The 71483-nt window shown below is 41.7% G+C and overlaps 2 protein-coding genes and 6 non-coding genes across 11 annotated transcripts; 5 read left to right on the top strand and 3 right to left on the bottom strand.

Moving 5' to 3' along the window:
- Window positions 1-21946: 21946 nt before the first annotated feature.
- On the bottom strand, window positions 21947-22038 carry TRNAY-GUA. The gene is given in 2 exon segments: window positions 21947-21982; window positions 22002-22038. It is a non-coding gene; the product is annotated as a tRNA-Tyr (tRNA).
- A 5745-nt stretch (window positions 22039-27783) lies between these two features.
- Window positions 27784-27865, bottom strand: TRNAL-AAG. Its single transcript has one exon. It is a non-coding gene; the product is annotated as a tRNA-Leu (tRNA).
- A 5373-nt stretch (window positions 27866-33238) lies between these two features.
- Window positions 33239-33320, bottom strand: TRNAL-UAG. Its single transcript has one exon. It is a non-coding gene; the product is annotated as a tRNA-Leu (tRNA).
- A 9514-nt stretch (window positions 33321-42834) lies between these two features.
- TRNAT-UGU lies at window positions 42835-42907 on the top strand. Its single transcript has one exon. It is a non-coding gene; the product is annotated as a tRNA-Thr (tRNA).
- A 1215-nt stretch (window positions 42908-44122) lies between these two features.
- Window positions 44123-44213, top strand: TRNAY-GUA. The gene is given in 2 exon segments: window positions 44123-44159; window positions 44178-44213. It is a non-coding gene; the product is annotated as a tRNA-Tyr (tRNA).
- A 1139-nt stretch (window positions 44214-45352) lies between these two features.
- On the top strand, window positions 45353-45424 carry TRNAP-UGG. The gene has a single exon. It is a non-coding gene; the product is annotated as a tRNA-Pro (tRNA).
- Window positions 45425-45588: 164 nt separating this feature from the next.
- On the top strand, window positions 45589-64433 carry LOC111161119 (ribonuclease A family member 4). 4 transcript variants are annotated; one of them, XM_022524641.1, is made up of 2 exons: window positions 45589-45936; window positions 63182-64433. In XM_022524641.1, exon 2 carries the CDS (start codon window positions 63198-63200, stop codon window positions 63639-63641), a length of 444 nt encoding a protein of 147 aa, XP_022380349.1. In that variant the 5' UTR covers window positions 45589-45936; window positions 63182-63197; the 3' UTR covers window positions 63642-64433. The 4 variants fall into 4 exon arrangements, with proteins under 4 accessions (XP_022380349.1, XP_022380322.1, XP_022380340.1 ...); XM_022524614.1 differs by having other exon boundaries at window positions 45589-46009; XM_022524632.1 differs by lacking the exon at window positions 45589-45936 and adding an exon at window positions 52294-52429.
- On the top strand, window positions 52354-58422 carry LOC111161137 (angiogenin). The gene is made up of 2 exons (XM_022524654.1): window positions 52354-52448; window positions 57924-58422. Exon 2 carries the CDS (start codon window positions 57942-57944, stop codon window positions 58377-58379), a length of 438 nt encoding a protein of 145 aa, XP_022380362.1. The 5' UTR covers window positions 52354-52448; window positions 57924-57941; the 3' UTR covers window positions 58380-58422.
- Window positions 64434-71483: the final 7050 nt, after the last annotated feature.

Genomic DNA, 71483 nt, shown 5'->3' with positions numbered 1-71483 from the left:
TGTGCACTGGTTACACTGTGACTCATTGTATTATTCTATTTTTAGTATGTTTGAAATATTTTATAATAAAAAAGCCTCAGAAATATGACAATCAAGTCTCTATTTCAAGAAAATTCTAAGTTTTTAGAAATTAGGTAAGTACTAGTGAATGTCAGAAATACTTTCCTAAACATAGCAATTCTAATTCCACAGAATTTGCCAACTAACCATTGGGGAATGTCAAATATCATGTGAGTTACTCAGAGACAGAAAATGTAGAACTATAAAAAACTACCAACTCCAAGAGGAGTTCAACTCTCTCCTCTCTTAGCAACACCCTGTTTTCTAATCCAAAAGTAAAGGAGGCAATATAAAAACCCACACATACACACAGAATCATAGTTCAGAATGGGAACATTGGATTAAAATAATACACTGAGCACAGAAATCTATCTTTTTTGCTATGACAAATTTCTTAAAAGGAAATAAATATTATATTTTCTCTTCCTCCTTTTATTGCTTTTTCATTTTTTTAAAAGAGTAACTGCATGACAACACAGAAAAACAAGACAGAGTGCCATCACCAAATCTTTATATAAAAAGAACTTCCAGGAGGGAAAAAAAAAGTTGGATAATTGAATTTAAAAGAACAGAGAAATACAATGGAAATTTAAACTACAAACAGGAGATATCTATCCCATAATTCTTAACTGATACATTTTAACTGATACCCAAATATCACCTGGCTTTGAATAATAGTCACAGTGGAAAAAAGAAGGATAAAGCAGGACAAGTGAACTTAGAGGAAACAAGTACTTAAAGTAGAAAAGAAAAAATCTTGAATTTTTCAAATTTGTATTAATAATACAATTTAAATTTTCATAAATCAAGAACAAGTTGTTATAGAAAATAGATTCTAAGAAGCAGAGTTCTTTAATTAATAATGAAATTATCAAAATTCACATAATATAAACATATATCAATTATAAAAGGGATTTGGCTGAAGACAATTTTCCAGAACATAGAACTAAGATGAGGGAAACGTTAAGTGACATAAAGGTAGACAAATATCTATGAAACAGAGTAGAAGGTGCAGGGGCACCTGTTTGGCTCAGTCAGTTAAGGATCTGACTCTTGATCTTGGCTCAGGTCATGATCTCTGGGTTTCGAAATCCACCCCAGGTGTCTGGGTCCGTGGTCAGTGCTCGGCGAGGAGTCTGCTTGAGATTCTCTCCCTCTCCTTCTGTCTCTCCCCACACTTGTGTGTCCTCACTCTTGTGCACTCTTTCTCTTTAAAGTAAATAAATAAATCTTAAAAAAGAATAGGGGGGTGCAGAAGTAGACCCACATATACATAGCCACTTGATTTTCAATAAGAAAAAAAGATTCAGTGCAAAAAGTATAGTCTTCTCAACAATTGTGACAGAAATATTTGGATATCCATATACATAAAATGGACTTTGGTCTACACCTTAGACCATATACAAAAGTTAAGCCAAAATGGATCATAGACTTAAAAGTAAAACTGAAAAATTTTAAACTTCTAAAAATACAGAGTAGAACAGAATCTCTGTGACTTTGATTTAGTCAGATTTCTTAGAAACTAAATCAATGCTCAGCCCATAAAAGAAAAAATGATAAACTGAACTTCCTCAAAATTAGAAGTTTTCTTTCTCAAAAAAAGCTGCTGAGACAATGACTAAACAAGCCACAGGCTGAGGAAAATACATTGAAATCATATATTTAATAAAGGTCTTGTATTTAGACTACATTTAAGAGCTCTTAAAACTCACTAATAGAACCAACAATGAATTTTTTAAATGGAAAAAATATTTGAGCCATTGTACAATAATAGTTGGGGAGACTTCAACACCCCACTCTCAAAATGGGTAGAATAACCAGTCAAGATAAACAAGGAAATAGATGTCAGCACTGTAAACCAACTGGGCTTAACAGACATATAGAACACTCCAAACAACAACAAGTTCACATGGAACATCCCGGGAATAGACCATATGTTAGTCTACAAAACTAGTCACCGTAAATTAAAATCTTGAAATCATATAAAGTACCTTTTGTTGATCACAAAGGAATGAAATTACAAATCAATAACAGAAGGAAATACAGGGGCACCTGGGTGGCTCAGTGGGTTAAAGCCTCTGCCTTCTGCTCAGGTCATGATCCCAGCATCATCGGGCTCTCTGCTCAGCAGGGAGCCTGCTTCCCCCTCTCTCTCTGCCTGCCTGTCCACTTGTGATCTCTCTCTCTCTCTCTCAAATAAAAAAACAAAATATTTTTTAAAAAAAAGAAGGAAATACAAGAAATTCACAAATGTGTGGAAATTAAACAACACACTCTTAAGTACCACTTGGGAAATTAGCTACCACAAGGGTAATTAGAAAACTGCCATTCCCCTGCTTGTGCTCTCTTGCTCTCCCCTCCCCCTGTCAAATAAAAAAAATCTCAAAATAATCTACAGATTCAATGCAATCCTTATCAAATCTCAGCTGCATTTTTTTTCAGAAATGGACAAGTTGGTTTTAAAATACTTAGGAGGTTGCCAAAGACCTTAATAATCCAAACTAGTATTGAAAAATAAAAATAAAGTTGGAGGATTCACACTTCCTGATTTTAAAATTGTCTACAAACTATAGTACTCAAAACAGTGTGATACTGGCATAAGCATAGATATATAGGTCAATGAAATAGAATTAAGAGTTTCAAAATGAATCCATACATCTATAGTCAAGAGTGCCAAGATCACTTAATGAGGAAAGAAAAATCCAACAAACGGTGCTGGAACAGATGCCCAATTGTTGCAAAAGAATGAAGAATGCGGGGTGCCTGGGTGGCTCAGTTGGTTAAGTGTCTGCCTTCAGCTTCAGTCATGATCTCAGGGTCCTGGGATGGAGCCCTGCATCAGGCCCTCTGCTCAGCAGGGAGTCTGTTCTCCCTTTCCCTCTGCCTCTCCTCTACTTATGTTCTCTCTCTTGCTCCCCAAATAAATGAATAAAATCATTTTTTTTAAAAAGGATGCAGAATGAAGTTGGACCTTTAGCTCACACCTTATACAAAAATGAACTCGAAATGGATCAAAGACTCAAATGTAAGAGATAAAACTATAAAACTGTTAAAAGAATCCATAAGGGTAAATCTTCATGACCTTGATTTGACAATAGATTCTTAGACAAACAAAAAGGACCAGTATCAAAAATTTTAAAAAATAGATCTATTGTACTTCATCAAATATAAGGACTTTTTAAAAAAGATTTTATTTTTAACTAATCTGTACACAACATGGGGCTTGAATTCACAACGCTGAGATTATAAGACCAAGAGTCACACACTCTACCAACTGATCCAGCCAGATGCCCCCAAAATAAGGAGTTTTGAGTATCAAACAACACCATCAAGAAACTAATGCCCTTAAAATATGGTAAATTTTCATAGGTTATTTTGGTAATTTCTATGCCTCCACTTTTTCTCTCTCCCTTTTGTTGACTGGAAATACATCTTCCCTTACTGATCCTCAAATGTTCTTATTTTTTCTATCCTATTTTCTATTAGTAATCATTTGCTTTACTTGCCCTTACATTACAGTACATATTAAAAATCAATCATATTTTTTAATTCATAAGAGCTCTTTTTTGTTCTGAGTGGATTTGTTTGGTTTTGCAATACCCCTTTTTGTCTTATGATTGCAACATAATATCATTGAGAATATTAATGACATTTTTTAAAAAATGAAATTATCAGGGTGCCTGGCTCGCTTAGTTGGTAGAACATGGTAGACTTTTGGTCTTGGGGTTGTAAGTTTGAGCCCCATGTTGGGTGTAGAGATTACTTAAAAATAAAAACTTAAGGGGTGCCTGGGTGGCTCAGTCACTGGGCGTTTGCCTTCAGCTTAGGTCATGATACCGGGATCCTAGCTCTGCATTAGTCTACCTGCTCAGCAGGAAGCCTGCTTCTCCCTCTCCCACTCCCCCTGCTTGTGTTCTCTCTCTTGCTGTGTCTCTCTCTGTCAAATAGCTAAAATCTTTAAAAAATTAGAAACTTAAAAAAATTTTTTAAGTAAAATTATCTTCTCCAAATAATGGTCACTGTTTCCTCCAAGTTACTTCCTCCTGCTTACTTGTTTCAGACAAATAAAATCATATTAGATGATTTTTTTCCAGTAATTGGCTGATCCTTAGTTAAATGTTTATATTTAAGAAAGGGAAACTAAGTAGCTGTTTGGAACCTCTGAGTGCATGTGATGTGGGGAACAAAGGCAAAAGAAAAAAATTAAATTTCCTTACCGCCTACAGCCCATTGACAAGTCCTTAAAACAGGTGGAGTGACCTTCTTCTGGGACCTCAGTTGCCTTAATGTTGACACTTTGCTAAGGCAAAAGGCAATCCTAGCCTGGACCTCCAGGATCTTGCACATCTTCTTTAAGTTATAAAAATTCCTTTGGAAACTTTTATTTCTACCCCCCAAGATACATGTTGGCAATCATCCTCCTAGCATATGGCCCACTGATAGACATCTGAAGGGTCTTGTGAGTGAGGGATAACTAGAGAGTAATAAATGACCTTTTCCTAACAATAGTAGTCTCAGGATACTGGAAACTTATTTCCAAAATACCTGGGGGGCTTATGCTGTATGTAACCCCTTCCCAACTTGATAATATGTAATCAGTCACCTCTCAAAACCCCAGGGCAGCTCTTGTTGCCCACAGGTCCTGTCCCCATGCTTTACTAAAACCACCTTTGGGGATGCCTGGGTGGCTCAGTCTACTTTCAGCTCAGGTCATGATCTCAGGGTCCTGGGATCCAGCCCCACATTGAGCCCCACATCAAGCCCCACATCGAGCCCCACATTGAGCCCCACATTGGGCTCCCTGCTCCACGGGAAGCCTGTTTCTCCCTTTCCCACTCCCCCTGCTTGTGTTCCCTCTCTCGCTGTGTCTCTCTCTGTCAAATAAATAAAATAAAAATCTTAAAAAAAAAAAAAAACACACACCTTTTTGTGCTGAAGACAAGAAAATTCTTTCTTGGCGATCAGCTCTGAACTGCAACCTTCAAGCATCATATGGATGCTACTTGATGATTCTGGGCCTCACTCTACAGTGATATGGCTGGCTTGTATTTTAAGAAACACCAATGCTAGTATCTTCATATCTTTCCTGTTGTACTTGTCAGATACTGCAAAGAAAATTCTTCAGTTTCCTGTCTAGCTGCCAAATATGTGGCATCAAAGTAGGCATCACAGTAACTAGTATGCATAATTTATTTAATCCCCTAGTGTCAAAGGTAAAAGACCCTATGCTTTACCTGTTCAGAGACAAATCAACCGGACTCTTGCTGAGAGTGGGAGAGGGACAACAATCAGCCTGGGTAATAAAGAAGGTGTGGAGAATCAAATTGCTTCTTAAACATCTTTCAACCAATGCTTAATTTAGCCTTCCATTCTCTCTACTTCCAAAAATGTAGAGGGACTCTGGAACAAATTGAACTGATTCTTGTTTTTTCTCACTGCTTGACTAGAATTCATCTTCTTCAGCCAATTTTTCCATGTCACTTATTGCTAAATTATCTGCTTTTCATCTTCTGAAATTTGGTTGCTATTGTTTCCTTTTCATGCTATAGTTTTAGTGGGGTCTTCAGGAGGGAGTGAATATACATGTATGTATTCAATCTACCAGATTTATGCCCATTACATTTTTTTAAACAATTTCTTTGTTGACCTTTCCTTTTTGTATCTCAGTCTCACTTTCCAGGCTTATTTTCACTTTTAAGGTAAATTTTTTGGCTGTTCCTTTAATAAAGTTCTGTTGATCACTAACGTTTTTAGTTTTTATTTGTCAGAAAATGTCTATCTTATCCTTGTTCTTGATAGTTTTTCTGCATGTGTGATTTTATGTGGCTGTACCAGATCCTCTTCTCAGATTCTCTCCTCTTCCTCCCACTTCCCAGGTAGTGGCATGCATATTAATTTTGCTATACTGATCTAGTCCTTCCTCTCCATCTCCCTCATCAGTTCTCACCTGGCTTATAGTTGACTGTGCTTCCAGCCAGACCCCCAAACCCACTCTTTCATGCTGCTGAGAACTAGCAAAAATTTGCCAATAGGCTGATTGGATCAGGTCAGGTTCCAGTTCTTTTTTGTGTGTGTGTGAATTTTTTTATTTTTATTTTTAAATTTAAACTCAATTCATTAATATACAGTGTATTATTAGTTTCAGAGGTGGAGTTCAGTGATTCATCAGTCTTATACAATACCCAGTGCTCATTACATCATGTGCTCACCTTAGTGTCCATCATCCTCAGGTTCCAGTTCTAATTTAAAGGCCCAACTGTAGTGCTCGCTTTGGCAGCACATATACAAAATGGGAATGATACAGAGAAGATTAGCATGGCCCCTGTGCAAGGATGACACGTAAATTTGTGAAGCATTCCGTATTTTTATATACAATGGAGTATTTTGCCTCCATCAGAAAGGATGAATACCCAACTTTTTTATCAACATGGATGGGACTGGAGGAGATTATGCTGAGTGAAATAAGTCAGAGAGAGTCAATTATCATATGGTTTCACTTACTTGTGGAGCATAAGGAATAACACAGAGGACATTGGGAGAAGGAGAGGAGAAGTGAGTTGGGAGAAATTGGAGGGGGAGATGAACCATGAGAGACTATGGACTCTCAGAAACAAACTGAGGGTTTTGGAGGGGAGGGGGGTGGGGGGTTGGGTGAGCCTGGTGGTGGGTGTTGTGGAGGGCATTTATTGCATGGAGTACTGGGTGTGGTGCCTAAAAAATGAATCTTGGAACACTGAAATAAATAAATAAATAAATAAATAAATAAATAAAAAATAAATAAAGAAAGCAAGCCCAACTGTAGGGTAGCTCCATTTGCAAAGGACAAGATTGTAGAAATTTCTTCCAGTGGGAATCAAACCAATTACCTAAGGATTCCTACAGAGATCCACCTATAGTCCTCCACTCTACCCGCAAAGGCACATGCTGAGAGTGTTTGGAAAATTCTTTGTTCACCACAGGCAAGAACCTTGTTTGGAAAGGCTGCCTGGAAAGATCGACACACACCTTCTAGACTCTATGCTACAGTCATCGGTGCCCTTTCGGTCCCACCAGGCCACCTCTCTCAGTCCCTGGCTTAATGTTATGACCATCAGGTACCCAGAGAGGTGAGGAATGACTCTCTTAGAACAACTCTGGATTTGAAGAGTAAAAGTGGTGAAAAAGGTTTAGGGAGGCCAAAGTCTGTAAGCTCAAGGCTAAAGTCACCTTAGCCTAAGATAGTGGCCCCTGGAAGAGTGTTTAATTGCAGTCACCCCTTCTCAATAGTCCCCACCAAGTGCTGCTTCCTTTCTTTCCAGCTAATTGCTCTGACTTGGTGAAAATGACCAAGCAAAGAAGGCCAGGCCCTTGTCAGAGCCCCACTGCAGTCCTGCCCCTCCCCTGCAGGCTCCTCAGTCACTCAGTTTCCTCCTGGAGGTGTCTGCTTCTTGCAGCAGGTCGAGGTTTAATAGTATGTTTGAGACAGCAATTTGGACTTCTAAAGGGAGATGATAATGGCAGGATTTTTTATTTGGTCCAGAAGACTTTTTGCAAAATGTCCTGCAGTTTAGCCCTGGATCTTAAAACATTCCAAGCAAGAAACAAACACAGATCAGTGACCACCTGACAGAACTGCTGCATTATTTTTAAGAGCTTCTACTGACCCTGCCAGTCATGTCAGGAACCCATGGACCTAGGGAAACAGAATTTTCCCTAGGACCTCCAGGCCTGCCTTCTCCTGGAGGACAATTGTGGGTTCTCTTAGTCCCTCCAAACCTACAAGTCAAAGTCCTCCTAGCTCTGAGGTTCCCTATAAGGGTGTTTCTCCAGTGTTGCCTTCTCTTTCTGTTTTCTTTCAGTCTTAAAACTATGCTGACCCAGGATTTGATTTGGGCCCTTTCATATCCAATGCCAGAATTACTAACCATACATAAACCCACAAGAACAGAAATAGGCCAACTCCTCCTGGGCATCAGATCATCTGCCTATGGGCTCTGTACCTCACCCACCCTTTCTTCCACTTTTTGGTATTGCTCTCCCTTTCACTATTATTTATACTTGAATCCACTTTGCTGGTCATTGAGGCCTCAGCTCCTTCTGAAGACCATATCGGACCTGTGTTCTCCACCAATCACACCTAACAGGAGCAAGAGTCCCCCATCTCTTACCAAAGCCTTCACGTCTAGAAGCAATGATGTTTGTGAATATTCCATTGAGAGAGAGTCATCTCTTTCATGAATGTGTGGACTCTCTCTTTGATCCCCAGAGTCCGACATGGTCTCCGTAGTCAAGGTTCAGCCTCCCTGGTTTCCCTCATAGGAACTTCAATAGAAAAGTGAAGACTCTTCTGTATATTCCTCAAGCCAGTACGCAGGAATCCAGGTGAGTGTACCCAGCAGGGATTCTAGGAGAAGGTTTGGTTGGATCAAGGCAGTCTACCTCAACAAGACCTACAAGGCTGCCACCTTATAGGTCTTGCATTACCAGGGGAAAGAGTAATCCCTGTGGCCTGCTGATTCCCAGTGTCATGTGGGGAGTCTTGCCTGTCAGGTCAGGGTTCCTTTCAGACCTATTTGTCTCTCTGTGCTCTAAATCTGGAGTTGCAATTGCTTGCACATGTTGGGCAAGTATTCAAGTTGGGCTTACTCTATCCTAATTTGTTCTGAAGCTCAATTTAGAATCTATCTCAAATGGTGCTTGTAAAAGGGTGTATACTCAGAAGTTAGTGAGGGCACTGTAAATCAGGGCTCACAAGTTCAAATCTCAAGAGGCTTTGGGGGCTGAATTGTGCATTAACTGCCACATTGTTTCAGCTTCTTAACTCTCTCCTGCTGTATTTGACAGAAAGGAGTAAGCTCCTTCCTTACTGAAAAAGATTTTGCACTTCAGGATTTTGGCTAGAAAAAAATCATTTTGGTGCTCTCTCCTTGCTGTACTGATGTAAGTTGATTTGGGTGGACCACATTCTGGGCCACAAAACATATGTTAACAATTTTAAGAGAATAGAAACTATATAATTCTTTCAGGTCACAATGGAATTAAACCAGAAATTAGTAACAGAAAGAAAGTTGGAAAATACCAAAATATTTGGAGGTTAAACAACTACTAAGTAACTCATGGGTCAAGAAAGAAACATAAAATGGTATTTTTAAATATTTTGAACTAAAAATGAAAACACAGCTTATCAAAAGGTGTTGGATGCACAAAAGCAGGCACTAGGGGAAAATTTATTACATTGAATACATATATTAGGATAAAAGAAAGATCTAAAATCAATAATCTAGCCTTTTACCTTAGGAAACTAGAAAAATAAGAGACAATTAGGTCCAAATAAGCAAAAGAAAAGAAATAATAATAGAGCAAATAACAGTGAAACTGGAAACAGGAAAGTAGTAGAGAAAATCAGTGAAAACAAAGGATGGTTCTTTGAAAAGATTAGTAACATTTATAAATCTCTAAATAGACTAACCAAGAAAAAATAGAAAAGACACAAATTACTAATACCAGAAATGAAATAGAGGTATCATTACTGTTTTCATGGACATTAAAAGGATAATATAAACAACTTTATGCCTATAAGTTTGATAACTTAGGTGAAATGGGACAAATCCTTGAAAGACACGTTTTACCAAAACTCACACCAGGAAAAGTAGGTCATGTAAATATGCCTTTATATATTAAAAAAATTGAATCATGAATTAATAAACTTCCAAAAAACATCACTGTGGCTTCTACTGAGCAGAGAACCCGATGCAGGGCTTGCTCCCAGGACCCTGGGATTAAGACCTGAGCAGAAGGCAGAGGCTTTAACCCACTGAGCCACCCAGGTGCCCCTCTACCAGACTTTTAAGAAAGAAATATCAGGGACGCCTGGGTGGCTCAGTGGGTTAAAGCCTCTGCCTTTGGATCAGGTCATGATCTCAGGGTCCTGGGATTGAGCCAGTCCAGCATCTGGCTCTCTGCTCAGCAGGGAGTCTGCTTCCCTTCCTCTCTCTCTGCCTGCCTCTCTGCCTACTTGTGATCTCTGTCTGTCAAATAAATAAATAAAATCTTAAAAAAAAAAAAAAGAAATATCAGTTCTCTACCAAAAATAGAAGCAGAAGGAATACTTCCTATCTCATTCCAGGAGGCCAGAATTACTCTAGTATGAAAACCAGACAAAAACATTACAAGAAAGGAAAATTACAGACTAATATCTTTCATGAGCCAGATACAAAAATCTTCAATACATATTAGCAAATCAAATCCAACAATGTATTATATACATCATGACCAAGTAGGATTCATTGTGAATATGAAGTCTCAGCATTCAAAAACTAATTAATGTAATCCATTGTATCAGCAGGCTGAAGAGGAAAAGTCATATAATCATATCAACTGATACAGAAAAAGCATCCGACATATCCAATATTCATTCATGATAAAAACTCTCAGTAAACTACGAATAGAGGGGAACATTTTTTTTAATATTTTATTTATTTATTTGAGAGAGAGACAGTGAGAGAGAGAATGATAGAGGAGAAGGTCATAGGGAGAAGCAGACTCCCCATGGAGTTGTGAACCAGATGCAGGACTCGATCCCAGGACTCCGGGATCAATACCTGAGCTGAAGGCAGTTGCTTAACCAACAGAGCAACCCAAGTGCCCCGAGAAGAACATTCTTAATTTGATAAAGAATATCTACAAAACCTACAGCTAACATTATACTTAATTGTGAGGAACTAAATGCTTTTTTCCCTAACATTAGGAGCAAAGACCAGTGATAACCTCTTTCATCACTCCTCTTCAGCATCATACTGGAAGTCCTAACTAATGCAATCAGACAAGAAAAAAAGGTATACAGATAGAGGAGGAAGAAATAAAGCTATCTTTGTTCACAGATGGTATGACTGTTTATATAAAAACTCCCAAATGGACAAAAAAATAAAAAATAAAAAAATTTTTTCCTGTAACTAATAAGCAATTATAGCAAGGTTACAGGACACAGATTTAATATCTAAAAAGTCAATTGCTTTCCTATATGCCAACTTGTATACAGGAACAGGTGGAATTTGAAATTTAAAATACAGTATCATTTATACTAGCACAACAAAAAAGAGAAATCTTTAGGTACAATTCTAATAAAGTATGTATTAGATCTATATGAGGAAAACTACAAAATGCTGATGGAAGAAATCAAAGAAGAATCAAATAGATTGAGAGATATTCTGTGTACCTGGGTAGGAAGACTCAATATTGTTAAGATGTCAGTTCTTCCTAACTTGAGCTATAGATTCAACACAATCCCAATAAAAATCCTAGCAAATTTTGAGATATCAACAAACTGAAATGTTTGTATGGAAAGGTGGCAGAGCCACAAGTTGGAAGACCGACACTATCCAATTTCAAGACTTACTATACAGCTACAGTGATCAACACACTAATGGTAATGACAAAAGAATAGACAAACAGATCAATGGAAGAAAAACCAGATCAATGGAATAGACTAGAAAACTCAAAAATATACCTACATAAATATAGTGGACTTTGAAAAAGTGGCAAGGACAATTCAATGGAAAAACAGGATAGTCTTTTCAACAAATGGCACTGAAGTAAGTAGACACCCACATGCCAAAGGGGGGAAAAAAAGAATCTAGACACAGACCTTACACTTTCACAAAAATTAACTAAAAATAGATCATAAATCTAAATATAAAACACAAATAAATTTTCTAGAAGATAACATAGAAGAAAATCTAAATTACCTTGCATTTGGCACTGACTCTTGATAGAACACTGAAAGCAAAATCCATGGAAAAAATATTGCCACATTGGACTTCACTAAAATTGAAAGTTTCAGCTCTGTGAAATACACTGTTAAAAGGATGAAAACACAAGACACAGACTGGGAGAAAATATTTGCAAAACATGTATGTGGTAAATAACTTGTATTCAAAGTAAAGAACTTGTATCCAAAATATAAAATGAGTTCTTAAAACTCAACAATAAAATAACAAGCAGCCTAGTTTAAAAAATGGGTAAAAGATCTGAAGAAACATCTCACCAAAGAAGATGCACAGATGGCAAATAAGCATATAAAAAAGCATCACATATCATTAGGAATTGCAAATCAAAACAATGAGATACCACTACATACTTGTTAGAATGGCTAAAATCCAAAACACTGACAACACCAAATGTTGACCATAATGTACAGTAACAGGAACTCTCATTCATTGCTGGTAGGAATGAAAAAAGGTACAGCCACTTTGGAAGACAGCTTGTCAGTTTCTTACAAAGCCCAACATAAGACTTACCATATGATCCAGCAATCAGGCTCCTATGTATTTAACCAAATGAGTTGAAAATCATGACTACACAAAAATCTGCAAATGAATATTTATAAAAGCTTTATTTATAACTGCCAAAACTTAGAATCAACCAAGACATCTTTCATCTCAGTAGGTGTAGGGATAAATAAACTGGTACTTCCAGACAATGAAATACTATTCAGAGCTAAAAAGAAATGAGCTAGAGTGCCTGACTGGCTCAGTTGGTAGACTGTGCAACTCTTGATCTTGGAATTGTGAGTTCAAGCCCCACCTTGGGTGTAGAGATTAAAAATAAAATCTTGAAAAAAAAAATAAAAGGAAATGAACTATCAAGCCATGAAAAGACATGGAGGGAAAGTTACATGCCTATTGCTAAGTAAAGGAAGCTAGCCTGAAAAGGATACTGTGTGATTCCAACTAGTCTGAAAAGGACATTGTTGTGATTCCACTATATGGGAAAAGGCAAAACTATTGGGAAAATTAAAAGATCACTGGTTGGGTGCCTGGCTGGCTCAGCCAGTGGAACATGCAACTCTTGATCTCAGGGTTGTGAGTTTGAGCCCCATGGTGTGTGTAGAGATGACTTACAAATAAAATCTTAAAAAACAAAAAGATCGGAGGTTTGGGAGGAAAGAATGAATAGTAGAGCACAGGGCATTTGGGGGCAGTAAAACTATTCTATATGTTACTATAGCAAAAGATACATGAGATAATGCATTTCTCAAATCTATAAAACTATACCACATGATGAGTAAACTCTAAACCATAGACTATGTATTAATGTAGCAACATTGGTTCATTAATTATAACAAATGTATTACATGAATGCAACATTTCAATAATAAGGGAAACTGGGGAGTAGGTGACTCCTTGTAATTTCTATGCAATTTTTTTGTAAACCTGAAACTTCACTTTAAAAAAAAGTAAAGTCTATTGAATTTTTAAGAGGTTCTTAAAGCTCTAATATCTAACAATGTAAATTAAAGGTGGAGACAAAACTAAGTTTCCAGACTTTATTATTATGGTTAGATTTTAAAAATGATACTTTTTAATTGCCTATCTTTACAATATCATACTTGAATTACATATGAGAGATCAATGACTTCACATAACTTAAAATACTCTGCAACCATGCAATTCTTTCTGACTTTTGACTATCTAGAAACAGTAGCAGTTATGTGTTATTGGCTGTTTGAGCTATCAAAAGTTATAAAGTAGTTCTTTAATATGTGAAATCAGAACACCTTTGGCCCCGTGAGATTTGAAAAATGTGATTCATCTGATTTCAAGTTTTTAAACAGAAGTAGTTTGAGAGTTTATTAAAGATAGTGAAATAGTTTGTGTTTCTCTTAGGTAGAAGATGATAAAGAAAAGCCTTTTTGTATGAATTTTTAATCTATCTTTAAAAGTGATTAATTTTAATATCCTTTGCTTTAGATATTAAAAGTTATTTTCCTGAAGAAGCTAAATATTTCACATAAAAACTCAAAGAAAAATTTTAAGGTTTTAAAAATGTTTTATTTAAACCTTTGGTACATATAAACATTATTTGCTAAGTTTTAGGAGAACCAATTTTTTTCTAGATGAAATAAAAGCTCATAAAAAATCATTTTAGAAATGACAATGCTTTAAAAACTGATGAAAGAAGAAGCACTTAGGATAGTTATCATTTTTTTATACATTTTTAGGCGTTCTTCATATATTTGGGATGTAAATCCTTTGTTGGATATGCAAATATATTCTCTGTGGCAGGACTTTCACTCAATGGAAATTTTTATTTAATTTTTTCAATGAAATTTTTTAAAAGAGAAGATCTTAACTTTTAATGTAGTACAATTTATCAGTTTTATCTCTTTATATTTGTTTTCATATAACTTGTTTAAGAAATATTTGCCTCTCTATGGGGCGCCTGGGCGGCTCAGTGGGTTAAAGCCTCTGCCTTCGGCTCAGGTCATGATCCCAGGGTCCTGGGATCGAGCCCCACGTCGGGCTCTCTGCTCGCAGGGAGCCTGCTTCCTCCTCTCTCTCTGCCTGCCTCTCTGTCTACTTGTGATCTCTGTCAAATAAATAAAATCTTAAAAAAAAAAAAAAAAAAAAAAAAAGAAATATTTGCCTCTCTCATTGTCATCAAGAAATTCTCTTACATTTTTAAAAATACCTTTACTGTCTTACATTTCACAGGTAGGTTTATCATTGATCATTTTACATGTGATATGTGCCTTGAATCAAGATTTATTTCCCCCGTTGTGTTAGGTGAATGATCCATCACCATTTATTAAAGACAGTTCACTCCCTTACCGCACTACAGTGTAAGATTTGTCATAAATCAGTAGCCAACCATTCATCTATTTTTTAAAAAATTTTAGAGAGAATGAGGCAAGTGGGGGAGCAGCACGGGGAGAGGGAGAAAGAGAATCTCAAGCAGGCTCCCTGCTCAGTGCAGAGCCCGACATGGGGCTTTGCATGACCTGAGTAGAAATCAAGAGTTGGACACTTAACTGACTGAGCCATGCAGGTGCCCCAACTATTCATCTTTTTTTTCTTTTTATTTATTTATTTTTATTTATTTGACACAGAGAGAGAGAGATCACAAGCAGGCAGAGAGAAAGGGGAGGAAGCAGTCTCCCCGCTGAGCAGAGAGCCCGACGTGGGGCTCAATCCCACGACTCTGGGATCATGACCTGAGCCGAAGGCAGAGGCTTAACCCACTGAGCCACCCAGGTGCCCCTATTCAACTATTTCTAAACTGTACTGTTCCATTGGTATCTTTTCCTATCCTTTATCACTACCACTCTGACTAAATTGTGTCTTCAAAGTAATACTGATCATTACCCGATACAGCAAGGCTTCTCTGTTTGTTCTTCTCCAAGAGTCTATTAACCAGTTTTGACCTGAGCATGCCCATATATACTTTAGAATTGTCAAGTTGCACTGCCCAATTGTGGATTTTTATTGGATTTTAAGATCATAGATTACTTAGAGAAATTTGGCACTTTTATAATATTGAGTTTTCCATTTATGTAGCTTTTCTTTTATTCTCCAGTAATATTTTGCATTTCGTACCTGGATATTTTTTGCACATTTAAAAAAATGTGTTTCTACGTATTTCATTGTTTGATGCTATTATATCCATTGCACCACTGGCCCTGTGCTAGCTCAGCCCTGTTTGATGCTATTATAAAGGTATGCTTTTTAAATTGTAACATTCTAACCAGTTGATGATGGTATAGAAGAATGTAAGTAATCTTCGAATATTGACTTTTAATATTGCTAAGTTTATTAAAATTGCTTATTATTTCTAGTAATAAACCTATAGGTTTCTTTTTTTCTCTTTTGCCTTTATGCAATGAAGATTTATTTTTTACTCATATCACAGTCTTGTGGGCTGCAGCAGAAGCTTGGAGATCCAGGCTCCTCAATGTGAAGTCTGCACAGTCTCCAAGGATGAAAGAAGAGCACAGGATTGGCACAGCGGACACTTACATCACTTGTGCTCACACATCTCTGGCCAGGACTGCTCACCTGATCAGCTTAACTGCAAGGTGGGGGTGGGAGGAAGATGTATGTGAGCCCTCACACCTCACAACCTCACCAGAGAGACTACCAGGAAGAGAGGGGAGAAGAGAAGGTGCTTGAGACTAATTATTGTCATTAAAAGCCATCCCACCCACAAGAGGGAGAAACACCTAGGAGGGAGTTCATTCATCAGTCCATGCATCTTAAATCCCACAACTGGTGTCAACAGTATTGTTACTTTGTAGATTTCTTTAAATTCTCTTTTTACACAATCATTTCTTCATTTTCATTTCTTCTAATGAAAACTTTCAGTATAATGTTGAATAGGAGATTAGTGAACATCCTAATCTTGTTTCAGTCTCAGAAATTTAACGCAATTTCACCATTAATTATGTTGTTAGATACAAGATACAACGAGACTTTTTTTTGTAGGTACACTTCATCAAACTAAGTAAGTGTGTGTTCTATTCCTAGTTTACTTATCATTTTTATCATGACACATATTGACTGTTATTAAATGAATTTTCTGCATCTATGAAAATAGTCATTATTTTTCTCCTTTGGTCTTTTAATGTAGTGAAGTACATTGATTTTTCTGCTGTTAAATCAGTCTTACTTTTATCTAGTAGCTCCAATTTTGTCAGATACAATTTTTATATATAGCTCTGTTTAGTTTGCTAATTTTTTGTTTAGAATTTTATATCCATGTTTATGAATGAAATTGGCTCTTATGTCTTGTCTGCTTTGGATATATAATTCACACTGGCTTCATAATATGAGCTATTTCCTTAAATGTGGGGATTTTCTAGTTATTTTCACTCTGGATTTTTACCTCTCTCATGTTTTGGCTGAGTAATGCTGCTCATCTTTGTTATTTCTCCAGAGTCATCGAGCAGATGTTTTCATTTATTTTTTCAACTTTCAGATTTCCTCAGCAGTAGGGTTAATTTGAATATCTTACTGTGTAATTCTCAGACATTTCCTCACTTGGTTTTCATCACAGAGAACCCTGGGCTCTTTACATGGGATATGTGTCATCTCTGGTAGTTACCTTAGAAGAAACTGTGAGCTTTTTTTGTCTTTCAAGAAAGCAGATCTCTAGTTATTACTCTAAGATGTAATAATTCGCTCAGAACCCTAGTCTTTCTTGAGCTGATGTTAAAATGCTTTAGGCCAGTTAATAATTTCACATTCACTGGTGTCTGTCCTGTGCAAGGCACTGTGCAAGGTGCTGATGATACCAGAAAGAATTAATTGCCCCAGATTTCAAGGAGCTTGCTCCTAAAGAGGACGTGAAAGTATACTATCAGTATAGTATGATAAGTGGAAAGGCAAAAGTAATCTAGGAGTACCAAAGAGGCAAAGAGGAGGAGAACCAAACTGACACTTGGGGAGCTAGGAAAAGATTCTGGTAAAAGATTCTGAACTGAGTAAGAGAATAGGAAGGAATTTTTTTTTCTTTTCAGCGTAACAGTATTCATTGTTTCTGCACCACACCCAGTGCTCCATGCAATCCGTGCCCTCTCTAATACCCACCACCTGGTTCCCCCAACCTCCCAACCCCTGCCCCTTCAAAACCCTCAGATTGTTTTTCAGAGTCCATAGTCTCTCATGGTTCACCTCCCCTTCCAATTTCCCTCAACTCCCTTCTCTCCATCTCCTCTTGTCCTCCATGCTATTTGTTATGCTCCAGAAATAAGTGAAACCATATAATAATTGACTCTCTCTGCTTGACTTATTTCACTCAGTATGATCTCTTCCAGTCCTGTCCATGTTGCTACAAAAGTTGGGTATTCAATTAGGAAGGAATTTGATAAAAGACAGACAGAAGGATGAAATCAGAGTGAGAACCTTATCATCACCTGGTGTTTATTTTTTTTAAGATTTTATTTATTTATTTGAGAGAGAGAGCACACGTGGGGAGAGAGGAAGAAGGACAAGCAGACACCCCACTGAGCAAGGAGCCCAACTCAGGGCTTGACCCCACGACCCTTAGATCATGATTAGAGCAGAAAGCAGATGCTTAACTAACTGAGCCACCTAGGTGTCCCTACCTCATGTTTATAAGCCAGGAAACATGGCATATTTTGACTGAGTCACAGAGTTTGGGTACAGGTGGGAATGGGGAGAATTGAATTGACCAAGTTAGTTACTTCAGGGGCACCTGGGTGGCTCAGGCAGTTAAGCGTCTGCCCTCGGCTGAGGTCATGATCCCAGGGTCCTAGAATGGAGCCCTGAATCAGGCCCCTCACTCAGGGGGATGCCTGCTTCTCCCTCTCCCTCTACTCCTCTCCTCAGCTTCTTCACTCTATTTCTCTCTCTCTCTCAAGTAAATAAAATCTTTAAAAATAAAGTTAGTTACTTCAGATGTGGCCCTTTTGGGGCCTCCAATATTTTCAGTAAAATATTAAGATGAGGGGAAGAAACACCCACCTGTAAGGTGTCGGCCCATCTTCTGAGGCAATGTCCGCCTGCCCCTCATGCTGCAGGACAGAGGGGCAGGAACTCAGTCCCCCTGACTCAGATTCTTGCCCTATTATCTGACATACTGAGGGAAACCTCAGTATGAAGCTGCAGGGAAGGGAAAAGCACTGGGAAACCAAGCCCTGCTTAGGAAGAAAGAGCTTGTTTTTTAGGCTTTCATCTCAGGTGTGACTTCTCAGAGACTGTTCTTCTGCCTGGTCAAAAAAGAGAGGGGAAGGTGCCTTCTGATCCTGAGTCACCATAATATCTTTCATGACCACCACCCTCCAGGACCTCACTGCTCCCTATTTTAGAAAGTTTTGTTTATTGGAAAGTGCTCAGTGATTTTAGGTGGCGTAGGCTCTGATTTTATCTGATATCTAACTTTTTTTTTTTTTTTTTAAAGTAGGCTCCTCGCCAAAGCTGGGGCTTGAACTCACAACCATGAGATCAAGTCTGACACTCTAGGACATTCTACCAACTGAGCCACTCAGGCACCCATCTGATATCTGATACTTAAGTAAGAGAACTGTGCCACTAAGTGCCCCAAGATATTTCAGTCTGTGTACAATATGGAACTTAGCAGGCCAATTGTACCTGAGAGGAAGATATCCCTCATCCTCCATCATGAACAGATGCTGACATTTTCCCACTCTCCCTTTAACCATTACTAATTGAAAATATATCCCACTCAAGGCTGGGTCTTATGTTTCCTCATTTATGGATTTTACATGCCAATAGCCGCTCTTACCAGTCTTGGACTACAGCCTTTTTTAAAAAAAATTATTTTTTTATGTATTTATTTTTTTTATTTGACAGAGAGATCACAAGTAGGCAGAGAGGCAGGCAGAGAGAGAGAGGGAAGCAGGCTCCCCTCGCTGAGCAGAGAGCCCGATGCGGGGCTCTATTCCAGGACCCTGAGGTCACGACCTGAGCCGAAGGCAGAGGCTTTAACCCACTGAGCCACCCAGGGCCCCCCCCCCAAATTTATTTTAATGTGGGCTTCATGCCCAATGTGGGGCTTGAATTCATGACCCCAAGCTCAAGGGTCACCCACGCTATTAGCTGAGCCAGCCAGGCACCCTAGGCCACGTAGTTCTTGATTGCTGGTTAGCATAACTGCAGAGATGAAGCAGAGTAACAAAAGCTTTGGTTTCTAATTAATTCCTTTATTGAAAGGTAAACAGTTTTATTTATAACCTGTTTAGAGCCATTTAGCTGCCACCGGGGAGTGTCTGCATTAGAGGATTATATTGATCCATGCATCCGGAACCAGTTAGAGACAGTACTTGCTGAGAAAGGCTCCCCAGGGGGTAAAGAGATGGTGAGGTCTGAGGAGAGAAATAGTTTCAAGAGATCTGTGTGGCTTAGTCAGTTAAGCATCCAACTCTTGATCTGTGGGTCCTAAGTTCAAGCCCTGTGTCCAACTTACCAAAAGATATTATTTTTAAGCAATGTCTACATCCAAACCAACGGAGGCTTGAATTCCCAACCCAGAGATCAAGAGCTAGGATCCCCTCTAGGGATCTTGAGTGGAAATTTCCCTGTTCCCTACTCTTGTCAAATCTAAACAGAAGCAAAGCCTTCATTTGACATAAGATTTTTCTCTCTTGGCATCTGCAATATTTCTGCCTTTATCCGTCAGCTGACTCAAGCCAGGCAGCGACAAAAAAAGCATGTGCAGAGAAAATGATAATGAGTGGAGGTGAATACTGAAGTGCATGGACATTATCCATTTTTCTGCTGGCTATTCTGGTAGAATAATATACAGATCAAGTGATAAAACCATGGTACCTTCTTTATGAAGATTCAAAAGAGATGTTAAGAAATCTTCCCCCTTGCTTCTGAGGTGAGCAGCAATTAGAACCTTAGGGATATGATGAGAGTGGATAAAATTTCAGGCATAATTATTGATATTTTCATTTCTTGCTAGTCCTGGGGTTATACGTATGCTCTAGTGATATCATACATGGTAACACACAAAATCAACACCCTTCAAGTTTCTGTTTATTTTTCCTAAAACTGTTCTGCATCCACTGAACTCACTTGATCACAGATCTACTCTCCTCTTCTAAAACTCAACCGAGTCCAGTGCACTGGCGCTACCAAGAGACCTCCCATATTTTCTACCCTGACCTCTACCTCAGCCTGAAAGATTGCATGGAATGTTCTATCTACTTCTATTGCAGTTTTCAAGATATTATATTGTAATTATCTGCTCCATCTATCTGATCCCTACACACACTAAACTGTTTTAGAGCAATACCTTTATTTTAATCTCTATTTCCCTGGCACAGTTGCAGTACCTGAGCAGATTAGGAGGTTATAAAAAAAAACCTGTGAATAAAACATATCTGAACACCAGTCCTAAGGAGTGACAGCTCTTTTGAATCAAATGACATGGATTCTTGAGCTAAGAGAATGCAGGACTTACTATTCCCTTATTGATGAATACCTGTCTCAGTTCGTAATTCTCAGAGTACATTTCTCAGCAGACAAGAAAAGAATTCTACCTCTTCATAAACTGAGCTAATGCTAATGCTCCCACCATTACATCTAAATGTAATGGTGGAAGCATTGGCTCAGTTTATGAAGAGGTAGAATTCTAGAATGTCAAAGAGAGGCCAAAGATTCCATCCTTCATTGCATGACTCTAATTTTTGCATATGGTGATATTCAAACCTCAGATCTCTTTGTGGAGAAAGAGCTATAAAATCCTCATGTAGATCATGTGTGTGCCAAATGGTGTGAACAGAGGAGGACCATTGCTCTTACAACAAGAGTCACAAACCTCCAAGAGGCAAAAAATGCAGTACAAATAAAACCTGTACAAATAAACAAAACCTGTACAAATAAAACCCAGAAGCAACAGTTGAGACATGAGACCAGCCACCTAAATAGTCCATGGACAGTTATAATCAGCCCTCTGAAACTGCTTCGACAAAACTGCATTTGCATCCTACAAATGTCAGCTAAAGTGAAGTAGAGAATTGGCAATTACTTGAAAGTTCTCCAATGGCAATTCTGTACAAATACTACACTAAGCAGGAAAATGAGCAGTTTCTGTCTCTCTAGGTCAAAGTATGTACACAGCATCAGAGTCAGGAAACAAAAACACACAGAGACAGAAGGAAGAGAACAGAGTACCACTGGAGGACAGATACAGAGTGAAAGAGTAAAGTCTTCCAAAAGGATGCCATAGTTGAGAGTGACCCCTACTGTGGCCTATATGTTTGTGTGCCTCCAGGGCTTGCCCTGGGCAGCACCTGTTTGGCCACCTCTTTGGCAGGGATCCGTCCATTTGGGCAAATTGGTGTTAATGGCAGAACACAGGGCACAAGTGGTGGGGGCATAAAACTGTAAAGTGCAGAGGATGGTGAGGGAAGTGGGTGGTCAGGGCTGCTTCATAGAGCCTGAGCAAGGTGGACTGTTTTGAGCTGCAGGGCACGGGTCTGGTGACTGCAGAGAGACGGTGCAGGTGTGTTCCCTGGGGGTTGCACACACTAGCTGTAGGAGTTCCTCCCGGAAAGTGTTTTCCTGGCTTCAGCCTGTGTTGCTCGGCCTCTGGCACTAGCGGGTGGAGACCTTCATGAGGACCGGCAAAAGCATCAGGCACCTCCTTCGAGCCGGAATCGAACCAGCGACCTAAGGATGTCCACACACGTGTCTAGTCTACAGTCCTCCGCTCTACCAGCTGAGCTATCGAAGGGCGCGCGATGTCGAGGCTGAGTCATTGCTCTTTCTGGAAATGACGGGAGCAAGACACCCGCCCGCCCCCAGGTGCACTTTGCCTCGGATTGGTCGGAAGTTCCCTTTGAAGCGAGCCAAACACACGCTGAGACCTGACCGCAGCCAGGCACCCCGCGGCGGCGATTTTCAAGACACCCGGGCCCGGGCTCTCACCTGTTTCCTCCTTTCTCCTCTCCGAGTTCCTTTCCTCAGTGGGAAGGGTCGGGGGGAGATGGGGCCGGGGGCCAGAAACCGGATTACGGGGGAGGGGAAAGGGGTGTTGGCGAAAGGGTTGCGTGAGTTCGGGTGGGGCAGGGTTTGCAGAAGAAATGAAAGGCGAACCCAGGCCTGTGGGCCCCAGGTAGGCGGCCGCGAACCACAGGACCTCAGGCTCAGGTGGAGGAGCGCCCTCTCTCAGGGCCCTCGGCCCCCTCCTCCAACCCAGGGTTCTGACGTGCCCGCTCCATCCCCACCCCACCCACCCATGCACCCGCCCAACACGCTCCCGGCTCGGCTGCCCTCCAGGACGTCGGCTCACTTTCGGCGCGGGGACACCCACCTGGAAGTGATGGGAAAGGCTCTGGGGCTAGGCGGGGAGACCACGCCCACGGGGCCCGGGCGTCGCGGCCAGTGTGGCTCCCCTCCTCCCGCAGCTCCTCTCCTTGGCGCCCCTCCTCTGCGCACCGACCCGGATTCCTTTGGCAGGGGCGGCTGCTCGCTGAAGTAGCTCAGGGTTCTGTGGGTTTCCCGGAGGCGCACGGAAGACAAGAGGGGCAGAGATGCCCGGTGTGATCCCGGGTGGACTCGTTTGCTCTGTTTCCACGTCTTTCACAGACATTTCAGATCCCACCTGGTGTGAGCTCGCCTTCCCCAGAACACCTCACCCACCCAGCCAAGGTCCCCCAGAGTCCCGGCAAGCCATCCCCAGTGCCCTTGCCTGGAGCGAGTGTGCGGTGGCCGCCTGAGTGGGCGACAGGTATATCTGCGCCTGTGAGGACAGGGAGAGCGGCGGCTCCTTGGAGCCCGTGCTGCACTCTCTGTGCGGTACCAGGCAGGAAGGGACAGCCGAGCAAGGTTTGTAGTTTTGCATGCTCTGGTCATCTCACGCTTTCCCGCAATCCTCTCTTACTTACCCTGTTGGGAACAAGTTTCACTTTTGAGCACAGGTATTTTGCCATATTGAAAATGTGTCCATGGATTTTAATTATTAATGAACCGTCAAGATTGTCTCATTGATTGCAGCAAAATATACTGCAGCAGAGCACGTTGTCATTATAGGAGAAAAAAGTGGATGGAAGACAGTTAGAATATATATGGGAACTTTCTGTATGTAGTCTGTGCTTAATTTAACATAAAACTCCCCAAATATAAAGTGTTTTAATTGAAAAATCAATAAATTCGTTTGGTTTGTGGTTATTTATTTACATATATGCTGAACTATTCCCCAAAATATTAAGAATAACAAGGTATAGAATATAAAATGTAGATGTTAAAATAATGAGTGGTCAATCCTGAATGTCTAACCATAATCTTACAGGAGTTTTATTAGGGAAAACTCTGGTAAAGGTAGTTAAAATAAAGGTAGTTAATCTGAATTATCAGGAACTAATTCACACAATGAAATAGTCCAATCATAGATGAGCAGGATGCATGCCGAAGGAACAACACCAACACATTCTGGATACATATCAGGACACTAAAAATAGAATAATAAATATTAATGGCTTCTAGAGAATGAGAATGTTTTTATCTATGTAAGTAGAAAACTATATTTCACATCAGATTTTTGTAAATACTAAGTATAAAAATGGAACATTTTCAGAAGTCTAAGGGAATTTCATTTTTATCTTCATTTTATCAATTTTCATGTAAAGTAAATGGTGACATACAATAATCATAATCATTATCCAAATTCAACAATCTCCAGGGCTTTACTGATTTCTTTATTTGTACATTTTTCTTCTATTTTATTTTTAAAAACAGGCTCCATACCAGATGCGGGGCTTGAACTCGCGATCCTGAGATCAAGAGTCCCATGATCCTGAGATCAAGAGTCCCATGCTCTATCAACTGAGCCAGACAGGGTCCCCCTTTCTGTTTTCTTTTATATGAAGTATGATAGAGCAAATCTAGGTGTCATGTATCATCACTATTTACATTTCAGCATGATTCTCTAGTCATATGAACATTTATTGCATATCCACAAATGTATACCTAATAAAGTTAACATTCAGTCTTTTGTACTTTAATATATAGTGCATATTGAAATTTCCCGATTTTCTCAAACTGGCACTTAAATAGGTTTTTAATCTAATCAAGAGTGAAACAAACTTTACACATATATCTGATTGCATTGTCTTTAAGCCTCCTCTCTTTTAGATCAGTCTCTCTCTCTTTCTCTGTCTCCTTTCTCTTCTCTCTGCCAATGAGATATTAAAGAAATTGAATTAGTTCTTTCAGACAATGTTGTACATTCCTTTTTTGTCTAATGCTTTCTTTTGTTGTAATTTATACCGCTCTTTCATTTCTTGAAAGTAGAACATTAATTGTTAATGCTTGATTAAGTTCAGGTCAGAATTTTTACAAAAGTACTTCAGAAGAAATTCAATGTATTTTTCATATTGAGTATCCCCTCCAGGGGCAAATAAACATTCGATTTTAAATGTTAATGTTGGTCAGTGGGCTTACATATAGAGAGCTTGACCCTTCCACTGTAAATTCCTCCATCAACTTACTGTTAAACATTAATATCTTCACAGCTAAATCATGATTTCCAATGTTATATTTCTTCCATATTCATTAGCTAGATTTCCTCTTCATAGAACTTTTATTCACCAAGTAGAGCTACTTATTTATCTTACATAGAATTTACATATAATAGGTAAAGATGATGCTTGATTCTTATCCAAGAATTGCCAAATTCCTGATCAAATAATTTTCTCCCTAGTTATTCCCACTGGTGATCAATGAGTTGTTTTTCTTGCTGCATGTAAAAGAACATTATGTGTTGTTATTTTCAATGTATTGCGGTAAGTATTCCTTTGGTCATTAGTTTGTCCCATGTCTGGTCAATGGAAATTTGTTGGCTCCTGAGAACTTTTGATATGGTCCAGGAGTTTCAGAAATTCTTGCTTTCTTGCCAAGTCTTCGTGTATGTCTCTTGTCCCAAATCTGAAATCAGCTACTCAACTAAGAAGCTGTAGTTCTCTTTAATCAGAATGGTTTTTAGAGATCACAATATTTCAGTTATTTCATAGAGCAGCAATTCTCTTTTCTCTGTAAACTATAGAAAAGGCATATATATATATATATATATATATATATATATATATATATATTCTCAGTGGGAATCAGTAACATGTGCCCAGCGGGATTGTGAGGATGTCCCTCATGAATCAGAATCAGACACCTGGTGTAGATCGCATTTTTTGTACTGACTTTTTAGTATGTAAGGGAAATTTAAAGGGTGGATTTTTTATTTAAAAAAAATCAAAGCATCGGCAGTGGTAGAATTTAAACTCACAAATCCAAGAGAATGTAACTTAAAAAAATCAAAGCATCGGCAGTGGTAGAACTTAAACTCACAAATCCAAGAGACTGTAACCCAAACCCTGGGCACTGGACCACTCTGCCACATTATCTCATACTTAACCTCTTCACTTACTTTCACATTTTATAAACTAGATGGAGATGGTTGAGTATCACCCTTTGTTTGAGAAAATAATTCTTTGCATTCTAGAAAGTGAAATTCCTGAGGACCAGCCTTGCCTCTGAGAGCCAAGCACAATCCTGGGTAAAAAAAAAAAAAAAAAAAAAAAATAGGCTCTCACTAATTTGTTCAAGGAGCATACATTTTGATCTACGTCACCTCCTAGGAGCGTTGGAGGGGAGGCGGTAGGGAGGAAAGAAATACCCATTCCCACACGCCACCCATGCACCCATATTTCAGCTCTTTACACCACTCATTAGCATGATACTAAGAGACCTAGAAAGAGCCCCGTGGAGACTCAGAGTGACCATGGGTATATAAGGTGAGCCTTGTATCTGATCCCCTTATTGCTGCCAGAATGTGCTATTTTTATTTGATAATGGGATCATAATAACAGCGAACCAGTAGGCTGTTGGGAATGATCCTACAGAAGAGAGAGGAAACAACTGTTTGAAAGAATATTCTTGGGTAAGCAATCGAGGATGGCATCTAGAGCACAGAAGGCAGAGATGGCTTACCTAGGATCTCCCATAGGTCATCCACAGCAACAAGATGCAAAGAGACACTCAGAAGCAGGTCAATGGGGACCTTAGCGGTTTTCCTATGGCTGCTTCTGTTTTCTCAGTGAAATAGAAAGCAGAGGGTGAGAATGTATAAGGAAGTGTTGGCTGTTTTGAGGACACAGGAGAAGGGATGAAAGAACAGTCTTTAAGAATGTATACTAAAAGGCTTATGAAAAACAGTAAGATTGGTATGCAGACATGCTTGAGACCACTGCCATGAATTTAAATTGAGGCCACTCTAGCATCACTGTTTCTCTCCATTCTAGTTCAGCTAGGTGAGTGCAGGGACTGAATACTTTCTTAAGTAAGAATTATGATTTTTTGTTAAGTGGGTATGCTTAAGCAAAAGGGGGACAACCACACTCAAAGTCCTAGATCGAGAAGCCTCCAGAAAACTTGAAGTTTCTCTTCATCATTCTTTTAAGGACTCGAGCCACCTCCATTTCTTCACTGCCTCCTTGAAATGAAGTTTCCCTTTTTGCCCAAAGGCTCTCTCTCCTTCACAGCCTCTCTAAAGAGACACAGAAAGGGGCAACTCTTAGATTGAAATTGGGTTACAGTGGACACTAAATCTCACCCATCCACTCTTCAGGGCTCCCAAACTACACGCATGGTTCAGGAAGTTCGTACAGGTCAAGAGATGAAAATGTCTAATAGGAGTTTGGATTTGAGGTGGAAACCTTCTTCAGCTCTTTGAGAGCAAGCATAAGTGAACATTCCAAGTTAGTTGGCAGGGATTCCTGACTTCAGTCTGTAAGAATTGAAATACCTCCCTCCTCCCGTGAGTATTGCCTCCTTGTTGACAGTTTCACTCAGACCCTCTCCTTCCTTCTCGCTTCCAGGTACAGAAAGAACACTTGGAGGGAAGGGAAGACACTGCATCGAGAGACCAGAAATGGGGCTTAGTAGTGGGGAGGAAGAAACGGGAGCAGGGAGGCTAGAGCTAACATGCCAGTGGGGACCTGGGGACGGGTCTGAGCTCTGCGCTCTGACTGAAAGAGTTACCGTGTGATGTTTGCTCCTCAACTGGGTGCAAAGCTTCTGTGCATTTCCATTTATGAGGGGGAAAATGTAAAACAAAAAAACACTCCCTGTCCCTTCCTAGCCCTTACATCAATCCTCCTATCAATGCGTGTGTGACAGCTACTTCTGTGGACACACACATCACTGTGAAGTCTTAAATTTTTTTTTCCAGTCCCCTAGCCTCCAGGTGAACTTGGTCTTTGAAGATTTCTATAAAAGCTTTGCCAAATGGCAAGACTTTCCAGAGACTACGTAGCCGCAAAACAGGGACCTTCTGCACTCCAACAGTCTGATCTGAAAGACAGCCCTCCATGATCCTCGTGGACTCACCCACTCAACCCACACCCAATCCTGTGCTACCCTATCAAGGCATTGGAATATTTATTCCTCAACTTTTGACCTCAGTTCCTCAACCGGCAAAAACCCTGCTTGGCAGCGGTGGGATTCGAACCCACGCCCCCGAAGAGACTGGAGCCTTAATCCAGCGCCTTAGACCGCTCGGCCACGCTACCACATGGAGATGGCTGGTCTGCCTTTTTTCTCTGATAGTAACTTTCTTTACATCTCAGCTCTATCACATAGATTTGTGTTCTGAAGTCCTAACCTTAAAAGCAAGTGGAGGGGGGGTTGGGAGAACAGCAGGGCTCATCGCAAAAGCTTACTTCCCTTATAGGCTCTGGATTGTTCATCTTCCTCCCAGGGCTAACAAGAGGAATATTTTACGGAGTGAATGCAATTTGAAACAGTAGAAAACTGTGGGCCTGTTGCAGGTGCGGAGTATGTTTTATTTTTGTTGGCTTCCTCTCCCTCTTGCTGCAGATTTCTTAGGAAGATAAAGGAAGAGTCAAGCTAATTAAGGCCATAAAATCCTACCTTCCAGGGAGCGTGACTTATCAAATGGAGATTTAGGGCATTTGCAAATGCTTGAACACTAATTAGAGCTGGAGTCCGACCAACAAACTAAAGATGCCCTTGGAACGCTACAGTCCTTCCTTTTACCAGATGAGATATCAAACAGTTCACACTTGCGGCTCTGCTAAATTATTTCTTCTGAGAACACAAAGCCCGTATATGGTTTTACACTCTATTCCTAAAACACTGGGAAATGTCTCCTTTTTGTTCTCAGAGAGAAGGGTAGATGCTCATTCCTTTAGAATTTGACTGTTTCAGGACTTTAGGGGTCTCCCAGATCACCATGTGGGCATCTCAGCGTTGTGGTACCAACCCTCTGAGACCGCTCTTGCTGCTCCAGAACTTGTGCGGGAAATGTCCAGGTGAGCAGAGACAGCAGCACTTAAGTTCCCTGCGGACAAATTCTGTCTGTCTCAACGCACCCTTCACAGCCATGCCCGGGCCCCTGGAAGGAGCATTCTCTCCAGGCCTTCCTCCAAGCCCAGTGACACCATGTGCTCATTTTCCACTGAAAGACGTTTTAGTGAGAAGTGACAGGAGAAAGTCCCATAGCTGCGCAGACGCCGGACTGGGGCTTCCAATCCCGGCAGCTACCCTCTCCCATCTGGCAGATTTCACAATCACAAAATATTCTGCCCCTGTTTATAAGTCACCTTCATTTCATAGCTGATGTCATTTTTCAAAAGCACTCTGGTTTGGTCCGGTTGTTGACCCTGCGCATCACGTCCAAAAGAATCACTATTGTCCCTGGAGCCATAGTTCTTAACTTGATTCGTGAGAAGCACGTGTGGAATTCTTAAAATTTCTCACACAGAGGCCGCACTCTAGACCGATGACACCCTGATCTCTAGCGGTGGGATCCAAGCCTCGGTGTTTTATAGTTTCCCAAGTGCAGACAACAGAGAAAACCAGTGCCTGAGGAGATTTCAACAAGTCATTGTATTCCTTTTGAGGACAGCTCATGTGTCCTGCAGTCTCGTCAGAGAGGCTGAAGACAGCAGCTATTTTCTCTGGACACCTGCTGTGATACAGCCAAGAAAGGTCCTCGCGGGGATCAATGCCTGGGTGGCAGTTGCCAAATGCTGCTTGGTTACCATTACCAGACCACAAGCCACACAGCACGTGGGTTGCAAAGGACCACAGATTACAATGAGAAGCCACATATAGGAAGGACTCTTCCCGAGTCCCTCTGCTTGTCTTTCAGTCTGGTGTTTTTATGCATATCGAGATGAACTAAATCGTCTCACTCCCTTATCTCCTCCTGCACACCTCAGACGAGCTCTGGATTGAACACCTTAGTTCTAAGAACAAATACATCCCTGAATGACAGCTGAGAATGGGCTTTCCAGTACAGGATAGCGTGGATCTTAAATGGTTCATTTAATCCTCAGACGCTATCAGTATATTCTAAAGTATTGGCTTTTCCGTGGCCTTTTACACAGTTTATAGACGAGGTGGGACAGAGAAACCCCTCCCAAAGCTTCAGCCCAGGAATCTGGGAGACTGTGGGAGACCCGGAGCCTTGTGGGAGATTCTGGAGCCACTCTCAGAGCGATCTGCACCAAAACTTTAGAGATTTTCCAGGTTAGGAGAGACTAAAGGTTATTGTGCAGGATAAATCCGGGGTTGGGGAGGAGGCGCTGTAGCTGCGGCTGCCTCCAAACTCAGACGCGCAGGCTTCATCTTTGCAAATTCTGTTCCTGTTTTCCGTAGCGGGTGGGGCGGGCGGAGCCCCGGGCTTTGTCTGTGAGTGCGACGGCCTGGGGGAATGAGTTGTAATTACTTGAGCCTGGGGGCAAGTATCTGTTACTTCATTTTGCCGGTTTTGTTGATTGTGGATCAACAAAATGACGGTCTCTCTTAGAATAATACAATAAGAAACTGTAACTCTGGAGTTAGGGCACCTGGCAGGGGCTAAAATGTGAAATCCAGTCCCTTCCCCACCTAGTTGGACAGCTTTAGCAAGTTGGATCCACAATATATAAAATAACAATATATCTGAATCCAGTGTTATTTATCCCAGAAGAGTAAAGTAGGCTTAATACTCAAAATCAATGTGATTTATTATTTCAACAGACTAAAAAGAAAAATCATATGATCTTACTAAAAAAAGCAGACAAAACATTTGGCAAAGTCCACTTTCATTCCTGACACAAACTCTCAGCAAATTAGGAAAAGAAGGAAACTTCCTCAACCTGATAAAGGGAAGCTATGAAGAACCTCACAGTTAATGATACAAGACAGAATGTTTTCCCTGTAAGACTGGGAGCAAAATGTAGGCATCTGCTTTCATCACTTTTGTTCAACATTGTTCTGGGGATTCTTGCCCAATCAATAATGGAAAAAAATTGAAACGAAGGCATCCGGCTTTAAACAAACAAGTATTTTTTATTCCAAGAAAATGTGAAAGGCTATGTGAAAATCCTACAGAATCTACAGAAAGCTGTAATAAGTGAATTTAGCAAAGTTGTTGGATACAAGGTAAATATTAAAACTAATTGCATTACTACTGTTTATACTACATCTACATATGTATAATTATACCTAGCAATGAACAATCAGAAATTGAAAATTTAAAAAGCAATTCAATTTACAACAGAATAATTAAATATGAAATACTTAGGGATAAAATATGTCCAAGATTTGTACACACACACAAATGCTGAGATGGATGAAAACCTAAATACAAGGAAAATCTTTTCACATTTGTAAATGAGAAGACTCAATATTGTTAAGATATAAATTACCCCTAAATTGATTTACAGATTCAGTGTAACCCTAATCAAAATAACAGCAAGATTTGGTTTTTATTTATTTTTTAAGACAAGTTTTTTTTTTAAATTTTAAAGAATACTTATTTTAGTAATCTCTACACCCAGTGGGCTTGAACCCACAACCCCATTATCAAGAGTCACTTGCCTTCCAACTGAGCCAGCCAGGCACCCTTGGTTCTATTTTGTTTTTAGAAATTGACCAGCTGATTCCAAAAATTCACATGGAAATTCAAAGACATAGCATGCCAAAAACAACTTTAAAAAGACCAATAAAGTTGGAGCAAAGTCACTCTGCCTGGCATCCAGATTAAAAGCTACTATAATCAAGACTATAGTATTGGCATTAAAATATGAAAAATAGATCTATGGAACAGGAGTACAGAGACAGAACCACAAATAATATTATCAATTGATGGTTGACAAAGTTTCAAAGGCAATTCTGTAGAGAAAGGTGACCGTTTCAAATTTATTTTTTATTAAATTTTTAAAATTTTAATTCCAGCATGGTTAATATACAGCATTATATTAGTTTCAGGTGTACAATATAGTGATTTAACAATTCTATACATTACTGAGTGCTCATGATAAATGTGCTGTTTAGAAAGGTAGTCTTTTCAACAAATGTTAAAAAAACAATTTTGATCCTTACTTCACATAAAAAATGAACTCAAAATGGATCATAAATCTAAACCACAAAATATTTAGAATGAAATCTTTGTCACCTTGCATCGGGGAAAGATTTTTTTTTTAGATGCAACACCACAAGCATGATCCATAAAAGAGAAACATGATTAATTGTACTTCAACAAAATTAGAAAACTTTGCCCTTCAAAAGTCACCGTTGGGGTATTGAGAAGACCAGCCACACAGTGGGACATGACAGTTGCACCCTCAGTCTTTAAGGATGATTTTGCCTCCAGTGTCCAAGGGGACATTGATAATGTCTGGAAACATTTTCAGTTTTCATAACTGGGACAATATTACTGATATCCTGTCATAACTGGGACAATACTACTGCTACTAAACATCCTACAATACACATGACCCCCAACCCCCGCAGTAAAGATTTATCCAGTCTAAAATGTCATCATTGTTGAGGTTGACTAGAGTAAGAAGCCACATGGACAGTCTGAACTCTTGCCTCCTTTAGGGCACAGGCCAGTCAGGTTCCATCACCTTTACTAGAATGAGCCCATTACTCCTTGAAGTCTTGAGGAGGGGACCGTGCCTGAACATAAATCTGTAAGCAATATGTATTCAAATCTGTATATATGTATCCAAATCATGCCCAATTCACCCTCTGGGTACCAAAGGCTGTACACATACATGGGGCAGGAAAGGCATTGCCCTCAAAGGACAGAAAGTGAGAATGTTTCTTAAAGAGCTATAATTCTGACTTCAAACCCATCCTAGGACTCTTTTCGGGTTAGGTGGGAGTCCGGGTGTTTTTCCTTGCCTGACTAAGACTGGTTATTGAATCACTTCCCTGACCTGGTGAGCAGCCGCCTCCTTCAATGATTATCTTTGTGCCTAACACACATCTTTGCTGTCCTTATGGTGAGCTTGGAGGGAGAGGCAGAAAGGGAGGGAGGCAGGGAAAGGGGTGATGTAGTAGCTGTGTGGACACCAGAGGCAAGTGGAAAGGGAAATAAGAAGGAACACCCTATAGGTGACCCATTAGGGGTCTGGGAGGAAGCACCAGGTACCACGTTGGATGCTCGGTTCGACTGTCTGAATTTGTTACTTCAGTTCTGAGTAGGATTGCCGAATTTTTTCGAGTTAACTCTTAGGAGCAAACGGTGAGACAAAGGCTCACTTCATTCCCTGATCCCCTCTATGCCCCACTTTAACTTCTACTGCGCTTTCAAGGTTATGTGAAGATTCCAAAGCTATCTCCACTCTCTAGAGTGCTCCAGGTTAAATGCCATCTCTTCGGCAAGCAACACCTATTCTCTCCCTTAAACAGAAGGGAGGTCGAGGATCCGGAGGAGTGTGTCTTCTAGAGATCCGCTTGACTTACGAGCTCCACGCCTGTAAACTGAGTCATTCATTCACTAGTCGCATTCCGTCAGTCTAGAGACGAGTGTTCAGAAAATTCAGATACTGCGTTTTGAGATTTGGCCAAATCCCGCAGGAATCTACACTTTTATTTGAAGGGAAAATGAAGGCTATGACTACTTAAGATTAGAAACAAAACCCTGGCAGCGGTGGGATTCGAACCCACGCCCCCGAAGAGACTGGAGCCTAAATCCAGCGCCTTAAACCGCTCGGCCACGCTACCAAACCTACAGGGGAGTTTTGCCTACACTTCCTAGCTATATCTTTCTGCTAGTTTTTCAGCGTTGTCTTCTGAACCCCCAACCTGACACCAAGAGTGTAGATATTGCCAAAGGACCCTACGGAAGAAATTCTTCCCTTCCTCCTCCGCTCCATTGGACCCAACTTGGGTCCGCCCAACCGGAACAGCTCTTCTCACTCCAGAAACTGAAAGGAAAGTTCTTTAAAACTATCCGCTCCGGAAGCGAAGCCCTTGGGATCCAGAACGTAAGCGCACTCCGAAGTCAGGGGTCGGGTCAGCTTCCTCCTGGCGCCCAGTAAGCGCTCAACAAGTATTTACGCCACTGAGGAATGAATTCCTTTTGTCTCCAGATAGCTTTGGGGTGGGGGTAGGGGGTAGGGGGTAAAAGGTCGTGCTGGGCTAGTAAAGAAGACCAAAGTTGAAGTCAGCGCTAAATTTTGAGTTAGATACTTTTCAGTTCCGTAGCCAGAAAAGAAGTCTTGGCCCTCCAGGTAGCGTGGGACGTGAGTTAAAAGGATCAAGAAAAAAGCTTGACTGCTGGTTCCCTTTTGCTCTTTGAGACCCAACCTCAGAGAGGCGGTGCCAGTCTATGCCCGCTCCCTAGTTTTGGCGGAGCGGAGTCTGCAGAGGCTTGCTCCCCGGATTCCGCTTGGTGGAAGAGGAGAAGCCTGTCTCAGGGTGGATGGATTCCTGCGGCTGGGAAGCCTTCAGTACCTTTCTTTAGAACCTATAAGGCTTCCTCGCAGAGAGGTTCCCTTTCTCCTGCGCAGTTGTAGCCTCTTGGCGGCTGTTACTACTGGCGACTGGGGAAGGGGATGGCAGAAGCCCTCACCTGGGGACAGAGCCCAGACTCTGAGCCCACACTGGTGCTCCTAGCACCTAGTATTCCTGAGAATTCAGCGTACTCCCGCTGCTCATCCTCCCCAGAATCCCAAGCCTGCTGGTCCCGGGTGAGGAGCACGAGCGCAAGGCCTGAATGGAGGAGAAAACTAGATTCTCACCTCTTCTCCTCTTGATACAGAGAATAGTAGTCACACCTCAGTTCTCCATACCTGAGCGTTTCTTAGGTCCCACCAAACTTGGATTTTCATGCACCTTATATGAAAAGAATTCTTGCTCTTTTTGACTGCAACCAAGTGGAAATTACAGAACGCCAATATGCTGATGTGCCTCTTTTGCTAGCGTGTGACAGTAACAGAAAATTTAATTCACAATTAGTACCTAGACTTCAGAGAAAAACAGGTGCCTTTGAGATCCTGCAACTCTGCTCCGTATTCAGAGAAAACTACCAAATTATAAATACAGTTTTCTATTTCTCCGTAGTTCTGTCAACTTATGGTTCTTATATATATTATTCTTTTAAAAAAAAAGATTTTATCTATTTGTCAGAGACAGAGAGAGAGCACAAAGAGGGGGAGCGGCAGGCAGAGGGAGAGGGCAAAGCAGGCTTCTCGCTGAGCAAGGAACCCTATGCACAACTCAATCCAGGACCCTGGGATCTTGACTCAAGCTTTCCCAGAGCCTAAGGCAGATACCTAACAGACTGAGCCACCCAGGCATCCCTTATATATATCTTATTCTTACAGTGCTTCTTCTATTTGCTTTTTTTATTATGTTTTTATCTTATAAAACCTGTATCTTTTTATCTTTACATCTTATAGCAAGCTGTGTTATTAGATACATAGAAATTCAGGAATATTGTGGGGTTTTAAAAGAGAATTTATTTGTTAGGACAGGTTCAGGTTCATAGCAAAATTGAGTAGAAAGTACAAAGAATTCCCATATACCTCCTGCTCCCACATATGCACAGCTTTCTCTGCTATAACATCCCACACCAGAGTGGTATATTTGTTACAATCGATGAACTAACACTGACACATCATTCTCACACAAAACCGTAGTTTACATTAGGGACTCTTGTGGTTTCATGTGAATTTTAGGATTGTTTGTTTCTATCTCTGTAAAGAATGACACTGGAATTTTGATAGGGATTGCCTTGAATCTGTAGATCATTTTGGGTCGTTTGGACCCAAAACTGTGGGTCCAATAAAAACTGTTAAACAGCTTTAATTCTTCCAATCCATGGACACCAGATGTCTATTTATCTGTGTCTTTTTAGTTTCTTTCATTAATGCTTTATAATTTTCAGTGTATAAGTCTTTTACATCTTAAGTACATGAATACATATGTCTATAAATAACAATTTTCCTGTAACTTAAGAATTGATTCTCTTTTATCACAAAGAATACTTCTGTTTCGTCTCCCTCATGACAGCATATCAAGTATTAGAACATGGTGATGATGTCCCTCAAATTTTCTCTTTTGCATATGTAAGATCTTCAGTTCCATTAAACATTCTTCCTCTAATGTGCTAGCCAGCCAGCCAGCCTCTCAGTCCTCTGCATTCCTGGTGGTTCACCAGGGCATATGCCTGAGAACAGTACTTACAAAATCATCCTGATAAAACAGGTGGACAGTCGTGAGCTGTGTAAGGAGGAAGAAATCAAAGTCAAAAGGACGATAGTGGAAGGTCTGAACAGAGGTAGCAGGAGAAAGCTTTTACAGAGACCAAAGTAATCTTCAGGTGACATTTAAAGGAGCTATGGAAAGCAGAATAAGTCAGCAAGAATTCCTGGTCACCAGGCAAGAGTTTGCAGGGTAGGCTTGACTTTTCAATTCTTAAAAGATTTCTTTTAGAAGACAAACAATCAACTTTTGTAGAGCCAGCTGAAACCCTTCCCCAGCCTGTTCATGGAGCCAGTGGCTCAAGGACAGCTGTACAATAAGCAATATTGTCCCCCTCCTCTTGCTGAGCTATCTAGGGATCCCACATTTCCCTACTCTGTGTTTAGGATGCTGCAAGGTTTGAATCTCTTAATAGATGGGACAGAACAGTCCTACAAGTTTGTTGGGTCCAAAATGCGGGTAAGGGGCACTGGTGAAATGTAGAAATGAAGTCTTAGGGAGTCACTATTGTTTTTAGTGTCACAAGGTTGGATCTTACAGGTTTGAACCTTGGCCCTCCAGTGCCCAAAGTGAGAATCCTTTCATGAGCCCAAGGCCTGAACAGCACATCTTTTGAAGGACATGCATTTTCATTGCAACCCATCCCAGGCAGTTTCTGGGAAGTCTTGTGATGTTCTTTATATACTTTTATTACTCTGATCCCCTTATTACCCAGTCTTAGTTTCCTCATACTCTGTTAAAAACGTGAAATCTCTTGCTCCAATCCTGCAGTTAAGCTCACCCTATTTGGGATTGAAGAGCATTCCATCTTGGCCTTAGAAAATCAGAGTCTTACAGAAGCTGTGAGTCCAAGAAACCTCCTTTTAGCATCCCAGTACCCTATCCTACTTGCCAAGACCTGAGAGCATCCAGATGTGGCTCAGACCACACCCAGTGCTGCTCAGTTTAAAGAAAAGCCAAAAGACGGGTGGCACTTGTCATCCACTTGGCAGGACAGAGTGAGACTTTTCTTCGTGGAAAGTGTGTTTCCTTGGGAATCTGAAACCATGTGCTGGCTGGAGAAAGGAGGTCGGACATTTTCTGGAGGAAAACCAGCTCTACAGGGGCTGAATGCACATGCCATGTCAAACTGATTCTACCTAGTGTTTATCTGAGGATATTGCCTTAGAGATTCTCACTCTCAACAGGTAACCACAGGTTTATGTTTAGGTAATTCCTCCCCTTTTCTGTGGAGATACTCTGTGTGCTGGTATCTGGCACACCATTTAGTGACAACATACACAGGAGACCTGGCTCCTGAATTCAGACTGGTTTCCTAGAGTTTACACTTAAACTGAATGAGACCTGGAAGGTCCTTGGAGATTTTTAGTTCTTGTTTACCAAGAACTTCAGGAACTGGAAACTAAAAGATTCCTGGTATTCCAGATTTCTGTGGGTTGAAATCTCCTTTTTTTCCTCTACTCTTGCCTCTGCATTTGTTTGCTCTCCATTTCTAATACTTATTCATGCCCTGATATGGGCTGATCACTTTGTTAGGTATTTGGAGACTAAGAAGTATGAATCATACAACCTTCCCCTCAAGTTGCTAAGGAATAAGCTGAGGACACAACACTTAATGCATATGATTCTTAAAACAAAATAAACTTAGTAGTCTATAGCTAAGTGCACTAGAATGTCCTACCCTTTTCCTTTGCCTTCTCTTTCTTTGTGTCTTTTGTAGCATTTTCAAAAAGTTGGACATAGGTGGGGCGCCTGGCTGGCTAGGTTGGTGGAACATGTGACTCTTGATCTCAGGGTTGGGAGTTCAAGCCTCACACTGGGTGTAGAGATTACTTAAAAATAAAATGTTAAAAAAAAAAAAAGATGGGCATAGGAATAGATAGGAAACCATAATTTAGAAGTAACTCTGGAACATTGAAAAATAAAATTAAAATGTGTGTTATCTTTTGACACTCTTTCATATAAGATGAAGAAATATGGGAAGGAAAACAGAACAATTTGACAATTTCATAAACAATTGAATATATGTTGAAGGGGTAATGTTATTCTGGGTGCTTATGTCTAGGTATCATGGGTCACCTCCATTGTATCTGTCCTGTTCAGTATCTTTTTTTTTTTTTTTCCTGTTCAGTATCTTAAGAGTGGGAGTGAAGAGGAAGGAATGGCAAGGATAAAAAAATGTATCATGGATTTCAGAGGAAAGAAGAGATTAAATCTACTCCATAAATAGTGAAGGCATTGTGAATTATAAGAACATCGAGATGGTTTTCCAGATAAGTAGTGTTTGACAGGTATGGTGAAATGAGAAATCATTCTAGTTGATGAAGCAAATGATCACAACTGAAAAAGGTGTGAGTTCTGTTTGCGGAATTATAAGTGGATCAAGTTGACTAGAACAAAGATCTGTTGGCAGTATACAGCTGTCATTTGGGAAATGTTGATCTAAATATTAGAAGATAAAAGCAGTAAGGTAGAGAGGCACATACTGAGAGTACATTAGTGTAGTTAAGAGTCTTTAAGTTGAAAACAATTTTTGCTAAAATAAAAAAGGGGGATTTCTGGGATAATCCAGGAAAATCTCATAGATTCCAAGAGTGGAAAACACTGAGAACTCTGGAATGGGCCATAGCTAGTAGGGACTTAGAAGGTGTCCAGGCTCCCTTTCTTGCTATCACCTCTCCTTGTGCTTTGGCATGCTCTTTTCTATGGTGATGTTTTCTCTGCTTCTCAGTTCATCTGGTGGAGTATGCTTGATGTTACAGTCCTACAACTCCAATTTCCTTTCTAGTAATTGTGGGCTAATTAATTTGGACCGAACTCCTTGAAGAAAAATGAAAAAATATTGGATAAGATTTTACCATATCTCCTTAAAAGCATCAAAGTACTAAAATGGTAGCAAGCAACTACTAGGTCAGAATCCAAGCAAAAGATGGAATCTGATAGGTAAGGGAAGTACTGACTTTTGTAGCTCTGAAGACATTTGCTAATTACTGCAAAACTGGGCTATAGTTTTGGCAGACTCTGGATAGGAGAAATAAGAGGAACAGATGTCAAGACCCAGCACCTATCCAAAATGGAAAAGCAAGTAAGACGCTCTCCGCAAATATTAAGTTTAATATTAATTAACATTAATATTAAAGAGCTATTCCCATAAGGCAAGGATGAACAAGAAGTAAACCTACCTCTATCCTCCCACTTCCAATAACTGTTATGGAGCTCAGCAGAAGTCAGCTAAGCTTAGCAAGGAAAACTGGAAAGAATGAGCTTTCAACTTCTCCTGAGAAGCTTGGGTTTAACTTCACCTTGAAGGCTCAGAAAATGTCCAGCCAATAACTATTTTTAGGATTCTTTTGGGTTGATAGTGCTCCACCTGCCTGGGAGAAACAAAAGGTTTTATATTTATATTTATTTTTATATTTATAATAATATATTATTTTTTTCAGGAAGTCACCTTCATCTTGGCCTCAAAAATTCACTGCATATAATTTTGCCAAGACATTGAGCAGTGCACATTCAAAGAGGACTAATTACACAAGGAAACACAGTGACATGAGTAAGAATCAACTAGAACAATAGATAGAATAATATTGGGATTATCAGTTATACATATTAAAATGAATATCATTAATGTGTTTAAAGAAATAGAAGACAAGGTGGTAAACATCTGCCAGGAAGAGGAAATTCAACAATTTGATTTACCTGCTGGTAGGATTGTGAACGAGTACAGTTGCTATAGCAAACGGTATGGAGGATCCTCAAAACAAAAACAAAACAAACAACAGAACCAGAACTACCATATGATCCAGCAATTCCATTTCTGGGAATATAGCCAAAGGAAACAAAAACACTAACTTAAAAAAGACACCTGCATCTGCATGTTCATGGCAGCATTATTTACAATAGCCAAGATATGAAAACAAACTAAGTGTCCACTGACGAATGAATGGATAAAGAAGTTAAAGAAGTTGTGATATATAACTCTGGAATATACATATATATATACATGGAACATACATATATATAAGTATATAAAATGGGATATATATATGTGTGTGTGTGTATGTATATATATATATGTATATAATGGGATATTATTTAGCCATAAAAATGAGAAAATCTTGCCATTTGGGACAACATGGATGGAACTTGAGGGCGTTATGCTAAGTGCAATAAGTCAGACAGAGAAAGACAAGTACTGTATGATCTCATGTATATGTGGAATCTAAAAACCAAAACCAAAACCAAAAAAACCCAAAATCATAGAAGAACAGATCAGATTTGTGGTTAACAGGCAGGGTTTGGGAAAGGGTTTAGGAGAGAGATTGTCAATAGGTACAAACTACTTGCTACAAGATAAATAAGAACTTAAGTACAAGGATGTAACGGACAGCATGATGACTACAATTAATACTGCTGCATGATATACATGAAAATTTTTCAAAGGTTAAATCCTAAGAGTTCTCATCACAAGGAAAAACTTTTTTCCTTCTTTCTTTGCTTTCTTTTTAAATTATATCTATATGAGATAATGGATGTTAACTATAGCAGCAATCATTTCACAATATATGGAAGTCAAACCATTAGGCAGTACACCTTATTTTTTAAAAATATTTTATTTATTCATTTAACAAAGAGAGAGAGTGAGAGGGTGCTAGCGCACAAGCAGGGGGAGCGGAAGGCAGAGGAAGAAGCAGGCTCCCTGCTGAGCAGGGAGCCTATGGGGGGCTGGATCCCAGGACCCTGGGATCAGGCCAGAGCAGAAGACAGATGCTTAACCAACTGAGCCACCCAGGTGCCCCTAGGCTGTACACCTTAAACTTACACAGTGATGTATGTCAATTATGTCTCAATAAAACTGGAAAAAAATATTGGCTTCATAGTTTTGAAAAAGAACCAGAACTTCTAGAATTGAAAATTACAGTTTATAATTACATTGACTCAGTAGGTGAATTTAACAGCTGATTAAACACAGCTGTAGCAAGCATTAGTGGATTAAGAACATGTTATTCAGAATGCAACATGGAGAGAAAAAGAAAATATGGACGAGAAGGTAAAATAAATGAAGGACAAGGTATGAAGGTGTAATTCCAATTTCATAAATGGAGAACAAAAAATAGAGCAAAACAACATTTGAAAAGCTGACCAAGGATTTTTCAGACCTGAAGAAAGATAATGATCTACAGACTTAAGAAATCCCATATCTCACCACTGAAAAAATATGGGATTTCCTTATGGTATCATTCACTCCTGCTTTATACATCTAAATTGAAATCTTATCCTGGATGAATCTAACTGGTGGAACCTAGATCACATGCCCACTCCCAGCTGCCAGCTGGGAAAGCAATTTTTCTAGGGCAGACTTACTAATAATATGTGAAATTATCAGATGTAAGTAAAAGTTAAAAAAATACTGAATGTCCACTCATAGGCAAATGCCTGCAACAGATCTATTCAGCTCATGTTCAGTCTTCACCAGTTCTCTTTTTGTACTTTCTTCCTTCAAGAGCCCATAACTCTTAGAGCCTGTAACTCAAAGGATACCTTATGTAATTTGATCTAAACATGACCTATTGATCTATGGACTTCTAGACACAAGAGTATTCTAGCAATTTACAATTCCCCTAAACTCTCCCAATCTCACTTCAAATTCATCCTACCTAAATCCTTGCACACCATCCTCTGCCCTTTCTAGGTACCCTTCTCTTTAAACTTTTTTTTTTCCTGCAACATCATCTTGCTTTTTTAAAGGTATAATAATTGAAAGTCCTGCTTCTTTCATCTTTATTATCTCTTAGTTTTTATTCATATCTAACTTCAGCTGAATCTGTCTTCCTTCTATCTCCCTCATTCTTTCCTTCCTTTCCAGTTCCATAACTGTCAATCTCTTTCGGTTTTATGTTTGAACGTCTGCACCATGGCCAGTCTCTGATGTACCTCTGACTCTGATTTTTCTTCCCATTCATTCATTCTGCATATCCATGCCTGGTGAGTTTCCATTTTCAATTTTTTTTTTTTTTAGTTTAAATTCAATTAGCCAACATATAGTACAACATTAGTTTCTGACATAGTGTTCAGTGTCCATTTTCGATTTTTTAAAGGGTGTAACTTCATTCCACAAATCTCTCAGTCTCCTACTAACCTGACTTCTTCCGTATCCCTTACTTCCAGGAGGGCAGATATCTGCCTCAGGCAGTGTACTGCCTTGGTTCCTTAAAAGCCTCGGTTTTTCTTTCAGACTTTGCTCAGACATTTTCTTCTACCAGAGATCACTCCTTTCCCAAACTGCGTCTTAACCTTTCAAGTGCCGCTCAAATCCCACTCCCACCTGAAGATTTGAAGAGTGATGGCTCACCCTGCAAATCTGCGAAGCTTGGCACGGTCCACCACCCGCTCACAGCTGGCACAGCTACTTTTCACTATTCTCTTTCATAAAAACTAAATTTCTCTTATTCCACGAGACTGTGACAGGGACGTCAAGTTAAAGACAGTATCTGATGCCTTGTTCCTAATGCACAGCCCAACAGAGAATTGGGAGTTCCGTGTTTGTTGCATGAAGGAATGAATTAAATAACGAATCAACAAATGCCTGCTCTGGCGCAGAGGCTCGAGCTGTAAGGAAGGTCCATACACAGAAAGAACTTGAAGGAGGTTGAAAGTTGGTGGCTATCCTGAGTCAAGGAGAAAATCAGTGGGAAGGCCGAGAGATCTGTGGTCGTCAAATTCCGCTACTTCGCATTTCCTCTCTTAATTTTTAGACTGCGGCCAGGGGGCGAGGGGAGCTCTGAGGTGGACTCTGGGTTGTAATGTGTTGGTTTAGGCAGATTTCTCCGATCTTTAAAATAGTGGTGTCTGTTGTCACCGGCCCTCATATTGCGTTATCCCTAGCAAGGGCGTGTAGACCAAATTCCAAGAGTAAATAGATTGAAACAAAATTCGGGTTTTGTCTACTTCCTACATTTAATCCCCCTAACAAAGGCCCAGCATAAAAAACTTTCCTTTTCAAAGAAAGAAGCAAACTCATCGCTCACGAGGCCCTATAGCTCAGGGGTTAGAGCACTGGTCTTGTAAACCAGGGGTCGCGAGTTCAAATCTCGCTGGGGCCTTAACCCTTATTTCTTACTCTTTTAAATAAGACCTCCCGCCCTACCGCCCTCCCCTCCGGTAATTTTAACCCTTGCGGAAATTCGGTTCCTGTGTCTCCTCGCCACAGTCCCACTACCCGAATAAACCAAGCTGAACAGATCCGTTTCCTCTTACGCGCTACTGCGCAAGTGCGGGTCTGCTGCCTAGAATGTGGCGGAGTCCATTAGAAGCTGCGGGAAGCGCTCCCTGCGTCCGCGGACGCCCGGGCTGTGCTGACCCGCCGCGAGAGCCCTTCCGGAGGACGGCCGGAGCCCGAGAACGGCTGGGGGGCGGTGGGGGCGGCGGCGCGGGGTCGGGGGGGGACCATGGGAGTCCGGCCCAGTGCCCCGCTCAGCACAGGCTTGGAGCCCTGAACAAGCTCCCCTCCCGAAAGGGAGAAGGCGTTCGGGAGAGAGTAGGCTGTCCCGCAAGGTTTCCTGTGACCGCGAGTTTTCCAACACTTGACTACCCCAGCGGGAAAACGAAGGCCGAGACTTGGGTCATTAGGTTTGTTATCGGTTCAGAGGAATTGCGGCTTCCTCTTTGAAACACCTTAAGATATTTTCTCCAGAAGTCCTTTCTCGCGGAAACACTGGGGTTACCCATATGTGCTATGCTCCACATCCTCTCCCTCCCAGAGTCTGTGGACGTATAAACGGGAAGAGTTGCGCTTCGCCTGTGCAGACGCGCTTGGATTCCGAGGCGAGCACAGGAAGTGAGGAAAAGCGAAGAGGCCGGAGCCAGACCCGGGAGGCCCGCCCTCTCCGCCTGGCGCCGAACTGCGCGGGCGGAGCTGCGTGGGCGGAGCTGCGTGTCCTACCGCCGCACTCCCTAGTTCTTCGAGGCCGGTTGGCGGCTTCCACGCCATACACATCACGGCGGGAGGTCCGGGGCGGTGCACTCACGGCAGCCAACCGCCCCCGGGCGGGCAGATGCCCCCAGCCCCGGGCGGCCTCGTGATGCACGGGGTCTGGGGGTGCCTGTGAGGAGCCCACGGGTTGGTCCTGCTTTGGAAGCCCCTCCGTGCGGTCGGGGAATCCGGCTCTAGAAGGGTTGTCCCCAGAACTGCGGGCGGGGCTTTCTCACAAGCTGGCTTTGTGACCCTTCGATATCCACGTCTCCGTAGATTGTTCCTCCCGCGCCCCTATTTGTAGGTGTCCTGAATAGGTGACTCTAGAGAGGCAAAACTAGTACCCCCTTCGATAGCTCAGCTGGTAGAGCGGAGGACTGTAGCGCGCTCTCTGTGTGGTCATCCTTAGGTCGCTGGTTCGATTCCGGCTCGAAGGAGGAGCTGCGGTTTTGGGGTTTGCAGTCGGGGAGCCGGTGCTTTCTTGTTTCCTCTGGGGCATTTTGTCTTCTGGAATCGACTTCTCCAGACCTTATTCCTGTTCCCAAGAGAAAGTTTGAGCTCTCCAAGCATATGTGAACAAATGGATCCCGTTGGGCAGTTTCTTAGTGAGGTGGCGAGTGTGAGCCAACTCTGTCAGCCAGCTGTAAGACTTCTGAGTTAACCTCCCCTCACATGTTTCTTTTGGCTTCTAGTTGATCCACTCGTTGATACAGAACATTATATATAAACGCTGTGTGCGCTGTCTGCGCCGTGCGCCCGGAGCGACTCCACTTTGAGGAAACCGCCTGGACTGGGACCCCGGACCCGAGCGTCCGCCCCCTTCCATACACACAGCCATTCAGGGAGAGATCCTTACACGACAGCTTTAGTTTATCTTTTTATACATATCTGTAGTTCTACAAAAAAGATTTTGGGCCAGAACAGGAAGGGGCAACAGGATCTGACGCGAATTGGGCTGAGACGAAGACTCCCAGACCGAGGAAGCAAGTGAAACAAAGGTGGGAGATGGAACCCTTGATTCTCCTTCAGGGCCTGGACCATCCGAACACACGCCAGACTGGCGCACCTCCCACCGACTCGGGCTCCTGGGATTTTGATGCCCACCATTTCCCGCCTAGGATGTTAGGCTCGCGCGACGTGGTGGCAGACTGACACGCTTCCCGCGCGTCCAGCCTGAGGCTCAGGACCCTCCAGGCTCGCAAGCGAGCTCCGCTTCGGTCCTCGGACTTCCGCCGGGCTCCCGCCGCGCTCCCGCCGCGCTCCCGCCGCGCTCGAGCTCGCGCCCAGAGCCATCCGGCCGTGCTCGGTGGAGCTCACCCACGCGGCGCGAGGTCTGGAAACTGACCCTCCTCACCCCATCCAGCCCCTGGAGGGGTCCAGGATGTGGATCGGGGAGAATAAGCGAGGCTGGGACCGAGCCAGGCTTCAAAGGAGTGAGACTTCATGAAAATGGGAGAAAACGAAGCAAGGCCAAAAGTAAATGTCACAATGCAGGACGAAGCTCAGAAGCAGCCTGGCAGCTAAGTGCAGACGAGAAAGTCCTGTTCAGAGGAAATAAAGACGTTTCTGTCGCATCGGCTCGTTGGTCTAGGGGTATGATTCTCGCTTTGGGTGCGAGAGGTCCCGGGTTCAAATCCCGGACGAGCCCTAGCTTTTGTTTTTTTCTCCTGCTCTCGAAACTATGCACAAGTTCAGGTCTCTACAAACTTCCTCGCTTTCCGACTGTTCTGCACAAGAGGTTCGCTGAACCAACACATGCCAGAGGGGGCTGACGAGCTGTGCAGGGAGAAACCGCCTGGTCTCCTGGACGGTCCGCCAGCTGACACCTCGGAGGGACCGCCTCGCTCCCAGGAGCAGGGGCTGGTGTCCCCAGGCCCGTTGTCCCCGGAGGTGCGTGGGGCTCGGGTCTGCAGGCCCTCTCCTTTCCCAGGCAGGGCCCGCCCGTCGCGCCCACTGCAGAGGCGGGTCTAGGCGGGAGGGGCGTCCGGGGAGAAACAGGGCGCTGTCCCAACTGCACCGAGGCTCCCGCGCCGCCCTCTTCTCCCTGCTGCCTGCCCGGTCCGTTCGTGTACACACACGTATGCCGACCCCACCCAGGATCCAAAGCAAGATTTAAAAGGAAGTCTTTGCGTCTTCTACCAGCTCCCTATCATCATACAGGCAGGGGAAGAAGCCGTGAGAAAAACTTCTTTCCGCTGTCCTGCGCGTTTCTGCAGCCTCGTTCCAGGCCGAGGTGGGTTCACATCCTGCTCTCTCTCCTCCTACTCAGTAGTTTCACCAAGAGCGTTTGGCCCGAGAAGCCCCTTCTTAGCAGAGACAGTGTGGGGCTCCTCGGGGAGGCGTTTGCAGAACCGGATTGGAGCCGCTGAGGAGTGCGAAGGAAGGTCAAAAGTCTTGTTCTTTTATGAGTTAGCGACTCTACATTTCTACCCTGAGATTTACTTCCCGCAGCCGAGCAGAGACATTCTAGGCGCTAGACTTACCCGAAGCATACACGGCTTCGGGAAAGTCTAGCGCCTAGAATGTAGGCTCAGAAGAGGGCGCAGAATTGGCGAAGGGGGTGGAGGCCCAGGAAGGCTTGCACTTGCCCAAACCTAAGGATTCTTTATTTGGTACCCAGGTGGATCGCCAGATTTAGGCCTTGTCCAGTTTTTGCCAGCATAACTGCCTTTGGGGCTTGCGTTTTTGTTTTCTGGTGTCTCACTTCTCTCTCCCCACCCACAGCCAATGTTGCAAAATTCAGGGATTCACTGCCAACAGGCTCTTCTTTAAGCTTTCTTACTAAAGTGTTGGGATCCTCAATCTTTTTACTCTGAGACAGCGTGTCATATGGTAACACATGGGCAAAACAGAACATCTTTATTCAAGAAGGACAGTAAAAACAGTTTCAGCATCATTCTGGGGACTAGGGAAATCTCAAATGAGGCAAGACCCTCCCTCTGTGTCCCTAACCTTATAATCAAGTCATAAATGTAATCACTAGAAACTCAAGTGGTATTATTATCTAAACAGCACTGGCCAACTTCCCAGAAGCAGTCTCAGGTATTCAAAGAACTACCAACAACACAGTTACTAACTAGCTAGTGCAGAAGGATAATTTTGTTACACACACTTTATTTTAAGCAACTCTTTTTACAGATAAAATATTATTGAAATTCATGGAATATTCAGTAGGTTTTCCTCAAACAGCAGCTTTCAGTGGCATCTTTAAAATTAGCTTTAATTTTCTAGAAATTGCTAGTGTGGACTATGAAACCTATGTGGTGCATTGGAAAGCTTCTAGTCCCTGGAACACCAGATGTTCCTGGTGCAGTACATGTTTTCTTTCTCTGTACCTCAGTATCCTCATCTGTTCAATGAGGCCTTGATAGATAGTCCTCCAGGTCTCCCTCTTTCTTATTCTATGACTTCTTGGGGTGGCAGGGTGGTAGTAAGATGGTACTTATAGAAAAGAAGGTACTCTATTAATGTGGACAAGAGCTATGTAATTTGGCAGAACAGATGGGGAAACCATTCCAGGAAAAGAAGAATGGCTCTGGCTATTGGTGCAAGAGCAGATGTCAGGTTACAATCAGGCAAAGGTAAGAGATTTGTCAAGTTATTGTTGGAAGCATTTGCCCATGTGATTCAGAAATTAAAGTAGATGGCTAAGAAAGTGGGCGGAAGCAGGCCAATGAAACTCCTCATTAAAAGTTTTCATTTAGGGGTGCTTGGGTGGCTCAGTGGGTTAAACCTCTGCCTTTGGCTCAGGTCATGATCTCAGGGTCCTGGGATTGAGCCCCACATCGGGCTCTCTGCTCAGCTGGGAGTCTGCTTCCCCCTCTCTCTCTGCCTGCCTCTCTGCCTACTTGTGATCTCTCTCTCTCTCTCTCTCTGTCAAATAAATAAAAAAATCTTAAAAAAAAGTTTTCATTTAATCTGTATTTGAGTGAAGAGCAATCTCTGTTAACAGTTATTCTCAGCAGAACACCTTGAAATCTGGGAAAGAGAATGGGCACAAAGCTCAGTTTGTTGAAAAGTGAATGTGTAACTTCTGTTTTGTTTGAAAACACACAGGCATGTCAACAAGACTTTGGCCCATTCTCCCTTAGTCATAGTGTCTCCCACTCCTGGAGATGTTATCCTTCTTTTCATTGGATCTTCATCCTCTTTTAACCATTAGTTCTGTTAGTAAATTAATTTCATGCTTATAAACCTAAAAAAAATGTTAGAGTTCAAACAAATGAAAAAATTAGTCTCTTCTCTACATCACCTAATTTTATAATTTGTCTTAGGACAGAATTAAACATATGTACTCTGTATAAAGGGTAAAGGACACCAGCACTTGAGTCCTTAGAAGAAGAACCCTGGGCTGCCTGTGTCTATGTGCAAGGTGTGAAGAAGAGACACAGGAAAATTTTCAGGAAAAGGATGATGACTTTTAAGTTGAAGCTGTCAAAACATTTAAAAAATATATATGATTGGCCTTTTCTCAATTGACAATTGCTTTACACCTATTAAAATTACTGAAGATTTTTTATATATATACATATATATATGTATATATATATTTTTCCTTGTTTTAGGTAGTTTGCAGTACAAATGAATAAGCACTTAGAGGCATTTTAATGAAATAGTCAAACTTTTTTTCCAATTAACCACTCACCATTCACCTAACCGGTTTTTTGCGTGGGGGAGGCTGTGAATTCTCCCCAAGTTGTCAAGTGAAATCCCAGAGGCCAGAAAGTGACCTGGCTGTGTTCAGACGCTAGAGGCTGCTCCCCAGCACCACAGCATAAAGCTAACATCAGAAGCTGATCTGTTTGTGTGAGTTGGTATTTGAATTGGTGTTTCAAGCCATGGGACTGTGTGTGTGTGTGTATGTGTGTGTGATGCTGGAATGGAGTACCTTATCTCTGCCTTCAGGTGATTTACCAGAGATTTACTCGAGCCTGTTGCTCAAGTCATCTTGATCCCCACAGACTGTGGGAGTTGGCAGCTTCTTCTGTAGTCTGGGATTGCTGAGGTCTTAAGGGTGTTGTATGGGCCTGGCAGTGTCTTCCCCACCAAACGACAGGCTTGTATCTCTTTAGAATTCAGTTCTTCAGCCTCTTTTAAAAAAGTGATATATTATTAATTTAAAATAGGTACTACTCAAATAGTTAGGGTTTGCCCACAAAAGGAAAGTCCGCATTCGGGTGCTCTGTTATATATCAGTAGAGACCCCACTCAGCGAGCCCCATGTCTTGTTGAATAATCTCTCTGTACCTAAAGGACTTTGAACTTTGGTGTTTGGCAGAACAATTGTATGGGCAGAAACACCTGTCCCTTCCTTTCCAGAGACTTCAGTAACTCTGAGGCACCAGGTACTGAGGGAGAGGTAGTTTGTGGCTGTGTGCTTGGTCCTTTTTTCACTTCCTCAGACTTTTTTCCTTTTAGCTCAGAATTTGGGTGGAGATGTAGGAAAAAGGGAAGAGGGCAGGGGAAAAAAGCGAAGCGTAGGCAGAACTGTGCCTTACCACAGCTGAAAAGCCACTGAAGTTTGTCTTTTCCGGGTTTGCCATGCTGTCTACTTTTCCTCCTCCTCAAATCCTCAAGCCACTCCAGCTACCAAAATCTATTCTTTTTTTAAGATTATAATTATTTGAGAGAGAGAGTGAGAGTATGTCAGTAGGGAGGGGCAGAAGCAGACTTCCCACCAAGCAGGGAGCCTTATGTGGGGGTTGATCCCGGACCCCTGGATCGTGACTTGAGCCAAGGCAGACCCTTAACCAACTGAGCTACCCAGGCACCCCCTCCAAAAACCATTCTTAGGACAGCCTCTACAGCTCATGTACAAGCATGTGTGAATCACAGCCTGTTTAAGGAGTTAATCCTCCTATAGATTTTTACATTAGAATAGGGACTAATACCTAAGAAATGAAGGTCAGGATTTACCACTAATGCCAGAAGAAGAGTTTTCCTGGGAACTTTGGAAGCCTTCCAGTTCTACCTGGGAATTAGGCCTACCTTGTTTGGTAACTGCTGCGAAACCCAATTGTGCCTGCAAGTCTTAACAGAAGCCAGGAGAATCTGTATGGTTGGGATCTCCAAAGTGAGACCAGATGGCACCTTTCTAGAAGCACTGAGGGCTAACAAGAACAACTTGGGGCCTAGGAGTCAGCCACTCTTTGAGATACTAAGAATGCAGAGATGAGTGACATAATTATTCTTCTCTCTAAGGGTTCCATCTAATGGAGAGACAAGAAGATTAATTAATCATCAAAAGATGATGGCTAATGGCGTGTTTGCCAACCTAAAGTAAAGCCAGATCCATCCCACCCATGCTGTAAGAACTCCAGATCAGCTCACATTCTTCTCTGAGCATTTCTGAAGTTCCCAGGGGGTGTAAACATATTTGCAAACTAGCCCCTTTAACCCAGACAGAGAAGCTGCCATTTACTTCTTTTTGCTCTGCCTCCCTGGGTGAGGCTTATCCCTGCACCCGGCCCGTGCTGCTAAAAATGTCTGAAGGTGCCAACACGCAGTGTCCTCTTCCCTTTTTTTTTTTTTTTTAATTTATTCGTTTGACAGATAGAGATCACAAGTAGGTAGAGAGACAGGCAGAGAGAGAGGAGGAAGCAGGCTCCCCGCTGAGCAGAGAGCCCGATGTGGGGCTAGATCCCAGGACCCTGGGATCATGACCTGAGCCGAAGGCAGAGGCTTTAACCCACTGAGCCACCCAGGTGCCCCATCCTCTTCCTTTTTGATAGAGCAAATGGTCTGACCTGTTGTTCTAGCTCTTGTCCAGACGTGCCTCAATCTGAACCAAAGGGATCCTCACGGTGGGGAAGGTGCTTTACTTCCCACCCCACCCCTATACCACCTCTGGTCAACCATGGAGTGAGCTCCTTCACATTAACTTGCTGTATGCTTTCTGAACCTTATAGAGATTTAATGAAACAACCTTGATTTTTATGAAAGTTGTTACTGCCGTGCCTTCCTTCCTCTAGGCCCCAGGAGGCGGGGTCAGAGGGGATGTGAGCAGAGCACACTGTAGTCCTGGCCTGACACTGCTCCATAGCCTTGGCATCCTTCTCCCTCCTCTCATCATGTCCTTCTCTATGGATGAATCCTTTCCCGGGACATCACAAACTCTTACACAGATAGGCTTCACTCAGGCTGACTCACCAGCTTTTCACACACACCAGGGCACGTCAGAAGTCTAGAGGCAACGCAGCATAAGCTGTTAGCTTGGGACTGTGGCTCCGTGCTTGCCTCAGCCTGGTGTGTACTGGGTACAGAGAATCCTCCAAGGAAGATGTGGGCCCCTTCTCCTGGGATGGGTTGGGATTGAGGAGAGCCTGTCAGACTCAGAGGTGGTGTTGCTCATGCCGAGTGTGGAAAGATGAGTAGATCCTCTCCCTGAAGACAAGGAGTTTGAAGTCCGACTGGACTATCCTTCTGTTGTTTGAACTGGCAGTTTCTTTCATGAGAAAAACTGACTTCCGTAACACCTACCTCACACAGTCCTGGTGATGGTCAAATATAATCAAGTGTGTGAGAGTTTCATAAAATGAAAGGCAATGACTATTATTATGATTATAATTATTAGGATGATTTCAAGTCCAGTTATTTTATTGGCAGGACGCCAGTCTGGATTGACACCTCAGAGACAGGCAGACTGAAAACTTGAAGGTGGATGGATGGCAACCGAGGGTTGAGGATTTTTTAAAAAATAGCACTCTTGGAGATTCAGCAGCAGCGGAGTGGTTACTGAGGGTCTGTGAAACAGTTGGCATCCTGCACTGCCTGATATTTGAAACCGTAGGATCTTTATAAAGTGACCCCAGTAAACTTTGACCCAGTTGGCTTGTTTCTATTTGAGCGACAGAGCCACTTGGTGAGTAGATGCAATACCAGGGTTGCACTGATGGTGGAGATAACCAATTTTACATCTACTTTACAAGGAACAGAAGATTGAGTGCTGAGGATTAATCTCTTGTGAACAGGTAAGGATGAAAGGAACGAGAAGCCCTTGAAATAAGGCAAGGAAACTTCTGGGGGTTAGTGGTTGGAAGGTTGAGGGCAGGGGCAGGGTACTAAGAGCTGTCATATAACCTTCTCTAGGAATGCTTTCCTGGTTCTGTGCAATCCATGGAAGAGTCTACTTAGCATCTTTTTGTAAAACCAAATTATGTGGGTAAAAACAGAGGACAGTGGGACAGCATCCTGCTGGGAGGCCACATCTTACTCTGCAGGCTTCCTCCAACACAGTTCTTAGAGATGGACCATAAGATCAGAAACAATATCTTCTGGATCCAGATCACTGCATGTCTTGTTATGGGTAGGAGTCGGCACCATAGGCATCAGAAAAAGGCAACTGTGGGACAAAAGACCATGTTTATCAAAGTTGGCCTCCCAGAACAAATCTCTAATTCATGTGGGTTAATGTTCGACCCAGTCTTGCCCAGGGAAAGGTGAATGACTCTCTTTGTTTGTCCAAGTGCAGTGTCCTTGGTTTTCATGTCTCTGCCAGCATCGGGGATCTTTAGACCTAGTCTTCCCTCCCCGTTTGTCTGATCACTATATAATCAGAACCGAGAGGGACCTCCAGGTTCATACAGCTGGAACCCATCTCCAGGAACCAACAGCTGGAACCCATCTTCAGTTGGAAGGAAACTTCCAGACTTCTGTAAGACTCTTCCTCCTGGGTAACCCATTTCTCTATTTGTTTATATATGTATACTATTTCTAGACATCCATCCATTTCAATGAAACCATTTTTTCCCTTTTAAAAACTCTTGGCCCAAGTTCATGAATTAAGAAAGAAACAAATTAGATTCTAAAGTTTAAAATGCAAACAGATTTCTTCTGGGATAGCCTAAACGTGGATAAAGGGAAATTAGTAAGACTGGGAGCAAGTGGTGATTTGGGAGGGATTCCTAAATTGTGGTAAAGTCCCCAAAGATCTAGGAAAAGCATCTGCTAGAGGGTTATCTGGAGCTCCCTGCCCTGACATTTTATGTGACTTAGCAAGGAAAGAAACAGAGAATATACTTTTAGCTCTGTTTTCTTGTAAACCTTTCCACTAATTTCTTTCCTTAAAGTTTTGGATGCTCTTTGAAAACACAATGGAACAACACATGCCAAGGTTAAAAAAAAAAAAGGTATAATGTCAGTTTGAAGAGAAGAAAGAAGGAAGGAGATAGAGGAATATGCATTGGGTGGTAAGCTTTCAGTTTGGATAATATTGCCCTAGAACATATAAAAGCATGAGGCTATGTTAATGGAAGTTGTATTCATAGTCATAATCATAAACTATCAAGTTAACTCCCTGGTGTATAAAGTTTGATGGATCTTTTGAATACAAAACATTGTCTAAGGGGAGAGAAAGAGTATTTTAATTTTTGTGAAGACTAAGGGACTGGTTTGAGACAGAAGGTGAAGTTCGTCTAAAAAACAAGTTGTGGGACAAATGCCAGCGATGAAAATCTGACAGTTATGTGCTTAGGTGTAGAAAGGTATGTGTGAATGAATTTGACCACCAGATAGGAGGCTCTGCACACTTGGCCTAGGCAGATTCACTTCTGCACCCCATATAATGTCTTACGTGTTTTCTCCCAATTCCGTTTCAACTCCCACTTTTGGGAAATTTCGTATGGAATATATAAGTAAGGAAGTTATGAATGGCAGAGCAGATGTTGTTACTGGTAACCCTAGTGTATACTTGCTGGCATTTGGTTTCTGGATGTCTTAGGAAATTAAGATTATAATAAGCCTGGACGAACCTTAGCTGAATTATTACAGAATGAATGTGCAAATTCTGCAAATCAGAAACAAAGATATTCTTTAACCTCTAAGACTGAGATGTGAGGACCTTCAACCTCCAACAAGCAAATGCTTTTTTAGGATATGAAGAGCCTATGTAGTGTCAGTCTAGTGTCTTAATTAGAGGTGGTCTGTGGGCTTGGCTTACCTGCTGAGCCTTAAAGAATGATGCTTCTCAGTCAATCTATTAGCTATTTCTTCTGGCTGGTGCCTTTTGCCACCAAACTAAACTTACACAAGTAACTTACTTGTCTCTCAATTCAAGTGGAAGAAAAGGAAAGGAAAGGAAAAGGCTTTTATGCTTAATGAGAACTACGGAATTTCAGGCCTTAACTGATAGCAACTCTCTTTCTACAGATGAACAAATTTAGGCCTGGGGGGGAAAATGAAGTCAATCATTAAAAACATAATTATTGAGGGCCTACCATGAGGCAGGGGCTCTGTCCTCCTACTGATTACACACCAGTAGGAAACACTGACAAGTAAACAGGTCATTGTTTGCCCAAGACCACATAGATAATAGTGGAAATGGCACCTATGAAAACTGACAACAGGTAAATCTTTATTTGATTATGTCCTTGTGGACAGATCAGCTTTGTGATTTTTGCTTTGACACTTATATTTAGTGAAGTGTCCTTCATCTTAATATCTAAAGCATAGAGTGTTTGGACAGAGACTCTAGGTAGACCTGTGGGCTCACACTCCCTTCTGTGAGCAGCAGTATCCCCACAACCTGTGTAATACCGGCACATCTACCCAAGGTCTCTTCCGTAGCCTTGAATGGTTGGGAACATCCCTATCCACCACTGCCACCTAGGGACTCTCTGGGGGTACTACCAGTTCTGGTTCTATTTCCTGATTTTTTTTTTTTTTTTTTTTTAAACTCTTGGGACTCTGACTCTGCAAGAGATGTGCCGACTGTGTGAACTCTTTGAAGGTGCACTGGATCTTGAGATCCTGTAATTCTACAGTTACCTTCGACTTTAGAAGATAATAGTTGCTGTGAAGTGTGTAAACCTGGCGATTCACAGACCTGTACCCCTGGGGCTAATAATACATTATATGTTTATAAAAAAAAAAGAAGGCAATATTTGTCTATTTCTGAGCAAGAAACTTAGTTGATTCCAAATCAATAAAACTTTGATGAGATCTTCCAAAAAACTAAAAAAAGAGAACACACCCAGGAGCCTGGGAAGCACAATAGAAGTGTAAAGAGCTTGGCAGCAGGGTAGCGGGACAGGAGCAGCTGTGTTGGAGCAGCAGCCCTGTAGGAATACTTGTTAGTCTTTTAGGGGTGACTCTCCCCCCTGCAGTTGTATACCACTTTCTTGCTAAGTGCAATTTCACTTGATTCTGTTGCAAATGATACGCTAAGTGCTTAATGGAAACCTTTTCAGCTGTTACTTACATCAGTGTTGTGGAATAGTCAAAAGATTTCTTAGGAGTGTACCAAATTTGTTTATAGTTATTATGAAACAGACAAGGCAAATCAATGCCAAATGTTGATAAGAGAGCTCACTTTGTTTACTATTGTCACATGTCTTTCCATGTAACCAGCAAAGTCCCAGACTCCCTTGTTTTTCTGGATGCACAGTCATACTCCCAGTACTGTTTAGCAACCCTGCAGGCCTAGTGCTAGAACCTATGGCCTCTGCGACGGCTACAAAATTATTTGATATGGGCACCTGGGTGGCTCAGTTGGTTGAGCGACAGCCTTCAGCTCAGGTCATGATCCTGGAGTCCGGGGATCCAGGCCCACAGCAGGCTCCCTGCTCAGCAGGGGGTCTGCTTCTCCCTCTGACCTTCCTCCTCTCAATCTCTCTCTCTCTCAAATAAATAAAAAAAAAATCTTTAAAAAATTTTATTTGATATGAAAATCGTGGTTATGACTTTCACAAGAAAACACAAAATAGATTATTCTTTTTTTAAGATTTTATTTATTTATTTGAGAGAGAGATAGTATGAGAGGAGAGAGGTCTGTGGGAGAATCGGACTCTCTGCTGAGCAGGGAGCCTGATGTGGGACTTGATCCCAGGACTTCAGGATCGTGACCTGAGCCAAAGGCAGTTGCTTAACCAACTGAGCCACCCAGGTGCCCAGGAAAGCACAAAATAAAAATTAATAATTTAATGTCTATGAAAATATACCATTTATTTTTAAATTTAGTACTCATAGGAATTATATTACATTTAAGAATAATTTGAAGGTCAAATTTTTTTCCCTTGCAAGAATTTCTAAGTATGTGTGATGATTGCCAAAAAACACCCTACCCAGTCATAAATTAAATGAATTACTAACAAACAATTTGAGAAACAAAATTATAAAAATCAATCCCCCCCCCTCTTTTTTGATAGGGAGAGAGGTGGATAAGGGCACAGGGAGAGAGAGAATCTTAAGCAGACTCCACACTGAGCATGGAGCTGAGGCAACATGGGGACTCAGTCTCACAACCCTGCGATCATAACCTAAGCCAAAATCAAGAGTCTGACACTTAACTGACTGGGCCACCCAGACACTCTATAAAATTGGTTTCAAATTTACAGTGAAAATAATTTTTATTGTTGAATGTGGGGGTATTCACATATATTTGATACAATGTATAGGCGTATGGTGATTTTTGTCATTCCAGTTTAAGCATATGGGCTGCCAAAGCAAGCATGGACTACGGTGGTTTTTAAAAGCTCTGAATATTCTTTAAAATTTTCTCCAAAGAACTAAAAGTATAATCAGAAACTACCTGCTCCAAATACCAAGTATCTTTCAATTCTCAAATCTTCAAATTTCATAAGAAATAAGACTTAAAAGTTCATAAAAAAATTGTTCTCTGTTTTGTTATAATCTGTATTTGCTTAATTCCATTTTTAATTATCCATCACTGAGTTAAAATCATGCTCCAGGAAGAAGTACCATGTTTACCCTGTGGGTGTGTTTGAGTATCTGGCACACCACCCCAGGGATGTGGGAGTTCTAGAGTTTGAGACTGACAGCTCTTTCCTGAGAGATAATGGCAGCAATCCTCTTCTCTTTCTTCTTCTTTTGAGAAAGATTTGAGAAATCATTGCAGCAAGTTGTAAAGCCTTTGACTTGATGAAAAGATCTAAGGAGGGGGGCCAGGCTGGCTCAGTTGGTAAAGCATGTGACTCGATCTCAGGGTTGTGAGTTTGAGCCCCATGTGTGGCATAGAGTTTACTTAGAAAAAATTAAAAAAGGTCTAAGGAGTTGTTTTGGGGTTTGTTTTGTTTTTACCACATGGTAACGTCATTTGCCTGTGGTGTTCAGTCTATATACATGTGCAGGGAAAATTAGGTAATATTCTTTGAGAATAATCCAAGGTGTTTCCAATGTAAGAGGCACCTAGGAATAAGCTTTTATCCTTCTTTTTCCAGTCCTTTGTAAGAGTTCACCCCAGAACCACTTGTAAACTTTACATGGGTTCTTCCATGTTTCTCCCTGCTCTTTCTCAATGGTACATCATAATTGCACCTTTGGCCATGAAACATCTACTTCTTGGGAAACTAGGGCTGCCTCCCTTCACCTGAAGATAAACTGCTCTCAAATGCTCTCCTCACAGCCCGCCGACTAACTATCATGATTACCCAGAATCCTGTCTTCAACAGTCCTCTGATTGAGCCTTCCCTGGGCTCAGGGTTCCCTAAAAGTCCCCCTTCTTCAAAGCTCTCACCTCTTATCTTACTGTCTCATCTGAGGAAATTGGAGCTCCCATCCCTTCTCCGTGGATGCTACATCCTCTTTTAGGGAGGCATTTGGTGTGTCTTGATGGTCTTTGTGTTTCTGGACCTAGCACAGTGGTCTGATACCTGCAAGGGCTTGTGTAAAATTTGTTACTACAGTAACTGATAAATGAGTGAAAGAGTGTGAATGGGTTTTGTAATGCTACAATATGGTAAATAAATACTCACCAATTCTGAGGGATAGAAAAATATGGATGGCACATGAAGTTGTGTTCAGGAAACTTTTTTTAAAAGATTTATTTATTTATTTATTTGTCAGAGAGAGAGAGAGAGAGAGAGAGAGAGTAAGCACGAGCAGGGGAGAGCGAGAAGCAGGTTCCCTGCTGAGCAAGGAGCCCCATGCAGGACCCTGGGATCATGAGCTGAGCTGTAAGCAGACGCTTACCCGACTGAGCCACCCAGGCGCCCCTCAGGAAACTTTTAAATAGACTTTCCAAAGAAACAGATTGACGAAAAGTTTGAGATTAATGAGGAAGAGAAAAGAAAAGATGTAATTAGGTGACTGAAGATACTTGATTCATGTCAGAGAGGAAGGTCCCTGTACTTTTAGCCTGATCGGGCAATGCTCTTCTATACCCCTACCACACCTCCTTTTGCCTTTGGCAGGACCCTTTACTGGAAGAGATGATGGTGGGCCTGGGCTCCCTGTTGTTGGTCTGCATGCTGGGTCTGGGTCTGACCCCACCAGCCCTGGCTCAGGATGACCCTAGGTACAGAAGCTTCCTGACCAAGCACTATGATGCCAAACCATGGGGCCGGAATGACAAATACTGTGAAATCATGATGAAGAGAAGAGGCCTGACCACACCCTGCAAAGACACCAACACCTTTATTCATGACAACAAGAACAACATCAAGGCCATCTGTGGAAATAATGGAGAACCTTACGGAGAAGGTTTAAGACTAAGCAAGTCTCTTTTCCAGGTCACCACCTGCAGGCATAGGGGAGGGTCCCCTTGGCCTCCGTGCCAGTATAGAGCTACCGCAGGGTTCAGACACATTGTTGTTCGCTGTGAACATGGCTTACCTGTTCACTTTGATGAGTCCTTTTTCAGTCCGTAATCAGAGGCCACAACTGGCTCTGCTCTCTTTTCCTTGCATTTCTCTCCACATCCCAGAATGGTGGTGGCAACATTCATGGTCAGGGGCCCAGAGAATGAGCTGCCTGGATCTCTTGTTTTCCATTTTACAACATGTTCAATAAATAAAAATGTCTCTGAAATCAGTAAGGCTCAGAGCCTTCTCACTAATTATTGTCCTATTAATCTTACCCATTTTCTCTGTTCAACTGCTCCCAGAGAGTATTGGATAGAATAGAAATGCCCTTTTCATTATCAGTTCCTTATCAGTCAGTAAGGAGGTGGACTTTAGCTTTCTGTAAAGGTAAGGTGGTTAGATTCATCTTGCAGAGAGAACTAGGAAAACTCCACGGCTCCCGACAAATAACAGAAGGGGAAAATAGAAAGGGGAAAATAATAAGCCAGTATTACTTTTACAAATGTTAAACCTTGAGGAGAACAGTTTAAGAGTAAATACCAATAGATTCATTCCACTTTCTTTCACACACGTACTTGTACATGCACTCCTGCATGAATTCCAAAAGGCAACTACCACTCATCTTAAGTAGGAGGTAATTTTTTGATGTTGCTTTGAATGGAATGTTCCTAAGATATTCTCATGGCTATTTTATATAAGGATACAAAAGTGATTATTTTATTATTTATGTATTTATTCATTGTTACATTATTTTTTCCTTAATTTCTTACTTTATTGACCAATGTCTGGTAACTGTCCTAGATCATAGATTCCAAACATTATCCCTTATTCTTCCTCAACTAGACTTGATTTTCAAGTAAACATACGCTTAGGTTGATAATACTCTCTTTGTAAAATATACTAACGATCCACAGGTTAAGCGATTAACTTCCTGTTAACCTAATTTCTATCAACTGCTGCCTCAATATTTTATTTGGAAAGTAGTTAATAAATTACAGTTATAAGTCACAGTTTTGCTATTTTGTGAATATATAACTATTGTGGTCACCATATTCCCAATGGTGGCCTCTCCTGCTGCCCACATTGCCCTGAAGTAGGCCCAAAACCCTAGTTGCTCAATACTCAGGTTATAGACCAGTATCTAGATGCTGTCCAGGAGAGCTAGGCCTTGCTGGAAATGTTCAGATTTTGGGAAGAAGTGATGGAGAAGTAGGTTACTGGTGTACCCTCAACCCATGAATCTGTCCACTTTGAGTTCTAAATTGAAAACACTGTCTGTAGTTAGGAAGAAGAATTTTCCAAACCTCTCTTATTAGAAAAACTGTCTTACTATAAAATCTCAAAAACCCCTTAAGGAGTAAGTAAGGATTAAGTACTTAAAGTAAATAAGTACGAGTTTTTGGTAGAATATTTGGATCCTTTCTCAGGTTCTCCAACCAGTACTATCACCCTGATATGAAGCAAAGTGACTTCCACACAGATCATTGCCCCACTCAAGCTCATGATAGAGAAGGTCAAAGGCATGGACCCTTGCTACATTGATCACACCATATTTATGAAAACTGGTGTCTTCTCCAAACATCTGCTTATAGCATTGCCATTGCATACTCTGCTCTAGTCTTAGGACAAATGACTATTTCCTGGGAAATTGCATGGCAGTGGGGTGGAGGTGCTTCCTGACTTGTAGAGGAAGCTAGCAGCTATGGAGCCAATCCTAGTACTTTTTGCTCTTGGTCTCTTATTCTCTCATTTTCAAAAGCTGTTTAAAATGAAATATCAAGTCACAGGCAGGTTATTTTATCTGGAGTGAATCATTTGAGGAATTGAAGTGCTGGTCAGCTGTACTTCATTGACTTTGCAAGGAAAAGAGAAGAATAACCTCAAAAATGTCATGTCCTTCAAGGAATGGTGGCATTCCAGAAAGAAAATTCCATGCAATTTAGAGAGGACAGATTTCTCTAGAGACAGAGCAGAAATTCTAGTAGTTCACCTTAAAAAGAGCCTTATAGGGGCACCTGAGTGGCTCAGTGGGTTAAGCCTCTGTCTTCAGCTCAGGTCATGATCTCAGGGTCCTGGGATCAGGGTCCTGAGATCAGGGTCCTGGGATCGAACTCCGCATCAGGATCTCTGCTCAGCAGGGAGCCTGCTTCCAACCCCCCCCCCGCCCCCCACCTCTCTGCCTACTTGTGATCTCTGTCTGTCAAATAAATAAAATCTTAAAAAAAAAGAGCCTTATAGTTTCCTGGGAATATAAGTACTCTACAACATAAAGGGGAGGGGATCCAAAATATATGTAATTTGCTGTAGTCATTCATTATTTTTATCAGACTGAAGGAAGCAAAGGAAACCAAGAAGAATGGAAATTGTGAAAAGATTTTGCCAACATTTACTGAACATTTTTTATAGGCTAGACATTGTGATAAGCACATTACAGCGATTTTGTCATTTATTCTTTATAATATCTCTGAGAGGTAGGGATTATGATTATGCTCATTTTATTTATGAGAAAATATGCTGAGAGTTTAAGTAATTTCCCCAAGGTCACACAGTTAATGTGGCAAAGCTAAGTCTTTGGGATCATGGTATCCAAATTAGTTCTTATTGAGAGTCAATCTGGTGCAGCAGAAAAAGGCTTTGAGGCGTGTTCTGACCAAAAAGTATGTGTTGGGATGATTTGGCGGTCATTTGATTTTCTGTTGTTCCTAGAGCCTTGAGATGTACCCATTGATGTTTACATTGGACTTCTGTTGGCTAATATTTTCCGCTATCTTGTTAAATCAGTCGGTCGGAGCGGCTGAGATCGTGGGTTTGCTCTGCATGAATAGTTTAGGTCTTCTCTGTAGCCAGTTATTTTGCTAAACCATGATCTCCATCACAAAGAACCAGGATGAGGGAAAGTAGACAGAACTGTGCAAGATGAGAGGTACAAGATTAAATTTGGGGAAAACAAAGTACACCATTGTGGTGAAACCATTACCCAAGTGCTAAGTGTGCCTTCAGATGTTATATCCTTTGGTGCTGGGGTGAGGAGTAAATTGAACATAATTTCTTTCTGCCCCCTTCTCACAGCTCCTCATCTTCCTTCTCTTCCTTACTCTATTTCCCATATCAGCTACAGGCCCAAGAAATGACCTAGAGCTTTAAAACTTTCTGTGTAGAGGCAGAAGGCAGCTGTGAACCTAGGAGGTGGCATGGAAAAGAGCGATGGTTCTCTTTCATCCTGGTCGTCACCACTAACCAAAGTGTAGGCTTAGGTGGGACCTATTGCAGGTCCCTCCTCAGCCGTTTCAGTCCTTTACGCTCATGACACGGCACCATGACGCGGCATCTCTGGAAACGAAGGACAGTAGTACCCAGAGATATCAACCCAGGAGTTTAGCTGAGGCTGATTGTGGACTGCACGTGTAGAAACGGGCCTTTCTGACTCCAGGTTGAAATGGAGATGATTTTTCTTTGCCCTCGTGAGGCAGCCCTGCCCCCCAGCAAGAGTCAAGGAGTTCGAGGTTTGACTCCATGTCAATCCCAGACTGACAGCCAGAGGGCAGCATCTAGCTAGTGTGGTGAGTGACTCGCATTTCCCCTTCCACACTATTCCACCCCGGATTCAATTCTGTTGCTAGGGGGAAGCAACTCTGAGCGTAAATATCGTTGGTATCTTGAATATTTAGGAAGTGGGACGGGAGAGGCAGTCAGAGGATGGTGGAAAGAGTACGGATTTTAGAGCCAGAGAGAACTGGTTTCCTTTCTTTAATGAGGCCACCAAAGCAATTTCTCTAATCCATATCACAGTGCTTTCTTTGTTGTTGTTCCAGAGGTTTCTGTTTGTTAATTTCTAACTCTGTAAAACAAATGTTTATTTCCCGCCATCAAGAGGGGACAACACAAAGATCTTGCAACCAGAGACGATGGATAATTACCAACAGCTAAGGACAAGACAGGCAGAGCATCAAGGATAGATGCATGACAATAGATAGATTGTATCACCAGGGCCTAGTATTTTGGGTTGTATATACACCCAGGGGGGAAATAAAAGACACAATCCATGTCCTTTTTTTGTGGAGATTGTGCTGTTTAAATTTATTTTTTAAATGTTTCTTAGCTTAGTGATCAATTCCACAAGACTGGAACCGTCACTCTCTATATCCATTTCATTTCATTTGTTCACAAGCTCACTCATTACATTCATTTATTTAGCCAATATTCACTACCTTCAAATCACAGTGGCTAGGTACTCTGCTTTCGTAGGGGCTCTTTATAGACGATGAACAGGATTTCCAAAAGGACCTGATTTTAATACCACAGGAAGAACAGCCATAGAAGAGGAAAGGCTACCCCCAGTATTACTCTGGCCTCTTTTCTGCACCTTCCTCAGTTCCAGATGTAAGGAATGAAAATCAGTTCTTAAACTTGCTCTGACATATCATGAGTGTATCCAAACTTTCGGAAATCGGAGTCTCCAGAGTACCAAAAACTCCAAAGATCCTATGACCAGAGAATTACCTCAAGAGATGGTCAACTCCAGTTTCCCTTAGATCTGCCGTTTCTTCCTGTTCCCTCTCTGACCACAGAGGCCAGACGCACTGGAGAACCACATGGTCAGTGTCTGTCCTGAGTCGCTGTACTCGATGAAGCGAGTTCTCTCCATAAAAGAGATGGGCTCTAATTTTCAGAGAAAAACATGTTTTGCAAACTATTCGCTCTTGGGAAAGCAAGACGAGAAAAGTGAACAGTCAAGAGTGGGGGAACTGGTACAAATAAGGAGGAAAGAGGAGACTAGAGTTGAGGCAATGTCAATTTGCCATTCCCCACACCTCTTCCCAGTGCCGCATCTCACCTTCCTTTCTCCTGCCCCTTGGGTTTCCATCTAGGCATCTCCAAGGCGTGATGGCTCTCCAAAGGACCCGTTCACTGCTTCTGCTCTTGCTGCTGACCCTGCTGGGGCTGGGGCTGGTGCAGCCCTCCTACGGCCAGGATCGTATGTATCACCGATTCCTGCGGCAGCATGTGGACCCTGAGGAGACAGGTGGCAATGACACCTACTGCAACTTGATGATGCAAAGACGAAAGATGACCATGCGTCAGTGCAAGCGTTTCAACACCTTCGTCCATGAAGACATCTGGAACATTCGTAGTATCTGCAGCACCACCAATATCCAGTGCAAGAATGGCAAGATGAACTGCCATGAGGGTGTAGTGAGGGTCACAGACTGCAGGGAGACAGGAAGTTCCAGGTTCCCCAACTGCAGATACCGGGCATCGGCGAGCACTAGGCATGTGGTCATTGCCTGTGAGGGTGACCCGCAGTTGCCTGTGCACTTCGACAGATAGACACCAGCCTGTGGGGGTTACTGCCTGACCCATTGGCCTTTAACTTACTCCTTGAATAGCAATGAGTAATGCGTTTGGGCTGCCCTAGGCTCTCTCTCCTCTGCTTCTGACTCTTTTTCTCTTTATAACCTATTCTGTTAAGTACATTATATCAAAGAGAAATGGAGACATAAACTTATGATGAGTCCGGGCTTTTCTGTAGTAAATGTTTTGGCTTTCTTTTATAATACTGGTTAGCTTAGCTCTCTCAGATCCTATCCTCTGGGATTTAGTCATTATATGGATTTATATAGCATTTCAAGCATTTCAAAGGGCTTACATCTAAATCATCTCATTTTAATAGCACAGCACTGGTATAATGCTGCTGATGTTATATGTAGGAACCCAAAGTTCAGGGATTTGCTGAAGACCGTGAAATTAGTGGGAAAGCTGAGACAAAAATCCAGTTGAACTGGCTTCTAATCCAGGCCATTTTCCACTTCATCACAAGGATAGTTTTGAAAGTAACTGCTTTGGTTATTCCCAGAAGTCAGCTGTTGGGAGAAGTATTTGAAATTTGGAAATGCATGCTGGCAAAATGAGAGCCCTATCTGGATAATCTGGTTCCCTTGTTGTGCTGGGCTCTAACAGCATCAAGAAATGATACAAGAGATTTACTTTCTCTCTTCCCAGACTTTTGAATCTCTTTAGTAAGTCAGAATATTAAAAATGTAGGAGCTCACTTAAGACTCACTCACTCTTCCTGACGGAAACATCTTTCATGTTTTCCTTATAATAAAGGACTTAAACTGCAGGTATCTGAGAAGGTTGTGCTAAGGTTCTTGTGCGGGGGGCATTTTTTTCCCCCTCCTACCCTCTTCAGTTTATAAGCATGCACACACCTTACTAACCTCATACACTCTGGCCAAAGATTAATGCCCAGCAGATCCATAACCATGACACAGAACCCCTTGTCTCATTTACTCCAGAGAGAATGATCCTTCCAATTCCCATGCCTCTTCCTTCTACCTTTGACTGTTTTAAACAAACTCTGGAACAGAGATATATGCAGATGCTGGCTGCTAAGGAAAGGAAGTGTGTGTGTGTGTGTGTGTGTGTGTGTGTGTGTGTGTGTGTAAGGACTAAACTGAAATCTTTTTTTTTATAATTGCATTATTATTTATATCTTCATGCATCATATCTGACATAGCTTTTTTTACATAATTTAATTTTTTAAAAATTTTTTAAATTTATTTTCAGCATAACAGTATTCATTGTTTTTGCACCACACCCAGTGCTCCATGCAATCCGTGCCCTCTCCAATACCCACCACCTGGTTAAACTGAAATCTTTTGAGTTAGAGCAGATACAGAGAGAAATATTTTTAAAAAGTTGATTTGGTAAACATATACATTATGAAATTCTCCTTACAATCGGGCTAATTGATAAATTTATCACCTCATATAAGGATTCCTTTGTGTGTGTGGTAAGAACACTTAGGATTTATCCTGTTAGCAAATTTCAAATGTATAGTAGTGTATTGCCACCTGTTAAAAAAATTTAACTGAGTAAATTTTAAAAAAATGACTTTCTTTTTTAAAAAGTTTATTTACTTTTAATAATCTCTACACCCACAACCCAGAGATCAAGAGTCACACACTCCTCTGACTGAGCCAGCCAGGCACATGTTAACTGAGTAAATTTTTAAGAGCTTATTGGCTTTATTCAGTGTCGTGGATCAGGCAGCATCCAATCTAGCAGAGAGAAAGGAGCTCCAAGGAGCTGTACTGAATGAAAGACGTTTATAGGCAGGAGGAAGCAGGAACAGTGATGAACTACTAGGCAAAAGAGCAGGTCCGGTTTTGCAAAGTTACTTTCCTTTAGGGAATGGCAGGGATCTATCAGGCAGATTATCTAACTAGTGCTGAACAAGCAGGTCCCAGTTTCTGGAAGAGTCAAAACTGGAGTTAAGTCTCAGTTTGGTAATGTGGGGCTTAGCACAAGGAACTCCATTTTGAGTTTTAACATGACTACAATCACTATGCTATACATCAGATCTCCAGAATTTATTCATCTGCTAAACTGAAATTTGGCCAACATTTCCCCATTTCTCCTACCTTCCAAGCCCCAAGTCACCACCACTGTACTCTGCTTCTGTGAGTCTGACTATTGTAGATTCCACATATAAGCGAGATCAGACAGTATTTGTCTTTCAGTGTCTGACTTATTTCACTCAACATAATGTCCACCAGGTCCATCCATGTTGTCCAAAATCACAGGATTTCCTTCTCTTTTAAGGCTGCATAACATTCCATTGTGTGTTTATACCATATTTTCTTTAGCCATTCACCATCACTAACCATCAAGGAAATGCAAATCAAAACTGCAATGAGATATCATCACACATCTGATAAAGGATGGCTATCATTAAAAAAAAAAAAGATAAGAAGTGGTGTAAGTGTAGTGTTAAGTGCCTGACAATAAGCTTTTGATTGCCAAGGCATCTTTTTCAAAGACATCCCTCAAATACACACATTGCTGGCTATACAGCTAGCTAAGGAGGGATGCCATCCCCCCCATGATGCACCCCCTTTGGCTCTGGGTCACCTAGATAACTGACCATTTGTGTGACCCCCCCTTTTCTTTTCCCATGCTTTCATTCCCACTCTTATGTTTTAAATTCACCAATAAAAAGTGAAACCTCAAAATCCTGGGGATCCCACCCTTGACTCCAATAAAGGCAGAGCCCCAAGTCTGTGCACTCTTTTTCTACTCAAAACATCACTGCATGGCTTTGGCTGTGCCATATACCTTCCCGAACATATGAGGCTTATTAGCCTCATTTTTTCAAAGCTCCCTGAGGGGTTGCTGAGGTGTATCTTGCAATCAACCTAAGAGCCACAAGGGTCGGTCCAGCCACAAGATCAGCTCTGAGTGGGAAAACGTCTGTGGGGCTAACCACGAATAGTGCAGGCAATGTACAGGCCATAGTTGATGGCATCACTCTCCAATATTGAGGCTAACACAATACAGTGAGGATACAGAGAAAAGAGAGCCCTGTTATGCTATTGGTGGGAACGTAAAATGGTGTAGCCATTGTGGAAACCAGTATGGAGATTCCTCCAAAAATTAAACATAGAAGTACTGGGGCACCTGGGTGGCTCAGTCAGTTTAGAGTCTGACTCTTGATTTTGGCTCAGGTCATGTTCTCAGGGTGGGGAAATCAAGCCCCATATTGGAAGATCAAGCCCTGTGCTCATTGGGGCGTCTCCTTGGGATTCTTTCTCTCTCTCACTCTCTTGCTCTGCCCTTCCCCACCCCAAATAAATATATAAATCTTAAAAAATTATTGAACTACCATATATGATCCAGTAATCCTAATACTGGGTGTTTATACAAAGGAATTGAAATAAAGATCTCATAGAGATATCCACATTCCTATGTTCACTGAGGCATTGTTCATAGTAGCAAGATAAGGAAATAGCCAAGAAGACCACCAACAGAAAGAAATCTCTCTCTCTTTTAAAGTTGTATTTATTTAGGTCACCATTACACCCAAGTGGGGCTTGAACTTGCAACCAACAGTCGCATACTCCTCTGACTGAGTCAGCGAATTGCCCACAGAAGTGAAGGAATTGTTAAATCTCAGTGGCAGGTTAGTGAAAATAAAGATGTTAATTTTTTTCCCTCCCTGTGAAAATTAATACATGGAAACCTGGTTTAGAATGGCAGTGGAGGCCAGCAGGGGGCACTCTCATGCCCTATCACTCACACCAATTACAGATCCAACAGGAAAAGACTACTTTTATTAGGCTTCCCAACCCTGCTCTGAACTGTCCAGCCAACTGAGTCTATCACAACCCAGCCAAAGCAAAGCTACCACACTTCACACTCCCTATTTATTCCAATGGACTTTCTGTTTATAACAGCCTTCCAAACATTTTCCTTTCCTCTAGAAAAAAGTGTTTTGTTCAGGCACTTGCTTACAGTTTTGCTATAGCTTGCTTGTCCCTGATTGCAGTTCTCTGCTATTCCTGAATAAGCCCATTTTTTGCTGGTAAAATTACCTGAAGATTTATTTTTTGAGGTCAATACCCCATAGCAGTTCATGACCCTGTCAGTTCCTTCCATGGAGTCCTTGGAAGGCCATGGATTCCAGCTTCAGACACCCTAAGACATTATTATAGTCTGCATGAGGACATCTATCTATTATGGTTTTGAGAAACAGTGTACCAAAACACTGAAAAAAATTGAATGATCGGAGGTGCCTGGGTGGCTCAGTGGGTTAAACCTATGCCCTCGGCCCAGGTCATGATCTCAGGGTCCTAGGATTGAGCCCTGCATTGGGCTCTCTGCTAAGCAGGGAGCCACCAACCTGCCTCTCTGCCTACTTGTGATCTCTCTCTCTCTCTGTGCCAAATAAATAAATAAATAAATAATTGAATGATGGTTAACAAAAGGAAATATCAAGGAATTAATAGAAAGGAGTTAAAGTCAAGGAAAATGTCTAAAGAAAGAATAGAAGTAACAAACTATTTTAAATTTAAATTCAAGGGATAATATCTCTTTAGGAACTCAAATTAGAAGCCACAACCCAAGCAGAGTCTGTTACAGAAGCTGGTAGACAGAACTCAAGGAAGGAGGCCAGCTCAACAGCTCTCAGAAACAAGGGTTAACTGACGTACCTGGGCTGCTTTGGTAGTTGATTTCTGCAGAGATAAAGGGATATGTTCATACCAGTCAGTTTAGGGTGCTTCTTGATGACTTCATTTCAGAGAAGCCTTAGAGCTTGTGGCTGAGCTCATAGTTGAATTGTTGGATGTCTGCTTAAGGTTTACAATGATTTGTCTTCCACGTCAAAAGTAGAATACCAGGGGCGCCTGGGTGGCTCAGTGGGTTAAGCCGCTGCCTTCGGCTCAAGGTCATGATCTCAGGGTCCTGGGATCGAGCCCCGCATCGGGCTCTCTGCTCAGCAGAGAGCCTGCTTCCTCCTCTCTCTCTACCTCTCTCTCTACCTGCCTCTCTGCCTGCTTGTGATCTCTCTCTGTCAAAAAAAAAAAAAAAAGTAGAATACCACATTTATTTCAGAAACACTGGATTTACCAGTTAAAACTGGCAATGACTGGGGTAGATCATCCTTATGATGATATTATGAATAATATAGATCAACATTAACACTTTATTATTTACAAAATTACTTTCACATGCATTGCTTCCTTTGATTCTCAAAATTCCTGGCTGAATTCCTATAATACACTGTAAAATAAGATGCCTTGGACACCTGTGGATCTCTCTCTGAGCTTGCCCCTTCTCATGTCAGCCCTCCTAGCTTCTCTCTGATGCCTCTCTCTGCACTCACTGAGTCACTGCCTGGTTTAGGTGTTCAGTGGATCCCATGAACTTGTTAGGAAGGGCTGTGGATATAGGGTCACGTGATGGCCATCTTAATTTTTCTCAGAGTCATCTTTCAAGTCCTCCAAACCCAGGTGCCCATAATTCCTGTCTTTATATTCTCCTTCTTCACCCCAAAATACCAGAGGGTAGTTGGATTTATGGAGTGTGATCTGAGACAACCTGTAGAGAGCAAGATGGAGTCTCTCATGTCAAGCAGGACCCTGTGTCAAGCAGTGGCCTGTGTCAAGCCATGACACAGTAGTTAAAGGTACGGCAGCTAGGAGATATTCCCTGGGACCAGTGTTGCTGACACCCCAGAACTAATAAGGAGCAGAACCAGAAAAGGTCTCCTAGGGCCTGAGACACATTCAATCCCTTTAGAAAGAGGAGGATTTGGCAACACAATGTCAGACTCTTCAGACCTGAGCCCTTGATGTCTGACCACTTACAAAGGCAACTGCCCCCGAAGATTCTGCCCATTGATCTCCAAACAGAACCAAGATCCTTCCCCAATGGATCATAGGAAGCAGTGTGGCCAGAGCTGACCAGGACATGACCGAGGCCTTATCTCAACTGTGCGCCCACTGTGCGCCCACAGACTGACTTCGAGTTTGGTTCATTAACTTACTACAACCTTCTGTTATCTGTTTTCTGCTGTGGTTTGTCTTGTGTCCTGTTCTGTGTGCTGTGTAAGAAGCCAAGTTGAATCACATGGTGAAATGTCATTGAGTTCGGAATCTTGAACCTGCTTTCTAATTGTGAGTTAACTTTATGGTTAACTAAAGCTTTCATTGTGGAAAGAAAAAACTAATGGAAGGCCCTTCATAACGTGGTCATGACATAACCCCTATCCAGTCTATCAGCATATGAGTCCCTGTTATTCAAGGAATGCTTGACTTGAGCTGGGTTTTTGTATAGAAACACCAGTGCTTTCAATAAATGCCAGGATTTCTCTATCTAATCCTGATGACATATTTCCCATCCAAGGAGAGAATCAGGAAACTATACACCAGTATGGCATTGTTACTAATATGCTTTGAAGTGAAGTTCTGGGTATAAACTGAACATTCTGACTAAAAAACAGAAAACAACAATTTCCCTCTGCCCACTATGAAAGGTGAAATAAAATAAAGTCATTTATGGGGATTTGGCTTGCTCAGTTGGTAAAGCAGGTGACGCTGATCCTAGGGTCATGAGTTTGAGCCCCACATTAGGGGTAGAGTTTACTCCAAAACAAAAATTAAGTCCTTATGTCAAGGGGGTTTAAAATGGAACAGGGAGGTCATTAAGGAGGTGGTCCTTATGCACATCTTCACTGGGTGGAATCATGAATTTTGAACTGGGCCAAACCAAAAGGCTCTAAGATCTCTGGGGGAACACCTGCAACTTGCTACAATATCTATTGGACTTTGCATAGTGATTGCCTTAGCAACAAATTATGTTTAGCCAAGATGAGTTTTCTGGCACCAACTCAATAAAAATTCTTTGGAAGCCATGTATAAAAGCATTCCCCTTGGGGCTCCTGGGTGGCTCAGTCTGACAGTCTGTTATGGCTCAAGTCATGATCCCAGGGTCTTGGAATGGACCCCCAAACCCAGCTCCTTGCTCATTGGGGAGTCTGCTTCTCCTTCCCTCTTTGCCCCTCCCTCCCACTTGTGCTTGTGTGCTCTTTCTCTCTCAAATAGTTAAACAAAATATTAAAACAAAAAACAAAAACAAAAAAACACATTCCCCTTTTGTGTCTAAAAAACCTCTGATTTTTGCTTTCTGGTGGGACACTATTTGGCTTGTATAATCAGTACAACCCAAATTATAAATCTTGATCTCAAATAAATGAGATTAATTATTGCCTCCTTACAATTTTTGGTGGACACCTTCTAGGTTCTTTTATTAGCTCTGTAATAAAAAGAAATTGACAAAAGGAAAACAAATGGATGTTCAACAGCATGTGTATCTCCTGTATATATGGGAGATATCCAGAAAAACTGAGTAAAACTCCCCATAATAGCTCAAGCCCCCATCTTGAACACCATTTTCAGCTAAAGACAAAAAAAAAAAAAAGATGTTGAAATGGGAATGGAGAAGCCAATTATAGGAGGTTACCAGGAAAAGCCCAGCAAACAATGGTAAATTTGGGAGCACCTGGGTGGCTCAGTTAGGTAAGCTATGCCTTTGGCTCAGGTCATGATCCTAGAGTCTCAGGATAGAGCTCTGCATCATGTTCCCTGCTCAGCAGAGAGTCTAGTCCTCCCTCTGACTCTTCCCCACTTATGCTCTTAATCTGTTTCTCAGATAAATAAATAAAATCTTAAAAAATATGGTTAGGTTTGTTATACATATTTAAGTCTGTGCCTTCTCCACCGATAAGAGGTTTTTTTTTTTTTTTTAAATTGATAAGTTTCCTGTGGACATTTCTCCAAAGAAGACATACAAATGGCCAACGGGCACATGAAAAAGTGCTCCACATCA

This window comes from Enhydra lutris, unplaced genomic scaffold, assembly GCF_002288905.1.
Source record: "Enhydra lutris kenyoni isolate GAN:26980312 unplaced genomic scaffold, ASM228890v2 scaffoldscaffold4, whole genome shotgun sequence".
In the NCBI taxonomy this organism is placed as follows: domain Eukaryota; kingdom Metazoa; phylum Chordata; class Mammalia; order Carnivora; family Mustelidae; genus Enhydra; species Enhydra lutris.
This window is presented reverse-complemented; position numbering and strand designations above follow the sequence as displayed.

What these genes read in the sequence shown, in the direction of transcription:
- LOC111161137 (XM_022524654.1), top strand. Translation starts at nt 57,942, where the DNA reads ATGATGGTGGGCCTGGGCTCCCTGTTGTTGGTCTGCATGCTGGGTCTG.
- LOC111161119 (XM_022524641.1), top strand. Translation starts at nt 63,198, where the DNA reads ATGGCTCTCCAAAGGACCCGTTCACTGCTTCTGCTCTTGCTGCTGACC.